This window comes from Manis pentadactyla, chromosome 17 (assembly GCF_030020395.1).
Source record: "Manis pentadactyla isolate mManPen7 chromosome 17, mManPen7.hap1, whole genome shotgun sequence".
NCBI classification, from domain to species: Eukaryota; Metazoa; Chordata; class Mammalia; order Pholidota; family Manidae; genus Manis; species Manis pentadactyla.
Window position 1 is genome coordinate 38,991,894 of NC_080035.1, and position 72,089 is coordinate 39,063,982.

General features: G+C 38.2%; 1 protein-coding gene across 3 annotated transcripts; it reads right to left on the minus strand.

Moving 5' to 3' along the window:
- Positions 1-5,037: 5,037 nt before the first annotated feature.
- Positions 5,038-44,590, minus strand: OBI1 (ORC ubiquitin ligase 1). Of its 3 annotated transcripts, none has more exons than XM_036893725.2 (6): positions 44,445-44,590; positions 32,243-32,378; positions 30,018-30,109; positions 27,502-27,750; positions 24,222-24,310; positions 5,038-7,758 (listed from the first exon to the last, which is right to left on the minus strand). In XM_036893725.2, the coding sequence occupies exons 1-6, from the start codon at positions 44,514-44,516 to the stop codon at positions 6,243-6,245; spliced, it is 2,154 nt and encodes a 717-aa protein (XP_036749620.2). In that variant the 5' UTR covers positions 44,517-44,590; the 3' UTR covers positions 5,038-6,242. The 3 variants fall into 3 exon arrangements, with proteins under 3 accessions (XP_036749620.2, XP_036749623.2, XP_057350404.1); XM_036893728.2 differs by lacking the exon at positions 44,445-44,590 and adding an exon at positions 30,791-30,958 and having other exon boundaries at positions 32,243-32,366; XM_057494421.1 differs by lacking the exons at positions 32,243-32,378; positions 44,445-44,590 and adding an exon at positions 29,674-29,779.
- Between the last annotated feature and the right edge of the window lie 27,499 nt (positions 44,591-72,089).

Sequence of the window (72,089 nt, forward strand, 5' to 3'; positions counted from 1 at the left end):
CCTTCGGTCAATTGCCCAGTTTGAAACTAGGCACGTTTCACCGTGCAGCCAGTGCCCTGCGTGCAGGGGCAGCCCTAGAGCCTAGAGAGGGCCTGGTTATTTCCGTCAGAGTGGAGGCGCAGGCAGGGGAGGAGAATGGGTGGGGGGAGGGTGCGGTTCTCCCTAGAGGGGCTGCCCTGGGGCCGTCCCGGGCCCCACCAGCTCGGACGCTTTCCGTCTGAGGCTGAATGGAGGAGGGTACCGTGCAGTGCTACCCTCCTCCCCCCGGCCCCGGGCCGTCTTCCTAGGTGAGCTGCTTTGATCCATGGTCTCTCTTAGCGCTACCCCAGCTGCTAAGCTCTCGGACCTACCCGGCGCAGCCCGGCTAGAGCCGGGCGCTGGCCCTCCTTCTGCACCCCCAGGGCCAACCCAGCCCAAGGCGAGAATACAGAGCCACTGGCGAATACAGCGGTCGCTGGCGGTGCTGGGTTATTTCCTAGTGGCACTGTCCTCCCTTTCTGCTCCAGCCTGGCTGCACCTGCGGCCGCTCCTCCCCTCGGTCCTCAAGGCCGGGCGGGTGAGTTATTGGGGCCATGATGATCTCTTTCCGTAAGGCTCCCAGCCCCGTCTGCAGACTGGCTTCCCACGGAGGAGGGTCTTGAGTGCACTGGCGGTAAACCCACCGTGTTCTTTCTTCTGGGCATTTAATTCAAGTGAAACTTCCGTTGGGAACATTTTCCTGGATGTCAACCACCCCACCCCGAGATGTCGCTATGTCCTTGCGCCCCGAATGATGTGTCCCACTAAAGTTTACTGTCGGTCATTATCACTTTTGGCTTTGTGGAGATATACGTGTATATTTCCATCCAATTCTCTCCGTGGACTTGAGGGCCACCTACCTTGTGAAAGCCCTGCGGGTGATGCAGGACAACTACGTCTCGGTGCTAACAGGCGCACGGCCTCCCCGCTCGCTACTTGCCAGAACCAGTTTCGCTGTTCAAGTGACCAGTGTTGTCCCAAGGCCTCGGGCCCCTTTGATTTAGGTCCCCGCCCCGCGCAAGCCCCTTCACAATGGAAGAATGCGCTGGTCAGAGAAGGGCTTCGAGGTCCCCGTGTTAAGAACAGCGAACAAGTCAACTCTACAACAGATACGTCCGCCCATGACCCCTCGTGACGATATTCAAGTCCTGTCGCCTTCCCTCTCCCCAGAGAGCCGCCTGCCCGCCGCTCCAACCCGGACGCGCGTACGCCCTGGGTGGAGAGTGCTGACTGGAGCAAGCCGACAGCAGAGGACCCCCCAGACCCCGATGAGGGCAGTTCCAAGGACCGAGAGGCAGGCGCCCGTCTCCCTTCGCAGGTTCAACCCTGCCTGCATGAGCAGGATTCCCAGGAGGGTGCAGAAGCCGCGGAGCAAAGCGCAGAAGCCGTGAGGCCAAACGCCGGAGTGCGAAATTGGGTCCTGTCGCGCGGCTGCAACGCTCGCCGGCGCCGCAGCCAGTCGCCCCTCCTCCCCGGCGCCCGCACAAATCAAAGCCCCTTGCGAGGGACTGGGAAATAGTTGTCTTGTCATGTAGCACATTGCCCTGATTTATTATAAAATTTTAACGAAATCATGCATATTTTAACAGCCTTTAATCACTGCATGAAAATTTAATTCATGGACTGTAGCGCGTTTAAATAAATGAAGTGTTAATTCATTAGGATTAATTAATTTGTTAAAGGATTGTGTGCAAGGTTAAGGTGGAAAGAAAACTCTTTGTTGGTTTCGCATCTTAATCGCCAGGTTTCACTGAGTGGTAATAAAATGAAAGGAAACCGCAGAGCGGGTTGTTTCTTTGGGTGGAGACGGGCGGGACCAGCGGAGACAGCCCTCATCAGCGCGGGAAACTCCGGCCCCAGGGGCCAGGGCGGGTCTGCCCTCTCGGGAGACCCGGGAGGGATTGGGGGGCGGAGGGCGGTGCTGACTGCGGGAACCTGGTCAGAGTTGGCTGGAATCTGAGGGACGGAAGGGGGCTAGCTGAGAGCCGACGCCGGCCGGCCAGACTTCGCCTCCCCATCTCCTGCACAAAGATGATCCTGTGATGGAGGCTAGGTCGCGTCTTCCGGCCCTCGGAGCGTCAAGCCTCAGCTTAATGGACAGCTGATGGGCCAGACTTGCCACCTCCTGAGCCTCCCAGCGCCCAGGGAGTCTCTGTCTCGCCATCAGGCCGCCGGCCCTGGCGGCGAGGACGAGCCTGGAGTCTCAGGAAACCCTCTGAGAGAGGAGGCGGAGCAAAGCCAAACTCAGGCTAGGGCAACTGGGAAACCTATTTCAAAACCAGAAGCCAGGACGTTAGGGAAGGTTCCTTCAGTACCTCTTCTGAGACGTCGGCGGAATAGGTGCCCCCTTTGAGGATAGTTGAAACGCAGAAGAGACATCTTCAGCACCCAACTTTTATCCATCCTTAAAGACCTAATGCAAACAGCACCTCCGTGAAGCTGCCAGGTTTCCCCTCTGATCCAAGCAAGCTAACCCCAACTGATCACAAGAATCAAAATGGACCAGAAGTAGGACCTCCCTGCTCACACAGAGTGTCACTAAATGCCTAAGCCAAATCCTTGCCTTGGAGACTGGATATTTACACGCCTGAATTAGAAGTGTCACACAAGACACATACTTCTTCTACACACTCGGTTAATCCAACTAGCATTTATTAGAGGGCTCTGCTCCCTGTTGAGGCACAGTAGACTGAGGAATCAATCTTGCTTCAATAAGTGGAGCTTCCATTCAAGGTATTCTAACCTGTCTCTGTCCTGTAGAACTGAAGATATCACCCTAGCCTGAGCTCCAGATGGGTTCTAAAAAATCTGCATCTTAGTAGATGCTTCCCTCAGAGTGGGATTCCGAGAATTAGGCAATAAATGTTCACTATGCACTCTGAGATCATTGCTTAAAAGGTTTTTGTCTTTGCCAAGTGTTATTAAAAGGATCAGGTTACATAATGATAGGCAAAGACTGTGGTGTAGGACTCTCACAAATAGGAATGAAAGACCTTCTTATGAGACTTCGGGAAACCCTTATAATCTAATGGGCCACACTCCATAAAATTAAGCTGTTAATCTGTTTGACGTTCTCTGCAAGTATCATTAACAAATACAAAAGCAAGGGTGAAAAATCTAGTGGGTGTATTACACTTTGAATAATTAAAACTCATTCAAGCATACAGAAATAAGTTCCTGAAACATCTTAGAGTTCAAGAGCTAAGTTCTTCCTTTGTTCAGCAGTAACTTTAGTTGTTTCAAAACAATGTAGATATCAGTGATTACAGGAAAAGAGTGCAGATTGGAAGGTCCAAGGGGCTGTAAATCTTAAAGTCTACTATTTTCAGTTTAGTATCAATTGATCCATTAAAACAGGAAAAAGATATGTAATTTTGGAAGGAATAAAGATTTTGAAAATAAAAGATGAACACTAAAGGTCACATAAAAAAAGATCTAGCATCATGTCAATTTCTTTAACCATAGTATTTTAGAAAGATGGTCAGTGTAAAGATAGTTTTAAAAAGACATGAGCTTTCTAAGTGCCTACTTCCTGTATTACTAGTGCATCTTCTTCTAACATGCATTATAGGAAGGGTTAAATTTATCTAAATGTCAGAGTTAATGTGAATCTTTACAAGTGGTACACACACAACTCCCTTCCATCACTGAGTTTCTACTTAGTGGTAGAATTAGACCCAGGAACACAGGCAGGAATTAAACACTATTTGAAAAAAAACAAGCTGATACTTCCAAAATAGCACTTTAAAAAGAATACTTGAAAATTCCAAATCCATCCATTCTTTGGCCCTCAAATATGAACGCTCAAGCATGGCAGAGGAAGAGTATAAACTCATCTATGACACCTAGTTCATCTCATTCCAGCTCTGTGGGCACTAATCCTCAATTCACTTATTTCTAAATGGGATAAACAGTTCTTGGCTTGAAGAGTTTGAAAAGAAGATTAAATGAGATTGAGGTTAGCAAAGCACTTGGTTTCAATAATAGGTAGTATTTTTTTTAAGAGTGTGTATATATAATATTTAAAAATATGTGAGACCACCACATTTGTCAAGACATATCAGATTATGGTAAAGCCATAAAGAATACAAAGGAGAATATGTGATTCCCTTAAACTAAGGAATGTCATAGGTTTGATTAATTTATGAAATACCGTTTAGGGGAGCACTTCTGGCCCAATAGACACTCTCACCCCAGTTAGGTATTAATAAGTCAGGTTATAACTCTGGATTTCCATGGCACAGTGTCAGTATATATTTGGATTAAAACTGACACATTTATGATAAAGAGATACAGACAGATACAAAGTGAGGCTTACCTCCAAATTTACTCTGTGACTATAAGCTTAGAAAAACTTTAGGCTTCTACATTTAATAAAATTTCAAATGTATAACCACATTGTCAGATATATTTAAACTTCTAATATCTCTTAAAGTATCTTAGCTTTAACATATCAGAAAGAGAAAGTAATGTACAAATACTAATTGGAAAAAGATATATAAACAAAATAATGTTAAAAATTTTTTTTTCTCTTCTAAAAGTGGAGGACATGGTTCTCCAAATCATAAAACAATCTGCTATACTTTTATGTTTTTGTTGAACACTTTAAGAGTTTATAATAACAGAGCTCAGCACATTTCTCTGTAAAAGGGCAAACAGTAAGTACTTTAGCTTTGTGAGCTATATGATTTCAAAACTATTCAGTACAGCCACTGCAGTGTGAAAGAAGCCATGGACAGTATGTAAACAAATGAGTGCAGCTGTGTTCTTAAAAGACTTTATTTAAAAACACTGAAACTTATAATTATTATCCTATGTTATGAGATATTTTTGGATTTTTAAAAACCATTAAAAAATGTAGAAACTATTTTTATAGTTTATAGGCCTTTCACAAAAACAAGTGCCAGCCAGATTTGGTCCACGGGCTGTAAGTTTGTCAACCCCTATAAGATCAATTAAAAATGGTTAAGTTTTACTGGTCTTTACAGGCTAGTTCAACACCTGAGACAACATCAAGGATTACAGTGTTTATGACAGACTTTATTCACTTCACATAGAAAAGCATGCAGTATTAATGTAAAACAGTACAGTATTAATGTAAAATGTTCAGTGCACATTAGATAAACAAGTCATTAGCATACAAACCATTTTTAAAGGCCTTTATAGGCATACCAAACATGTTTAGAATAATACACGTTTTAGAGCCTAAATTAAAAATTGTGCTTAGCTCACCTGCTCTCACCCCCTCAACAGTCTTCATGAAAAAAAAAATTTGTCCTACATAGAAGATATTAGCCAACTAAAACCTCTTTTTAAGTAAGGAAAATAGTGCAAGCAAGAATGCTACCATGCATACAGAGTTTCCTCAAAGAACAGTAACATGCAAACATTCATTATTCCCAAAAGAGCTCCCTTGGGACATAAGTAGATGAAGAACTTTGCAATGAGTGCTTTTGCAATACCTATCTGGAATAATGAAGCTACCATGTTTAGGTTCCTCCAAACATAACTATTCCTGCCCTCTGGCCAAAGTAGGCTCTATTTCTGATTCCCAAAACACACAGAAAGATGAGCAAGTGAATGCTACTTGACATAGATATTTTCATATAGAAAATGTATTTTTTTCATATGAGCAAAAACATTTTCCAAAAACTGGACAAAACACAATGTTGAAAATGCAGTAAAATCTAAAAACAAGTAAATGAATATTGGACTGTGGTCAGAGTCCTATTTCTCCATCATGGTCTTGCATACAAGCTAGGCCATCACAAAACATAAATAAAAAGGGACAGGCAAAATAACTTCCACCAAGGAAAAGCTTTAAAGAAACTCAAGTGTCTTATGAGCAGTGTGCAGACAACACTAGAAGTTAAGTTCTGAAGACAACTGAGGCTCATTAATAAGCCACTGTATCCAACAGTTCAATCAAGACTCAAGAAAAAATACACTCAAAGCAGATACACATAATATTCATGAAAAAGAAACCCTCTCCCTACTTTTTCTGGTCAAAAAGATCTCTAAATGAAACTGAAAAAGAACAAACTCTTCAAAATTAACAAAAGTATTCTGGGTACAGGCTAATCCACCCCCTAACTTGATACCTGACTAAAGACTATCAGTTCAAAATTGTACAGAACTTTTATGGGGGGGGGGGGGGCGGGGAAAGTAACTTTAAAAACATATTCCTCTCAGGACAAAAACATAAATGACATTTTTCTAATGAGTCAACTTTTAGTTGCTTTTGATGGACTGGCATTGGAAAGGCTGCTCTGGATTTTTCTTTTTGTTGATTGATTCACATTTTTATTCCTCTTTTCAGGCACAAAGGAAGTAGACCAAGGAGACTGAAGGTGGTTATGAAGACCATGCATCTCTGAGGACATCTTAAACAAAGATGACCCAAACCTTTGATCTTCAAATAGCCGATGTGAACTACTTAACAAAACACCCTGGGAAAACTCAGTCTGAAACAAACAGCTTGGGGGTTTGATTTCATTAGTTCCTGGGTTAGAACTGGGATGGAGCGAAAAATCTTCATTCATTTCCTGATCAGATGGAGAGAGGAGAAAAAAAGAAGTGGGTTTCCATTCATTTCCATTTTCTAACTGATCAGTAGTTAGAGAACCTTTAGGAAGGTTTGGTTTAGTTCTTTCTTCCAACTTATCTGGTTCCTCAATAAATTCACTGCCTTGAGATGACTTTGATAACCCATCCAAATCCCCTGACTTAAAACCGTTATTACAAGGGCTTTTGCTGTTGTCTGATTCTGACATCATTGAATCCAACTCAGAGATCTTGTCAAGGTAAGCAGCATCCATTGATGCTTCACTGGATGTTCTTGTCCGATTCATTTCAAAAGAGCGAATAGAATTCAACCTCTTGGATAAACATGAGCCTGATTTCTCACTCAATTTTGAAGAAATTTCTCCAACAGAATTTGCTATTGTGTTCCCCTCTGAGCTTTCAAAATCCAAGCTTTCGGCATAGCTTGTGGAACAACAATCCCAAAACCCTGTCTTCGGGGAAGTAAAACATTCTGATTTCTTTTCATTTTCACTTCTATCATCTTCTGAAGAATCTTTATTACAAACATTTGGAGAATTGCAAAAATCATCAAACACCAATTTTCTGAGATGGTTTGAGTGCTTTTTGGAACCTCCTGCTTTGACTACAGAGTTCTCTCTATTTTCTGGAGTACTGAGCTGAAGGCAACTAAGGGACAAAGGAGTACAAGGAGCTGGGAGATCATAAAGTTCTTCATCTTTGTAGGGTACGCAATCACTTGGCTTACTGCCCCATTCGCTTTCCAAGTAAGTATCCATACTTGTATCTGTCACATTTAACATTATTTCCATTTGTTTCTGATATAGGTCTGTGTTCTTAGAACAATTTGGTTCTGTTTTGCTGGTGCCTTCCTGCCTGGCAGAACTGCTAGAAGGCTTTGCCAGGTGAGAACTCGAGGTGGAGGAGCCAAGCTGCTTTTCAGCACTGTCACCTTGATTCTTTGATGTCATATCCTCCTGGCTGCCTTTGCTCCCCTTGCCCTCTGTAGAAAGGGCTCTCTGGCAGATGGAATTCATAGCTTCCTTCTCTTTACTTGAATTTTTTAGCTGTGCAATTTGAGATTCTAGTTCCTCTATATACTTATCACTTCGTTCCAGGGCTTTCTTGAGGCGATTGGTTTCTCGTTCATACTGTTCTACTTTGGACTGAAGAGCAGCTACTGTAAACCTTCCAAACCTACATGGAATAGAAGGATAGTTAACCTTACAGTTCAAGCTTTTTTCTTTCTTTTTTCAAAGTTTAAGAGTGCAAACTGTCTTGGTCCATCCTAATTTCATGTGACAGTGACATTTCAGACTACTCAACAGGGTAAAAGCAATGCTAGATGTGGTATCTTCAAAAAAGGGTTTTGAATCACCTATGTCATAATGAGCATATAATAATAATGGCAAAGATCTAATATAATATTTTTGTGGTCAAATCAGACTAGTAGTTAGCACAGAGGCAGAACCTTGATGCTGATTTCCCTTCCAAGAGCTAGCTCTATCAGTTCTGCTCATATATGCATGAAGAGTTATCCCCTAAAACAATGGTAAAGATTTATGATAACATTTGAACAGTGGTTCACATGTTGAAATATTTACATTCAATCATTTTCCTATCGTACAGCAGTGTTTTACAATACATTTCTTATACAATGTCACCTTGTCAAACATAAAATGCCAATTTGAAATTCAGAAATCTTAGCAGTCCCAGCAGGGGTTGTTTTAAATACTTATTTGGATCCTTTCAATTATAGCCACCCTTGACCTGAAGCTTTTACTTGGCCTTTCTGAACACTGCGCTTTAATTCATTTCAGCTCTACTTATTTTTGGCATTTTACAACTGTGTGGGAAATCTCATTTCTTCCAACTTTGAAATACAAAGTCAGAGCCAGTAGTTCCAACATACTACACAGAAAATCATTTTCACATTTTCTGAAAAGGAACATTTTGGAGTAACTGAAAAAGAAAACATCAAAAATTCACTCCTTTTACTTGGGATTATCTTGTTATCATTATTCTTTTAAGAACTGGGTACAGGATGCACCTCAGAAAACAATTTTGAGCTCCTAGCATGGGCTGATGGTATATGTGAAGCTGGAGGTACAAAGATCAGTGGAACTGTCCTTAGTTCCAAGGGACATACAATGTCTACTTTAAATTCTATGTGACCACCAAGGAAAAGTCTCTTTTAGTAAACTACTGCTTAAGAGCCAATAAACATAAGTCTTACATTCCAGTCTCACAAAAAATAACTTTTCTCCACAAAATTTCTTTTAAAAAGAAAATTTTTTCTTTTCATCTTTACTTAATCATCTTCTTGATGACTAAGATATTTACTTAGTTGAAGAATTCAGTGATTGACTATTTGGAGGAAGGTACTTGACAAGGTGACTTCTACAGTTATTTTTATCTATGGATTTATTTTTTGCTTTCTGTTTTCTCTAATTATAAAAACAATCATAACTAAGAAAATATTCTAAGTATTAAAAAAACTATAAAAGAGAAAGAACCAATAATACTTGCACCTCTTGGATTCAACCAATGTTCTACAACTCCTACTTAATGCCCAATAACTCCTAAATTGTAGCCCAAATTGTTCTAGCTTACTCCAGGCATGATCCTGGCTCTTGCCACTAAGGGAAAAAAGCAGGGGCAAAGGTAAATATAGATTCATAAAACATCAAGGTTAGAGAGGGCCTTAAAAGACTTGTTACTGAATATTGATCTCCTCACTGCAATTAACTGAACTCTCAGAAAGAGTACACTCCCTTCAACCTCTAAAAAACAAAGCAAAGCGATAGGTATAACAAAAGAAAGCAACTACAATAACAAGCCTCCATGTTTTAAATACAAAGTCTACTGCTATAAGTATCTGGTTAAATGAATGTTGGAGTTTTTTCTTCCTTGTTAAATAAAAATGTTTTGGTTTATAGATGTAATATTTGACAGAGCTGTAGTTTCTGCAAGAGATCTTTAAAAAGTAGGCCAAAATATTTAAGTGCACTTAGCAAAAATGTAAGTTCTTGATTGTAATTACTCTGACATAATCAAATAATGCACATGTTCTTAAATGGAAAAAATGAGTAGCATGTTTATTTAATACAAAAAGCAAAAGTGACATCCCCAAATATTCTTACCATGATAAAATTTGTTTTTTCTTAAGTGTAATTTTTATAATAAAGGTATTCACAGATGAAAAAAAATCAAATGATTTAAAATCAAATACTGCTACTATATAGTAAGCCAGCTGTTACCAAAGGATGTCCTTGGGAACTCAGGCTTAGTTAAGTAAAAACTAGTGGCAAGTAAGTAATGTTTCATAAAATATTAGCTGCTTCATTCCAGGTTTCAGCCTGGAATTTTAAACATAACGTCATGTTAGGATGCTATATTTGCCTTATTGTTTTTTAATTATGTTTTTTAAAGAAGTTAATAAACAATTCTGAGTTGAAGTCAAACTGACAGGCCTAACTGTATTTTTTGGTATTACTGCAGAGAGAAAGCTGAGGTGCCATGAGAACTAACAACAAAGGCTGGCACAGGAGCACGTGTGAGAGGGACATGCAAGCAGAAGTCAATGATGGAGCTGGCTGTTTTCTGAAAGGTCACTGCCCTCAATTCCCCAAAGTTCCATTTCAATACTTTACAAGTCTATAATACTTTGAGTGATCAGACCTTTTTACCATGATAATAAGGGATCCGAGCTGGGGGGCAAATTAACAGAAATGTATAGTGAAAGCCATGGAACTGATCACTTAATTAATCAATCCATATAATTTGTTTTCTTTTTCTCTCTTAGAGTACAAGCTCTAAGAAGACAGGGAGTTTGACAGTCTTGTAGATACTGCTAGCTACCTAGAATAATTCCGTGTATACAGCATTAAATATTTCTTGATTAAACATTATTTTCTTACCTTAAAATACATCAATGCCTAACATCAAGACAGAGCCAACACCACAAGACAGCCAAGGTCTTTGGACCTCTTTTACATGTAAGTATTATAAGCAAATTTTTAAACTAAATTATAAACTAATTATAGCAAATTTATAAACTAAATGTTTTATATATTTGTTTATTTTTTTCACTGACATGAATGAAAGCAACAGAATAATACAGACACAGTACAATTATTTTACTATAGGCTTGTTCTTCTACACTGCTCCATCCATACACTTTCACCTTAGCAAAAGAAAGTAAACGAATGAAACTTTTGACATGGGTGTTAGGGATTCTTAGGTTACCTTAGATACATATATTAAATTTGGCAAAGGTCAATTTACTTGATCATACAGAAATAACAATTAGGGATGCATATCTGATGTTATATCTCCATGGAAGAAGACACTAAGGATAAGAGCTTTTTGAACTTCTGAGTTTTAATACTCTTTTATTCACAGTAATTCCAGATATTTTCAGACTACATAACATTAAATGAATCGATGCCAAGGCAAGCCAGAGGGATTTCTAACATCATTTACCATACTTCCTTTTCCTGAGCAAATTTTAAAATGCAGTATTTTTATAAACATTCCATTAGAGACCAAAAGGCTTTGATTTTCAAAGTAGCAGTGATGGCCAAAGGCTTCATTATGTCAGAGAGAATATCGTAAAGCAGTTTGGGAGCTGCAAGTGGTATCGGCAGTGTATTCTGCTAGAATCTAGGAGGGGCTTAAAGCTTTTTCAGCTTGCAATGTTAACTGACACACATTCTGGGTGAGGGCTCCCCTTGTCCAAAACGCTAGAGCTATAAGATTGTTCCTGTCCCTGCCAGAAGTAAGAGAAATCAAAGTCCTATTAGTTTGACCTTTGAGGTATTACAGTTAAGGGCATCTCTAACAATGAAAAGCTTTCAAGACACATGTTTTTATAGCCCACCACACAGGAGAAACAGGATATGTTTGAAGGGGGTCAGAAGAAAGCAGATGTGATAAAAGAATAATGCCAGAACCAAGTATCAAGAGAACTTCTAGTGCTATAATGCCATTAACTAGTTGTAAAAACTTGAGCAGTTTGTTTTGCCTCTAGTTCTCAACGGCTTCCCCAACAAAAGGGATAAATGCAGCAAGCCCAGTGGATTGCTGAGACCACCAAACTTTAGAAACGTCTTCTTGAGGAACAAGGGGGATGCAGGGAAAGGGAGCCCACCTGCCTCCTGTGTCTTTGATTTTATATATTTTCCTTCCTGGTTAGCTGAGGTCGCAGTGAAACCATGGGAAAGCAGTCTCTGAATCTGGACCAGCCTCTGTGATGTGGCTTATCTTGATAGCTTTTCAGGGTTTATGTCTTTGCTGTACATGGTTCTAATGTACACAAATTTCAGTTTCCACAGTTCAGTTTAAATAAACTAAACGTGGTTTAGTTCACTTAAACATGGTTCAAATTTACCACACTATGAGTAACTGAGTAACTTCATAGAGTAAAAAACTTCACTGCTAGCTTTTCAGTTCACAAAACACTATGTAGATAACAGATGTGCATGATGATCAGTGAGCAATCAGGCCACTTCTTTCAAAGACTGAACGTGGCCACTGTGCATTTGTTGCTCAGTTCCCACATAGACAGTAAAACGTGTACTTGCGTTACCACATGACATTTTACAAAAATGGACAATCAAATGGCAGAACTGGCTAAGAAAGATGAAGGTGCAGCAAAGAAATGAAAAGTGCTTAATGGTAGATGTGAAATTAGAATCAAGTGTAAAAGTTTACAGAGTAGCTGACCAGAGCAACACTGAAACTGTCTCCATTCAAGAGACCCTAGATATGCCAGATCAACTTTGTCTGGAGGAGCAAACTTATTGATATTAATGAGAAAAGCGGTTGTGACAAAAGGACAAAGATGTCTAAAGGAAGTGACAGGCTGGCACAAAACTTCCCATTAATGCAATATAGAGATATTTGATGACAATGAAAGAACAAAGGATAAAATATTGGAAGCTGATGCAAACAGTTCATCAAGGTGTTAGAGAAAATGCTAGCTTAATATCAGAGGTTACATAAGAAGGCAAGCACTATTTAGATTCTTCTCTACATTTTCCACAAAGAAATAAAACATTAATTCCCAATGTTTCTAATATTTTCAATTGTACTATGTAAATATTAGTGTACTAAATATTAGTTTTACTACTTTTTCATTTCCATATATATTTATTAATGACAGTAAAAGACAATGTTTTGGCAAAAATTATTAAAGGTTATAGAACACTAGTATGAACGCAAGCTAGGTTTACTGAGCACAAAGTCTGTATACATAGGTAAGGACTAGCACTGTTGTAATTTTTTTAATACACACATTTGCTAAACATTTGCTAATAGAAACATGAGGGGAAATAAGAAAACAGGATATGGGAGGATATACAGATATGTATGCACAAAATTAATAAATATGAAACACCTACTGTTTTACACATGAGTTCAAGAATATTTTTAAATTTCAAAATATCCTTTACTGAAGTGGTCTGGCAGGAAATTCTACCACAGAGAGATCACCCTGGCAAATGCCAATCCGAAAAGGGTGGCTATTTCACCCAGACACACATGAAGTGTAATCTGAACCAGAACCATGAACTGAGAGCTCCAGCTTTAAGTATGCTTAGTATAAAAAGCACACATGATCATCTTGTGTAGCTCATGCACAATCAGCAGGCATCTTCAACAACAGGAAATGATGTTACTTATGTGAAATAAGGAAAATTTTAAATGCAAAATTTTAGGGCCTTAACATCACACACAACTTGTCTCAGGGTCTAATATTAGAGGGATAAGAAAATACAAGGTATGTGATGTTGCATCTTAGTTTTATCACAGAACACAAAGTGCTTCGATATTTTCAAGAACAAAAAAAAAAGCCACAATTTCCCACTTAAAGATGAAAGTCACATGGACAGTGGTAGAACTAGACAAAAGAATTAAGGACCTTACAGCCATTCCACTTCCCTCTACCTCCCAAAAGCACTGTTTACAAATTAAGGAGGAGTATGATTTGCAAGCTTTCAAATGGAAAGCAAAGTTTAAAAATAATAGCTTATATTACTAACACCAGTTTAAAGAAAGTATTTTGTGTGTATTTATTTTATTAAACTAACCATGCATTTGTAGTTAAAAACTATGGTATTGGAAATTCTTGCTGAGATTCCAAAATTCTTAGTAGAAATTACCTGACTGGTTGGGCAGTGTATGTAAATTGAAGAGGAACAGGTTCCCTTTGTGGTAAATCTCTAAAAAGGGCTGATCCATATATTTATTCCCTGCCTGCGAAGGGGGACTATATTTTTTCACTGAGGAATGAATTCCTTTCTATTTCATAAATATATTCCAATTCCATGCAGAAATGCCCCCATTTTCTGTCCGCAAGGAAAAAGATCAGCCTTGAACTTTACATGACATCAGTGGGCATCCTAATCTTTCACAGAAGAAAGCCTTAAGACACGCCATTTCCTATCTTTTTACAGTTCTAAGAAGAATAAAGGACTTACACCTTTTCCCCAAATATAATAAGCCTTAACGATGACAACAAAACCTCAACAGTGTAAAACATACAACTACTATTGGGTAAAAAAAGCATACTTGAAAATCTCTGGACTAGTACTATTTACACATTTTTCACTACAGTTATATCTCTCTCTCTCAGCACAAGGAACAATCCGACACAAAATAAAACAAAAACCTGTAAGGGAGCCACCCTCTAATTATTAATCAGATGACAGTTACTGAGGACTAATGCAGGCAGAGGGGCTATGAGGAAGGAAAACAAAAGGAGTCAAAGACATTATCCTTGTTCTCAGCAGTTCATAATCTTTCTTGCAAAACTGTTGCTTAGTTATTAGCAAAAATTGTGGGCTCCTAAAATATCTTATCAATACAATAAAGACAAGCTGACAGAAAACTGCAGTAACTGTCCACCCCCAGTTAGCTGACTATCCAGAGAAGGGCCCCTCAGGTGGCTGTACACAGGTGAGTACACTAGGCTGTCTCAGATGGCCCCAGGGTATCATCAGGCTCCCCTGACAACGTACAATTCCCCTTCCAGGAAAACCAAAGGGCATAGCAGAATCAGTCATGGATCATATACCAGGAATTAGGGTGTTTGTCAGAGAGGAATCATGAGAAACAAAAAAGGCCAGAACAGGCCAAGAAAGGACAATAGCCAAGACCACCAAGGGCAAGACCCAAAGAAGACATAGAGTATACATAGAGTATAAAATTGGCAAAGATCAAGGATAAGGACAGACTATTAAAAGCAGCCAGAGAGAGAAATAAGATCACATACAAAGGAAGGCCCATCAGGCTAACATCAGACTTCTCAGCAGAAACCTTACAGGCCAGAGGGAGTGGCATGATGTATTTAATGCAATGAAGCAGAAGGGCCTGGAACCTAGATTACTATATCCAGCAAGATTATCATTTAAATTTGAAGGAGGGATTAAACAATTTCCAGATAAGCAAAAGCTGAGAGAATTTACCTCCCACAAACCATCTCTACAGTCTATTTTGGAGGGACTCCTATAGATAGATGGAAGTGTTCCTAAGGTTTAATAGCTGCTACCAGAGGTAATAAAACCACAGCAAAGAAAGTAGAATAGCTAATTACTAAGCAAAGGCAAAATTAACTATCCCCAAAGTCAATCAAGGGATAGACAAAGAATACAGAATATGATACCTAATATACAAAGAATGGAGGAGGAAGAAAAAGGAGGAGAAAAATAAAAGAACCTTTAGATTGTGTTTTTGACAGCATATTGAGTTAAGTTAGACTCTTAGATAGTAAGGAAATTAACTTTGAACCTTTGGTAACCATGAATCTAAAGCCTGCAATGGCAATAAGTACATACCTATTGATAATCACCCTAAATGTAAATGGACTGAATGCACCAATCAAAAGACACAGAGTCACTGAATGGATAAAAAAACAAGACCCATCTTTATGCTGCCTACAAGAGACTCACTTTAAACCCAAAGACATACACAGACTGAAAGTGAAGGGATGAAAAAAGCTATTTCATGCAACTAACAGAGAGAAAAAAGCAGGAGTTGTAGTACTTCTATCAGACAAAATAGACTTCAAAACACAGAAAGTAACATGAGATAAAGAAGGACATTACATAATGATAAATGGGTCAATCCAACAAGAAGATATAACCTTTATAAATATGCTCCCAACACAGGAGCACCCACATATGTGAAACAAATTCTAACAGAATTAAAAGGGGAAATAGAAAGCAATGCATTCATTTTAGGAGACTTCAACACTCCACTCACTCTGAAGGACAGATCAACCAGACAGAAGATAAAAGTAAGGAGACAGAGGCACTGAACAACACAATAGAACAGATGGACCTAACAGACATCTACAGAACTCTACACCCAAAAGCAACAGAATACATATTCTTCTCAAGTGAACATGGAACATTTTTAAGAATAGGTCATATACTAGGCCACAAAAAGAGCCTCAGTAAATTCAAAAAGATTGAAATTGTACCAACCAGTTTCTCAGACCACAAAGGTATGAAACTAGAAATAAATTATGCAAAGAAAATGAAAAATCCCACAAACACATGGAGGCTTCACAACATGCTCTTAAATAACCAATGGATCAATGACCAAATAAAAACAGAGATCTAGCAATATATGGAGACAAATGACAACAATAGCTCAACACTGCAAAATCTGTGGGATGCAGCCAAGGCTGTGCTAAGAGGAAAGTATATTGCAATACAGGCCTACTTCAAGAAATAAGAACAATCCCATATAAGCAGTCTAAACTCACAATTAATGAAACTAGAAAATGAACAACAAATGAGGCCCAAAGTCAGTAGAAGGAGGGACATAATAAAGATTAGAGTAGAAATAAATAAAATTGAGAAGAATAAAACAATAGAAAGAATCAATGAAAGCAAGAGCTGATTCTTTGAGAAAATAAACAAAATATATAAACCCCTAGCCAGACTTATCAAGAAAATAGAGAGTCCACACATAAACAGAATTAGAAATGAGAAAGGAAAAATCACTACGGACACCACAGAAATACAAAGAATTATTAGAGAATACTATGAAAAATTATATGCTAACAAACTGGATAACTTAGAAGAAATGGACAAGTTTCTAGAAAAACACAACCTTCCAAGGCTGACTAAGGAAGAAACAGAAAATCTGCACAGACCAATTACCAGCAATGAAATTGAACTGGTAATCAAAAACCTACCTAAGAACAAAATCCCTGCACCAGATGGCTTCACCGCTCAATTTTATCAAACATTTAGTGAAGACCTAATACCCATTCTCCTTAAAGTTTTCCAAAAAATAGAAGAGTAGAGAATACTTCCAAACTCATTCTATGAGGCTAACATCACTCTAATACCAAAATCAGGCAAAGACACCATAAAAACAGAAAATTACAGACCAATATCCCTGATGAACATAGATGCAAAAATACTCAACCAAGTATTAACAAACCGAATTCAAAAATACATCAAAAAGATCATCCATCATGATCAAGTAGGATTTATTCCAGGGATGCAAGGATGGTACAACATTTGAAAAATCCATCAAAAAAGAAGGACAAAAACCACATGATCATCTCCATAGATGCTGAAAAAGCATTTGACAAAATTCAACATCCATTCATGATAAAAACTCTCAAAAAAAATGGGTATAGAGGGCAAGTACCTCAACATAATAAAGGCCATATATGACAAACCCACAGCCAACATTATACTTAACAGCGAGAAGCTGAAAGCTTTTCCTTTAAGATTGGGAACAAGACGGGGATGCCCACTCTCCCCACTTCTATTCAACATAGTACTGGGGGTCCTAGCCACGGCAATCAGACAACACAAAGAAATAAAAGGCATCCAGATTGGCAAGGAAGAAGTTAAACTGTCCCTGTTTGGAGATGACATGATATTGTACATAAAAACCCTAAAGAATCCACTCCAAAACTACTAGATCTAATATCTGAATTCAGCAAAGTTGCAGAATACAAATTAATACACAGAAATCTGTGGCATTCCTATACACTAACAATGAACTAGCAGAGAGAGAAATCAGGAAAACAATTCCATTCACAATTGCATCAAAAAGAATATAATACCTAGGAATAAATCTAACCAAGGAAGTGAAAGATCTATACTCTGAAAACTACAGGACACTCATGAGAGAAATTAAAGAAAATACCAATAAATGGAAACACATCCCGTGCTCATGGATAGGAAGAATTAATAGTCAAAATGGCCATCCTGACTAAAGCAATCTATAGATTCAATGCAATTCCTATCAAAATACCAACAGCATTCTTCAACAAACTAGAGAAAATCATCCTAAAATTCATATGGAACCACAAAAGACCCTGAATAGCCAAAGCAATCCTGAGAAGGGAGAATAAAGCAGGGGGAATTATGCTCCCCAACTTCAAGCTCTACTACAAAGCCACAGTAATCAAGACAATTTGGTACTGGCACAAGAACAGACCCATAGACCAATGAAACAGACTAGAGAGCCCTGATATAAACCCAGCCATATATGATCAATTAATACATGATAAAGGAGCCATGGACATACAGTGGGGAAATGACAACCTCTTCAACAACTGGTGTTGGCAAAACTGGACAGCTACATGCAAGAGAATGAAACTGGATTATTGTTTAACCCCATATACAAAAGTAAACTCAAAATGGATTAAAGACTTGAATGTAAGTCATGAAACCATAAAACTCTTAGAAGACAACATAGGCAAACATCTCCTGAATATAAGCATGAGCAACTTCTTCCTGAACCCATCTCCTCGAGAAAGGGAAACAAAAGCAAAAATGAACTTATGGGACTACATCAAACTAAAAAGTTTTTGTATGGCAAAGGACATCATCGACAAAACAAAAAGGCATCCTACAGTATGGGAGAATATATTTGTAAATGACATATCCGACAAGGGGTTAACATCCAAAATATATAAAGATCTTACACACCTCAACACCCAAAAAGCAAATAACCCGATTCAACAAATGGGCAGAGGATATGAAGAGACAGTTCTACAAAGAAGAAATTCAGATGGCCAACAGACACAGGAGAAGATGCTCATCACTAATCATCAGGGAAATGCAAATTAAAACCACAATGAGATATCACCTCACACCAGTAAGGATGGCCAGTATCAAAAACACTATGAACAACAAGTGCTGGCGAGGATGCGGAGAAAGAGGAACCCTCCTACACTGCTGGTGGGAATGTAAGCTAGTTCAACCATTGTGGAAAGCAATATGGAGGTTCCTCAAAAAACCAAAAATAGAAATACCATTTGACCCAGGAATTCCACTCTTAGGAATTTACCCTAAGAATGCAGCAGCCCAGTTTGAAAAAGACATATGCACTCCAATGTTTATTGCAGCACTATTTACAATAGTCAAGAAATGGAAGCAACCTAAGTGTCCATATGTAGATGAATGGATAAAGAAGATGTGGTACATATATACAATGGAATACTATTCAGCCATAAGAAAGAAACAAATCCTACCATTTGCAACAACATGGATGGAGCTGGAGGACATTATGCTCAGTGAAATAAGACAGGTGCAGAAAGACAAATGCCAAATGGTTTCCCTCATTTGTGGAGTATAACAATGAAGCAAAACTGAAGGAACAAAATCACAGCAGACTCAGAGACTCCAAGAATGGACTAGTGTTTACCAAAGCGGAGGGGTGTGGGAGGGAGAAGGGCACTGAGGGGTATTATGTTCATACACATGATATGGGAGATCATGGGGAGAGCAGTGTATCACAGAGAAGGGACATAGTGGATCTCTGGCATCTTGCTGCACTGATGGACAGTGACTGCATTGGGGTATGCGTGGGGACTTGATAATATGGGTAAATGTAGTAACCACGTTGTTTTTTCATGTGAAACCTTCATAAGAGTGTATATCAATCATACCTTAATAAAAAAATTTAAAAAAAAAGACACAATGACAAGAACACATAACATTTCTGAATACATAATTATAGAGAGGAAAGTCATTAGCCCAATTATCACCAAGTTTGACATAAATAACCTATGGATTTTCATACATGGAACTTTATATACTCTAGGTGAGTTAGTAGCTGAAGGCAAGCAGAGCTACTGTGCTAAAGCCTCATTGTAGCTGACAAGATGGCACAAACCCTGCCTAGCGAACCTACGGCAAAAAAAAGGGAAAGCAACAGAACAGAGAGATCTCCCAGAAAAGATGTGTAACTTTCAAATGCTTTACAAGCCAATTCCTCATACCTTTTCAAGCTAAAAAATCACTACAGAACTTCTAACTCTATCAGGGACAAACATATCCACACTTTCTGGCACAATTTAGGAACAGCAATTGAAGCCAAGGGAATTCAGGAATATAAGAAATGCAATACTTCCCTTCATCTTCTTCTCACTCTTGTTTCTTACTAAGTGGAGGTATGACACTACCGGCATTCCCCACTAAACAGGAGACTGAGAACAGACCTTTCTGCTTAAGGCAGAGAGCAGTGGAATTAGCAGAATTGTGCTGAACAGCTTTTTAGGTAAGGCGATGACAGTTACAATAGAGAGATGTGCAAATTACAGAGAAGACCTGCTCAGATGAGTTTGAGGAGGAAGCCACCATTTTTCTTGAGCATGATGTGTAGCTACTGCTGGAGACAAGGGACTCAAGCTGAAGAGACACTTAGTGCAAACAGCTCAATCTATCTCTTTTGCTCAGAATGCCTTCCTTCAAAGCTGGACTCAGCTTCTGCCTCTCTGACAAAGACTCTCTCACTGCAACCCCCTTCCATTCTCTGAACTCATGTTGCCACCTCTACTATTTGGCTTAGTATTTAATAGTTTAGTGTATTTTTGTCTCTTGCCTTTATTAGACTCTGAACTTTGTGGAGGCAAGGACCATGTTTTGTTGGTTTTGTTTATTATTAAAATGTTCAAGCATTCACAGAAATAGAGAGAACAGTATAACAAACCCCCATACATTCATCATCCATATTCAACAATAATCCAAGATTCTGTTTCATTTCCCATATACATCCCTTCTTCCTTTTATTAAAATATTCTATAGTCCATATTTTAGTATGCATCTCTAAAAGAAAATATAGACATTTTCTTAAATAACCATAAACCTAAATGAAATGAATAGTACTTCCTGGGTATCATCTAATACCTAGTTCATATTCAAATTTACCCAAGTACCTCAACACTGTCTTTTGGCATTTTGTTATTAATCAATATCCAAAAAAGATCCATATGCTGCATTTGGTTATTACATCTCTTGTTCTCTTTTACTGTGAAGTCAATGATTTATTGTAACTGCCAATGATTTTATGAAGAAACCTAGTCATTTTTCCTATTAAGTGTACCACATTCTGGATTTGTCTAATTCCTCAGTCTTAGCAGCTGTTTTTCATTCATTTATTGAATACATATCAGGAGCAGAGTATGAACCAGAACTCTATAAAACACAGTGGCTACAATAGTGAATATAATGTCCTGGTTCAAACAGAAGCTATGAAACAGTTACGCAAAACATTAACTATCAGCAGCAGTAAAGAGAAAGTACAAGATAGTAAAAGAAATTAAGGTAAGGGAACCTAATCTACTTTAGGGGTCAGGGAGAATATTACTTTGTATAGTTCTAAGTATCTATTAGTGTTAAGTAAATAAACATTCAGTTTTTCCAGGCTGGCTTAGAGAGTGAGTTCTTTTGAGTATTAGCCTTGTAAACTAAGGGACATATCACCATGTCTTAAGTTCTGAACATCAAATCTAATTCTCACAGGAGTCCATTGTGAGATAAACCTGAAAGGGCAAACAGATGTGTTCCCCCAGGTAAAATAAATTATTTTAGAAGAGAAAGAATAATGCAGGAAGTGGTTATGTAAAGCCAAAGTAAAAGATCACATTTTCTGGACCACCAATTTAGATATTAAGGTAATTCATTTTACAAGGAATAGAATGGATATTATCAAAACCTAGAACATGCTTAGTAGAATATCTATCACACTGCTCAAAAGGGCTTTTAAGTTAAAGTTGAGGAAGGAAAAATGTCCAAGTTTACGTTAAGACTGGATGTAATGGAGGGTAAAGAAAAGAAAAACAGTAGCAGAGGAGATAAATGATCAGCCAGATCTTCATTTCAAAAGCTCATAGCACTATTTTAAAAACTCATTAAATATATTACCTTTATACAATACTATTTACTTGAGACCAGGGTAAATGTTTAGGTCCCCCTTGTTCATCCCCGATGTCAGTCTGGTTTTGGGGCAGCAGCATGCCATTTGACTGTCTTGAAAAGAAATACCTTCTGAAATGGGCTGGATTGTGTTCCCCTCCCACCAAATTCACATGTCGAAGCCCTGATCACCAATGTGACTATATATTCAGGGTCTTAGGAAGTATTTACGATTAAATGAGGTAATAAGGATGAGGCCTTAATCCAGTAGGACTGGTGCATATAAGATGAAGAAGAGACTAGAGCTCTCTCACTTTCTGACATGTGAAGACACGGTGAGAAGGCAGCTGTCTGTGAGCTGAGAAGAGCCCTCTCTAGAAACCAAAACTGCTGAACCTTAATCTGTGACTTCTAGCTTCCAGAAATGTGATAAAATAAATATCCAATGTTAAAGCCACCCCATCTATATATATAGTATTTTGTTATGGTAGCCCAAGTTGATAAATACACCCTCCTAACTTTTTTCCTCTCTAGTGCCTTAATTTTAAAACTCTCTCTTTTGCACTATTTGTAGAATCTGCCTGCAAAATTTTAAGGACACATCAGAAACACAGGCCATGTATATAAGCAGACCTTGACACCTAAACAAGTAAAACAAGAGAAAAATAATTGATCAAGGCACTTCCTAATCAAGGGAGTGAAATGGAATGGATGATTTTTATTTGCTTACATTTACTTTTAAACTTTTGAAATTTCATATTCTTTTAGTACAAATAGGAGCTCTCCTCAGGTGAACCAGATCTGGGTATTTTCAGCTGTGGTCAGTTTCTCTCTGAATCCCACTTGGGTTTGGTGATGGAGAGTAAACAAGGCTATAAATCAAATGCAATGCATTTAATACCTCAATGCATTGCAAATTGATCTGGAATAGGGGTCAGTTCAAACTGTTTCTTAAGTGAAACTTTTCCTTTCCCCTGAAGGGAAGGAATGGAAGTTAAAGAAAGCAAATCCTAAAGTTATATGGGGTTCAGAATTGTGGCTGCTTGTTAGAATAAACAGAGGCTAGGTTTCTTCAGGTGAGAGTCTTCAGTTATGTGTCAGGTTGGAGTTATGGATATTCAAGAACACACATTCTAGTGGCTGGCATTAAATCTGAAATCTGGTGGGCAACTTTTCAAGAAATAAAAGCTACAAACAAAACAGCTCTAGTTCCATTCAGCATGCTGTGGGAAATGGCTAGTGGACAAGCATTTCTATGACTGGCAAGGCGAGCTGCCAATAAATGAGAGGAGCAGAGATTCAAACCACCATATAACAGCAACACTTCCTAAGCTTAATTCACTAATTTGTCAAGTAGGACATTATCCAAACTGAAAGAAAAATGAGGTTGGAGAGCACAGAGGAAGGAACTATTTAACAGGAAAGCTATGCTTCTTTTTCTATTGGTTAGTTATTTGTGCTGTGGGTACTTATGGTTTACTTCTACCATTTCCTGACACCATTTGATTTTACTGAAGGCAACATCTTCTCCTTTTTAAAACAACAGAGAGCTATCTCTGGTAGGATAAATTCCACTGTTTGCTTATGCCTACCTTGTCTTTTTCCACTAGGAAGAAATGAAGTCCCATTGGATAGGAATAAAGTATCGAGTTCTTTATACCACTCCTCTGACAGGGATGGGGACCATATTTTCTCCTCACATGGCATTTTTTTCCCTAGGAGAACTCAAGTAATGTCTCTCATCTTTTCTCCCTTTTCAACTCTTTAACTCTCAACTGTTTCTTATAATTTCAAACTGAATCGAGTCAACTATTTTCAATGTCTTATTTTCTGGAATGAATGAAAACTATCCCATCCTAACAGAAGAATAAATTAACTTAATTGTTCAAAACCCAAATTCAATGAATAATGCTTTATATTCTATTTCAGGTAGGTGTGTTAGTGCAATGCATAAGGTAAGTAGTATAGGTTTTCACTGTAATATAACAAAGCACAGACTATGGGGCTGGACTACCTGTGTTCAAATCCTGTTTCCACCACTTACTAGCTGTGCAGATTTAGATAAATTAATTTCTTTATGCCTGTTTCCTTATTCATAAATGGAAAATAATAATAGTTCTACATCACAGGTTTTTGTACCTGGCAATGAGAAAGCACTATATGAATGTCAACTATTTATTATTTCAGAGAACATCTAAAGGGCATGATGTTAATCTTCCTAATCTTTGTTAGTTATATTCTTAGGTCACCAATTCCCTTGCTAATCAAATAGTAAAAAGGATAAAAATGAAATCCTTTCTTCATGATTAGCCTTAACTGAGACTAAGATTTTACCAGCAATGTCAAGTATACCCGACTTTTAGAGGCAATACATTCTACATAAACCTATATGCTTCAATGAAAAGAATCAAATGGAAAACATATACAGCTTATTCTAAAACATTGATGTAATTTAAAATATTGCTCTATGAGCAAAATACATACTTCTGGGGTGATCTGTTATCAACTTCAGCTTTCAGTCGTAAATTCTCCCTCACCAGGCCACCATTTTCCAATTTCAATTTTTTATTTGCCTTAAAAAAAAAGAGTTCAAAAGGATTAAGCACAAAACAAGTGCCTTGTAAAAATTCTGACATGAGCCATATGTATTTTTTTTTAATTATAGTATCAGAAAACAGAATACTGGAAAATGTCCCTCAGAAACTTAAAATCACCACTGGGAATGACTTACAAAACTGAACACAACTAAACATTTTAAATCCATATTCCCCACACACTTTGCAAATCTCCTACCCAGGGAAATAAACAGAGCTATGTTACTTAGCTTAGAGTCATTAAGGGGCTATAACAGTGGCAAATATTTTTTTTTTCCTTTTTAACATAACTGAATACTCGAAACATGGTAACATTATACCATACATAATTATTAGCAAAACTAATGCTAAAGGTTAATTCTTGAGCTGTGAGACTGATTTTTGGTTACTGTTTTATACTAGTGTTTTAGTGATAACAAATCTAATATGATTAAGGTACTGCTTGCTTTCTTTGAAAAGGCTTTCCCAAATGCCCTGACTCACAACTTCTGGAACTCTCAAAATTGGGTCAATATTTATTAATAAATTCTATGGATTCTCTTTTGATTAAAAAAAAATTCCAAGTATGATTTTCTTTTTTGAATTGTATGGAACTAAAAATTGCTTAACAAAACATTACCTGTTAGAAAATCTAGAGGCTCTATGTTGACTCAGGACAGCCTGAAAAGTTATGTGTCTAAATTTTAGTCTTCTCAAAAGCTACTTCCTTTAAATTCCCTGGTCATTCACTGCATTTCTGAATTCCAGAGAAAAATAAGACTCGTTAGACTAGAAATGAATCTCACTAACCTGGGAAGAGAAATTCTTGACTAGAACATTAACAATTCAAAGTGAATGGGTCACAAGAATTATTGTCAACAAAAAGGTTTAAACCAAGACTTAAAAACAGATTTCAAAAATTTGACAATGTTTTTGACTAATTTCCAAAACTCCTGACTCTATTACTTGCCCACCCACATACAAATGTCCCAAGTGGATGACAGAAGCATGGCAGAGAAAATTCTTTTACGCACAAAGCTCTCTCACTTAGACTCATCCAGGTTTCTTTTGGGCTGTGAGCACCTGCAATTCTTTAAGGGACTGATAAATACCATTACCACCCCACTGAATATGTAAGGAATCATTTACTTTCTCCTACACACAAACAATGAATTAAGCTCTCAAGCACAGCACCGTAAGAGGAGGCACTTAGTGAATGCTTTTTGATGATGATGACAAGCTTAAATTAGAAACTCTTTTGATTTCTTTTCCCCATCCCCTCTGTACTGCATCACTCTATTTCAAGCTCTCTCACCATTCCTGTGGCTCTCTAATATTCTCATTACGGGCTAGCTACCTCCTCAACTATCAGAGATATTTCCAAGTTCAGGAGGGTTAAGTGGGTAAAGGTTGCAAAGGACAGGCTTCTGCCAATCGTTGCACCAAAAAAGAGTAATGACACTTCAGTTTCGCATTCTCAACTCTAACTGGGGAATGATACTGGCCTCAATATGGTTTAAGACTCACCTAGTCCTGAACATCAGAAAAAAGTACATTTCACTCTTTCTATGTAGTCTTTATTCTTTTGTACTCTATTTGATTTACAGTATATTTTGTACTGCCCATTCAAGTTCTGCCTCTGCAGTCCATTCTTTTCAACTCATTTATGCTCCAGTATATTGCCTAGTACTGACCAATACCATCACTAGGCATCCAAAATGGGCTTCTTAAATATCCCAAATAACTGTGAAATTGCAAGGTAGTTTTGGGTATTGATTTAATATGTGCCTCTTAGAAGAGCAAAGAAAAACTGTGTCTTCTGTACTTTTCTTTTACATACATCCCCTCCACCACCCTTACAAGCCCAGAGTGAAGTGTTCAGAGTCTCATGCTCTAAGAAGCATTTATTGCCAAAAATTTAAATGAAGTTTAGTCACTATAAAGGAAATCATACAGAACTTGTGATGGGTCAAGAAGAATAAGGGAAGTTAAAGGGGACATAGTGCACTGATACATTCTGTGATTTCTCAGCTGTCTTCCCTTTTTGTGTGCTCTTCTCTTCTTAGATAAATCAACATGCTAATATCTGTCAGCAATACCAGAAGAAACTACACCCCCTCAACTTGTGAGCAACTTATGCAGTTATGTCTGCAGTTTTTTTTTCTCTGAAAGCACTGTTTCCTTCTTTCTCTCGTCTTGGCCTTCTCTGAGCTTAAAGAGCATTTACTTTGTATGTGGGTGTGCTAAGATGGCTGAATATTTATCTGAAGTTGCAGATACTTCTTTGCTAGTTAACCTCACTGAGGATCTGAGGGCCAGTATGTGGTGGTGCTTTAAAATACATGGAGCTCATTCATGGTATCAAGGGACATGATTAAGTAATTGAGCACAGTAACAGTATATTAAGAGAATGAAGATTGGTTGAATGGGTGGTTGTGGACAAACCTGAAAACAAGCTAAAGGCTGGTCCCTTTGGCTAACAGAGCTCTCTAGTCCTTGATTATAACATCTAGAGCTGATGGCACAGATCTCACCTCCTTTCCTAGACTAGAAATTCCTAGAGGCCTGCATTTTTCACCTGTGTTTTCTCGATCTTGTTGGATGGATGGAAGAATAATTGAAAAAAATGAACTGGCATCATTAAGCCACAATATTCTTTTGCATGGAATAGTCTAAAGTGGCTACTCTTAGCTCTTTTGGAATTAGTCATTAAGTTTTCCACTGTTTATAATCTTAACAATAGAGAATGTTACTGCTAGAAAAGATATGGTCCAAACCTTTCATTTTATAGTTCAGGAAATAGATATGTGTTTGTTTTTATGCATAAAGGGCAGTCACTGAAAAGAAATTTAAGGCAAATGGCAAAGAAGGAAAATAGAAACATATGCTTAAATTGATGTCATTCTTCTACAGGAAGATGCAAACTCATATACAAACACTACAGAGTCACAATTATAGTCACAAATGGAACAACCTGATATTTCTTGGCAGCTAATGACATTTAAAGAGAAAAAGATTTCCTGTTGCTTAAAAATGCTCATCCAGGGATTTTTGCCCTTCCCCCACAAACTAACAAATGATGAGTCAAGATAATATGGCTATTTATACTTTTGAAAGTACTTAAAATACGATAAAATTTAAAACACTATAATTTTAGCAACCATAATAGAAATTTAAAAACCTCAACTTACCTCCTTTAATTTATCCACATCATCTTTCACTTTTTCATAGATATCATTAGCTGTTCTAAGTTTTTTCTTCCACTCTGCTACAGTTTCTGGGTCAATTTTACTTGGATTGTCTGCAGTTAGATGTTTGTCTTCATTTTGGTTGCCCTGCATCAAGGTTAAAGGATCTAGAATAGTCTTGATCTGTGACTCCAAGCTGAGATTTTTATTCTTAAGCTCTTCTACCTCTTTCTGAAGACAATCTATTTCATCCTGAAAAAGCATGGCAGAACCATTAGGTGGACACAGACACTTAACACATATGTATGCTAAACTGAGGCCAATGTGTTTTTAAATTTTATATTAAAAATACAGTAGGCTTACAGAGTCTTTATGCATCAGAATAGTTTTGTAGGCAGAAAATCAACGTCACATACAGCTGAAATACGTATCTCAAAATATATTCTGACTGATAAAAACTGGCATTTCCACTGCTTTCACTAATTCAATGATAGTTTGTGGTTTTAAAAAAATAAAAATATTAAATCTTTCATTCTATTTAAGATACAAAGAACACAAGAAAGGTCACATGAATTCATAAGGAAGATTTCTCAGAAGACAATTCTGAGGCATGTTTACTTGCTTTACTGAGGGGAATTAAAAAATAGTGTTGATAAAGATGATTCAATACAGTTTTGTTTGATTTCTACATTTTTGCTTCCATATTTGAAGTAGAAGAAAAAAACCATACACGATTTCTTCCTACTGTCCATTTCAGAATAATACCTGTAGTTAATTTTTAACTTTTGTATATTCTGGTTCTCAATTACCATCATGACTATTCCAAGTGTTAGTTTTCTCCATCTGGAACTGATATTGTCTTAAACACAATTACTATACATTTGGGTTAGAACTCTTTTCTGAGATACCATTTATTCCTCTATAATGGATATTTCATCTCAAAGTAAGATTGTTTGAAATTCTGTTGTTAGAAAATAAACTCTAAGTAGTTCAACATGCCAGTGAGGGTTTTCCTAAAGGATAATTTGATTAGTACCTGAGTATGATAAATATTCATTATGTAAGAATACATTTTAGAGTTACTACACAGATAGTACTATTTACTGATTTAAATTATAATACATTTCAAGTTTAATAGCACTATAAAATGAGAAAATTGCTTTATTTGTTTCAGTTTATATATTAATGAATAAACAAATATAAACAGGAAACATATACATGAATGAACATTTATTTAGTCCTTTATTTTGGCCCACTTTACTTCAAAGAGTTGTTGAAGCAGCTAAAGTAGTTTCCCTGTACATAGTCTAACTTAAAGATATTTTATGTCAAAAAAAGATCAATTGTATCTCCCCCTTCGGTCAACATAAAATGACAAATGGACTAACTGTTTACTATTCAAAAGTGTATGTATTTTATTGGCATGAAGCTAATTTGGAATAATCTTATCACCATGTCAAATCATCTTCACAGAAAGAAGACTATGGTAGGATCTCACTTATATGTGGAATCTAAAATGGTTGAATACCTAGAAGCAGAGTTAGAAAGTGGTTACCAGGAGTGGGGAGATGGGGGAAATGAGGTGGGAGAAATGGGGAGATGGGTCTAAGAGTACAATGTTGCAGTTAGGTAGGATAAATAAATCTAGAGACCTAATGTATGGGCACGACAGCATGATGACTATAATAAATAATACTGCATTTTACACTGGAAATTTGCTGAGAGATTTCAGGTGCTCTCACTATAAAAAAAAATTGTAACTATGTGAGGAGATGCCTATGTTAATTAGCTCAATGAAGCAATTATTTCACTACATATAAACATATCAAAACATGTTGTACATCTTAAATATACATAATTTTTATTTTAAAAAACAACACTGGGTGATGGTTACATGAGTTGTATACACATGACAAAATTCATCAAGCTAGGCGTTGTTCACTGTATTTATAATGATTTGTGCATTTTAATTTATGTACCTGATTATTTAAAAAATAAACACACACTGCCTTACATGCCAGAAAAAAAGAATTAGGAAACAGCATATTTCACATAAAAATCTCTTTGCTGGTTGTTGGCCTAAGTGTATTTATGTTACCAAAACTAGTGAGGCTTATAATTATCAGAAGTTATAGGCAGAAACAAAACATAATAAAGGTTATAGTCACTGTTTACCAGAGCATGCGTAATACTTTGTGGGGGTTGGAGGAATGACTTTCACAAGAGGGTTTCCTTTATTTCTCAGATTCTTGAGGGAGCAAATACCTACAAAATGATGTGTCTGTTGAGAAAAAATCTTATATTAAAAGAAGGAAAAAAGTAATGTTTCCATCCGTTCCTTTCCTTTATTTGAAATTGGAAAGGGAAGAAGAAAAAGAATTTCAAATAAAGTATTTTTAAATTGACATTTAAAATAGGATTTTACTTATTGTTCACTCTAGGCAGTCCAGGGACTGAGACAGCTCAATCGTACCTTGAATTCAATGCTGCCATCATTTCAAATTTTAATTATTATTTACCTCATATTCTTTGTGGAGTAACTCAAGTCTGGTTTTCCGAAGGTGCTTCCTGACTGTGTGGCTTAGCATAGGTTCACTTTCACTTGTTCCTCCTATAGGGAAAAAAAATCTAACTTTTCATTCTGATTTGTCTAAAATGAAAATGTAAATGAACCCTTTCCTTACTGTTTTATACAGTTCTCCAGCTTAATGACTACCCTTTCCTTATATAGCAACTTGGGGCTGCCATCTAGGCCTTTTTATACTTCAATCCTGAGAAAAGATATAGAACAAGTAAAACTGTAAGAAATACCTTCAGTAAAGTATCATGCTGTGTTTATTTACCTTTGTATCTTATTATAGTAAACTCAATAAAGGCAAAGGATACATTTTATTAATTATCACATTTGGACTACTACAATTTTTGAATACCAGACAACTGTAAAAAATTATAAAACCAATGATTATATTTAATCAATAAATTACATAAATACATTATCAATACATATTTCACATATAATTATCAAATATGTACTATCTATATATCATATATACATGTATTTTATATGTATAGCTATAAACGATATATATTACTATTATTATTATAACCAATGTATTCATTCTCGTACATCTAGTTACTGAAAACACAACTAGAAAGATTAATGTGTCTTTTCACTGAGTACCCAATTATAACAGATTATGAATCACAGCATTAATTGTATGCCCATAATGACTCGTTACAAATATACTCAAAATGAATTCTTCCTGAGAGCTCCTTCCTATGCCGTGGTTACCTTTTTTGTACTTCTTGGCATCATGATAGCAAAGGCATTTTATAGATGTTCTTTTTCAGGATGTTCTATCCAAATGCAAGGATGGATGAACTATTTTACTTGAGAGAATTTATGAAACAGCACTTAGATATAAATGAATGAAGGCAGAAGAAGGAATAAGAAGAAAAGCTGGAGAAAAAAACATTTAAATTATTTTAATCATCAAAGCTCATATTGTGCAAGAAAAGGCTTAACTCCTTGGTGAGTTCAGTACAAGTAAAACACCAGAAGCAGAGAGGTTAGCACTGCAGTATGCAATGCAGACAGAACTAGTCCTCTCTCAGACTTCACTTAGGCACCCAAGAGAGAAACCTTGGAATCATGTCTGATTCCTCCTTTGGATCCAACTCTTAGTTTAGGTCTTAAATCTTATTAAAGTTCATTTATCCTAATTTGGGACTATTATAATGAGTTATTAAGTTTTCTAAAAGGTGTTTGTTGTACACAGCTATGGATAGAGTCCCTTTCAGTTTTTCCTAAAGCAAATATGAATAAAAATCATTTTAATTTTTACAACCTAAGATAAATGAATTATATGAGCAGAATAAAAAGCAAACACTAAAATGGCTCTTTAAATGTTTTGTTTTTCAAAGATCTTTTAGCTTTAGTTTTATCCTCCCTCTTACCCGCACTAGTATGGTGCTGAATGTTCTTTTGTACCTTTTACCCAAACTCACCTGGGCAAGAGCCTTCTACATGATGTACTCATATCTCATCTCTCCCCTACAGCCCAACCTACATAGCACCACCTGAGTAAAACTCCTCAAGCACGTTTTGGATCATGGCACCCACTTGCTCAAAACCATCATGCCCACCTCACTCTTCTTTTCATGCACTGAGAAAGTCCCCACTTCAGTCTGTCACTCAAGATTCTCTGTACTCAAGCCTCAACTTACCTGCTCAATCTTACTTCAATAGTCAGATCCAAACTGATCATTTCTAAAAACATGCTTTGTATTTTCCTACTTCTAAACATTAGTTCATGTCATTTCCTCAATATGAAATGCTCTCCCTAATCTTGACTAGTCAAAATTTTACCCATCCTTAAACCACTATCCTAAAGGCCACCAACTTCATGAAGAAGTCATTCTCAAAGCTTCTAGTGGAAATTCCTTGCCTGAACTCTGAGCCTTTTTTTGGACCTTAGCATCTGCTGCTTTAAACCATTTATATTTTGGTCCACATGCAAAGCCTCTACCAAAATTTAAGTTCTCTGAGGCTTTAAGATTTCTCACAGTGCCTTGTGCCCCTCAGTTGCTCCAATTTATAGATTATACAAATGATCAATCCATCCAGTATGATATTGGTAAAACAACATCATTAAAAATTGTCTATTTCAGTCTTCCTGCAAATATACACTATTAAGAGATGTATTCAAATCTATTTCTATGCATTTATAAAATAGGCCCTTACCGATAATCTCTTTGCAAGGATTTTCAGGAGTGATGGGGACTCTGCAAGCTGGACACTGGCTATTATTTTTCAACCACAAATCGATACAAATTGAACAAAATACATGGTTGTTGATGCAGATGACAGGATGGCGTACCTTTGAAAAAAGAAACATCGCTTTTAGTACAGGCAATAGTCTTAACTAGAATCCCAACAGATTTAGTTTAAAGCAAACAAATTGCTTCTCTGGAATACAACAGAACAGTTACTTTAAGAGATGGGCCTTATAAGAACACCACTTCCCCTACCATTTTGTTTCTTATATATGTGTAACAGAGGTAGTAGCTGAGGTATCTGGACATGGAGACTGAAACTTTTGACATATTATGAAATGGCTTTACTTTGTTTCAAACCATATTCAAGGCCAAAAAGAAAATGTACTTTGTTCCACTAAAGCAGGGAGAATTTATCTTTGACTGTTCTTTTAGTATTATGAAATGTCAGGATTACAAGGTCCCTCAAAGATAATTTAGTCCAATCACCCATCTCATGCCTGAATCCTCCCCCCAGTTCATTCTACTGTATTACAGAGCAACAGCAAACCAACCAACCACTGAGCATAGAAGCGTGACTAGCAAGTCCCCAAAACCAGAGGGATGAAAGCTAAAGCAATCCTAAATGACACGATCCCACTCTCGAGCAGTTTATAACCTAAACAGCAAACAACGCTGACAGAAACACTGAAATACACTAAAAATACAAATCTTTGACTCCTAAAGAAATACAGATAAAAATACTTTACATTTATGTAATCTTATATTTTACAAAAGAGTCTTCACATGCATTTTCTGTTTTTGTTTTGTTTTTTAAATAACCCCGTGAGGTAAACACAGTAAATATACTTTACAAATATGGAAACCAAGGCATGAAGAAACTAGGTGGCTTGTTCAGGGTTAATTATTTCAATTGTGTAGTTGTTTTATCAGAGAGAAAATTAGAAGAGAAATGTTGCATTAGTTTTCTACTTGACATTGATTTACATGTCTGTTTAGATATTGTCTATCTCCCCCATTAGAATGGAAACTCCATTAGAGCAAGGATTTCCTTTGTCTCAATCATTTCTAAATCACTGGAGCCTTGAGGACAGCTTAGTGCACTGTAGGTATCCAAAGAATGTTTGTTGAATGAAGTAATTGCTATTATGAAGTATTAACATTCAATTAGTTGGGCAACTTGCCAGGGGTAATAATGACTTACTCTTCAAACAGCACAAATTTAAAAAAAAATTTTATTAAGGTATTATTGATATACACTCTTATGAAGGTTTCACATGAAAAAACAATGTGGTTACTACATTTATCCATATTATCAAGTCCCCACCCATACCCCAATGCAGTCACTGTCCATCTGTGTAGTAAGATGCCACAGATTCACTATTTACCTTCTCTGTGCTACACTGTTTTCCCCGTGACCCCCCACACCATGTGTACTAAACATAACACCCCTCAATCCCCATCTCCCTCCCTCCCGACCTGCCCTCCCACACCCCTTCCCTTTGGTAACCACTAGTCCCTTCTTGGAGTCTGTGAATCTGCTGCTATTTTGTTCCTTCAGTTTTGCTTCGTTGTTATACTCCACAAATGAGGGAAATCATTTGGCACGTGTCTTTCTCCACCTGCCTTATTTCACTGAGCATAATATCCTCCAGCTCCATTCACAAATAGCACAAATTTTTTTTTTAATTTTGGTATAATTAATCTACAATTACAGAAAGAACATTATGTTTACTAGGTTCCCCCCTTCACCAAGTCCCCCCCACATACCCCTTCACAGTCACTGTCCATCTGCGTAGTAAGATGCTGTAAAATCACTACTTGTCTTCTCTGCACAAATAGCACAAATTTAACAATAAAAAATGAAAACAAAAAAGACACAGAAACGCTTAGGCTTTTGCTTGATTTACATGTCACTTTTATCATGGGGCTCAAAACGCATTATGGCCATTTCCAGTTTTTTTGTTCTAGTAATAACAATGATACCACTGTAGAGTCCTTCTGCAGAAGGAATAGGGACCAGAAGATCAAAGGAAGGCAGAAGTAGAGGGAGAATGAAGAGAGAGAAGCACCATTAACACTTTCTGCAGATAAAATGCCTGTTTTGCTCTATGTTTCCCTCAGAAGATATATAAATATTCACTAATTTGAAAGGGTTCCTATCCTCAAAGAAGTCAGACATATGGCAATCCAGGACAAGAAGATAGTCATTTTAAGTCTCACTGCAAGAAGCTCTCTGGTCTTAGTCTGGCTTTCCAAACATTTAGATGGTCCCTTAATTATGAACACTAATATAAGAAAACTAAACAGAAAATATAATTCAGCACAGATTTAGATTTCCTCTTGGAGAAACCAATTCTAATTCTCTCAGTTCAACTGATTTGACAGAACTGATTAAAATACACACATACATACATACATAACATGTGACCACGAAGCACAGCTTCTCAAACTCTTCTTCCAAAATGTTTCTACTGACAGAAAGGAGTGAATGCTTATCTGGGAGATACTCCTGGTCAGAGTCTCAAGAGACAGACAAGCTTGAACTTTTTTTGTAGGTTCTGTTCTTTCCTAAACATTCATGTGACTTGAAGTCCAGACTATAATATGTTCATTTAAGCTTTAATTTAATCTTTAAGTCACAAAATGTTTTAAAAACAAAAAACTCTCAAACTAAGTATCAGGAAGATACTGTCCTATCAATCCTATAGCTTCCCCCAAACACATGCATGTATGCACACAGGCACTACATTCCTGCTACACTCCAAAAAGTATGTATACTCCCAAATTAAGAAGCTTAGCAGAAGGAAGAGTTATCTCCCTGCATGTTTAGAGCAGTGATTTAATATCTTTTATTTAAGTCACAAACTCATGTGAAAATGGATCAAAACCAATGCTCAAAACATACAGATGTGCATATTATTTAAGGGGATTCAAGATACTCTCCTGTCCTTTATACGCCTCCTGCAATAGAAGCACACTGAAAGGCAGTCAATATTTTCTATGTAATTTCTCACACCACAAAGGTTAAATATCTCCCAAATCTAAAAAATGGTTTTGAACAGCTCAGTGGTTGGTACTGTCTTAACTAAGTTAAGAAACAGAAGGTCTCATACATGGTGGAAAGAAATCTGGTGATGTTAAATTTGTGATTCCAAGCTGATATGTAAGTGGACAAGAGAGAATCTGCGAATCATTGGCATAAAAGATGATGGCATTTAAATCCAGAGGACTGGAGGAGATCCTCTGCATGGACAGAACAACTGGAGAAAAGGCTTTCTAGCAAGTAGAAGAGGAAGAGGAACCAGTAAAGGGAACGGAAGAGGGGCCTGTGGTGAAGAACAGAATATGGTGTCACAGAAGCCAAGAGAGGAAAGTTTTTCAAGAGGGAGACAGTAGCCAAGTATTGAGGGGAGGCTGAGTTTGATGTGGACAGAGAAGTGACTATAGGATTTAACTGCGTGGAAGTCACTGTAATTTGTACTGATGGTACTGTTTCAATGAATGGTGGGAAAGGAATCTGACTGGAGGTTGAGAGACAAGGAAAGGTGAAGAAGTGAAGACAGAATACAGATAATTCCTTCGTGTTTTGCTGTAAAGGAGAGAGCATAAAAATGAGGCCATAGTAAGGGATGCCAATGGGAATGATACAGTAAAGAGGGGATACTGATGATGGAGGAAGACAGAAATGGATTAGACTTGCAGACAGCAAAGTCCCTAAGAGGTCACCAGGGGAATGAGAGTCAAAGCACAGGGGGCATTTTGGCTTGTATAGGAGCGAGGATCTGTCTTCCACTATAACAAAGGGAAGGCCAAGGGTGTGAGAACAAATACAAAGGGGTTGGAAAATCTGTTGATGGGAGGATGAGAGAACTCCTGCTCCAACTGTTCTGCTTGCTTTCAGTTTGTCATTAAATATGAGGTGATGTTACCTGCTGAAAGTGAGAGAAGCAGGGAGGGATTCTGACTTCAGAAAATAGAGGAGTTAGTTATTTTGAAAAGTGAAAAAGTTAATTTACTAGGGACATGTAGCAGAATTGCCAAATATTGTTGAGGTCTGTAGTTCTGACTATAAAGACCAATGAACATAGGTATGTATTTTTCTTACCAAATTTTAGGTGCTCAGGTTCAGACAGGAAGTAAATGAGTAGTTGGGGTAACTCAGAGTTGAAGAGTTTTGCCAAGGAGGAAGAGAGAGACAAGAGATTGATGATAATAAATGACCATGGCTAATAAGGGAAATGAGTGCATCAATGGTAATGATGACAGTGGGAAAGTGATAGAGTCATAGAGTCAATGGATGGGTCTTGATAAGGCTGAAGTAATGCTGGGGAATAGGAATGATGAGATCAGAGTGAGAAGCTTATCGCCAAATACTGGAGGGGGTGCAGCTGCTTTCTCTAACATTTCGTCCTGGGCCGTCTCATCTGACATAGTTCTGTTTCCTCACACATCATATGGTGTTAACATCTTCTATATGGTGGCAACTCCTGAGAATCCTCTGTAACTGGACCTCAGGAAGTAGCGTAGCTTAGGCTTTGAGACAAACCCAGGGCAAAAGAGCTCTGCCACTGGAGCCCTTTGACCTTCGGTAAGCCCTTTAGTTATGGTGGGTAACAGTTTCCGCCGATGAAAACGGGTTTAACCTAGTACACTTTTCACTCAGGTGTTAAGATTTAATAACGTAAAGATGTAACAGAGACTTCAATATAGCAATCCCTCAAAAAACAAAAGAGAGAGAGAGAGAGAGAGACAGAGACAGAGATAGAGACAGAGAGAGAGAGAGAGAGAAAGAGAAGGAATGGAAAGGTAGTGACATTAATATATCCATATGGGCAGGAGACAACTCCATGTAAAAAGCTGTCTTCACTATAACATGCCCCAGAGCAAATTTGGCTGCCTCCACACATTCTGTCCTCCTGCCCTCCCTCTTGTCTAAGTTAATGGCACTTGGGCTGGAATACTCAGAGTTGTCTCTGACTCACCCTTTTTACTTATCCTTACCATCCAATCTGTCACCATATCCTGGTATCATATGTCAAGTCTAAAAGCCAGGGATTTTTTAGATAAACCAATATTTTATGTACCACTAAGAATAAAGAAAAAATGAAAGACGCTGCCAATTACAACTGTAAGATGCCATCACATGTGAGATAAAACCAGATTTCAGAGACGGTATAATGTGAAAAAAAGTATATCCCAGACTAGCCAAAATATGTCCAATCTACCTCAAAATGTTTTTTTACCTATCATCTTCCCCTTCTTTTTCATCTTTGCTTCATTAATGAATTCAGGTTCTTATACTTTTTACCCTTGATCTATTGTAATGACCTCATCCTCAGCTCCCTTGCTTCCAAATGTCCCCTTCTGTCCACCTTTCACACTGATGCCAGAGCTACCTTCCTAAAATACTGTTATGGATCAGCAGCTTTCACTGCTCTCTCACTAAATAGCCATGGTTTTTCCCTGCTTGTGGTTTTAAGTACAGCATTCAAAGAACAACATAATCTGGTTCTTATATTGCCATTTCCCTTGATCTGCTAACCTACACTTCAACCTAGATTTACTACCAAGAAGAATAAGAAGAATATGAACAGTGGAGGCTCCCTGTTTATTGTGCTCTCTCATTTCTCAGCTTGGTATGTCCTACTGGCCTTCAGCTTCCCAATCAAAATAGAAACCCTCTCACCTTTTAAGATGAAAATCAAATGCTACCTCCTGTACAAGGCCTTCACTAATCCTTTTTAGAATGAACTGGGTCTTTGATTCTCCTAAGAGTACTCCTTACACATTGATCTATGTTCATTCACTTCTTTCTGTACTTGTGCTGTGCTCAGAAAACTGTTTACATCTTGCCTTCCCTATTAACTTTCAGGCTCCTCAGTGGAAGGGGCAGTGTCCTGCTCATCTTTGTATCCACCTACAGCACCTGATGCAATGCCTAGCACAAGCTAAGACTCATAAAAAATAATTTTGATGTATTAAAATGAAAGGCTGAGATAATGCTCCTAAAGGCGTCTCAAGAAGCAAAAGGTCAATGGCCACTGCCAAATTGTCAAAAAGTGAAACTTTAAACTTTCAAAATCATTTAATCTGCCAAAATGATACAGAAACAACCACAGGCAGACTATTTGGCTCTGTCTGCTAAGAGTCACTGGCAATGTTATCCACAGGAGAATCATTTTCACTGTTCATTGCCTGGTATTGTTATTGTCATGGTGTTAGATTTCTTAAACAGTTAACTAATTCATTTCTTTGAACTGACTATCAAATTATCAGATGATGATTTCTAAATAATTATTTAAATTTAGCATAGGAGAACGGAAACCTATAAAGGAAAAAGTACCACTAAAACTGTTATTTGGCTATAACCTACAGGAGCAAAACACGAAGAATCTAACCTTCTCTCAGCTCCTATCCACCCATCTTCCTCTACCCAGATCCTGCTGTATACACTACCAAAACATACATATAATTTTCTTTAATAAAATCTTCTCAAGATACAGAAATCATCATAATTTGCCTATGTTATTAGACTTTATATCCAGTTTACTATCAAATGAGATCTGTGGCAATAAAACAGTACTCTTACAACATAAAAATGTAAAACAATGCAAGGGTAAGGACATGCAGAATTCTAAACTAATCTGGAGTAAGCATGCTGAAGTGATATCCTAGGGTAATGCCTCCTTGAGGTAGGTAAGGAGGAGGAAGAAGAGAAGACAAGAGAAAGCAAGGCATGAAAAGTTGGCTCTTCTCACGGTAATGGCCAGAGGGGGCAGTCCTGGGTGTGGCAAGGTTAACCCAGTATTCAGGCATTCTACTATGTAGTTACATCTTTTATCTGAAGATGTTTCACTTTTAAGATATTTCACTCCACCACCAAAACCACTTTCTTAAAAAAAATCACATGTACATCACAGGAGTTATGCCTAAAGGTGTTATCCATTAATATCCACATTATCTTAGACTCACCTACGAGGAGTTACAGATTGGTTTTTAAGATATGGTTTCTCAACTTTTGGCATTGTGTACTGGCATTTCAGACGGAAGAATTTTCTGTTGTAAGGATCTGTCCTGAGTATTGTGGGATGACTGGCCAGCAGCATCCCTGGGCTCTGCCCATCAGATTCAAGCAGCATTCCCCTGAAGACAATCAGATGTCTCCAGACATGGCCAAATAACCATGAGAGACGAAATTCACCCCAGCCGGTTGAGAACCACTGGTCTAGGATATTCACATGAATTTCCCTAACAGCCTAATGGGGTTGGTAGTATCGAATTCATTTTCAGCTGTGGAAACTGAGACTCAAGAATATGATGATACAGGTTATAAGTGGCAGAGCAGCATTCAACCGCCATTCCACGTAATTCTACTGCAAACTGTGGACACTTTCAATTAATAAATAATTCTTTATTATAGAAAGGTTAGTAAGCAATAATCTGTGGGTAAGAAATAGAGTACACATACCTGAAAGAAGCAAGGATTAGGATCAGGACACTGGGATCAGTAGGTACTGCAGAAAAGGGGTACTGACGGGTGATGGGATGGAAAAGGCAATTTCACGAATGGGCCTAGCAATTTTCATGCTTAAAATCAACTCCTCTGCTCCTTTGTAACTTCTGCTAAAGTCTGGGGCTAATCCATCTTTAAAGAATATTCTTTCTAGCACCTACGTCAAAACATATGGGTTTTACTAGTGAAGACCTAGAACACTGTAGGCCTTCCTACTCAAGCTGGGAATTTGGAAAATTTTCAAAATAAAATCTGTGGATGGCTCTCATTTTGTTTCAAGAAATTTTTGGCTCTGGGTCAGAATTTAGGTGCTAGAACTTTACAAACCATGTGATCCTGAGAACTAAGTTATTTAATGCCCATTGGTCTGGTTTCCATTTCTGACTAGGTAAAAGGAGTGATAGATAATATAGCTCCCCTCCCCAACCCTCAGCTCTACGTAGAATGCTTTAAGGATAACTGGAATCTTCTGTGAAGTAAATGTGTCAGCTATTACATTCCCACTTTGAAAAATATTAGGATATATCAACACTTTTTTTAGTTAATTTTATTATAATCTATGTGAAAACACAATACTGCTATCCTTTTCTGAAAGTGTATTCTTTCCACTTACTTTAATCTGAGAAAGAGATGAAAATGTAGAACTTATACTCCATATGGCTTTTTTTAAAGCAAATTACTTGTGACAATTATGTACAAGGCTGGTTCTTAAATCTACTCTTGGGAACTGACAGGCAATCAGGACTCGGACGTGGGCTCAATGTACTGAGGTGGACAACTTGCTGGCCAATCAACAGCTCCCAATGAACACTGATTAATTAATTTAGTCAACCTAGCATGAGGACTCTAAGTTGTATAAGGCTTGGCTTTAGCCCCATCTTTCATTCAACATTTTAAATCAACAATTTGGGCGGAAAGTAAAACAAGAAGTCTGCCCTGAAAGAAGAGATCTTTTTTCTAGTATTCAGTGGAAAACAGTACATCATGATACTGGGCTCTTCAAAAGACAGACACCTCACTCACATCCTAACAAAACTGATTTCATTTCTGATTATTTCAGCCAGAAAGCTTGACCTTAAAATATTAAGTACAAATCTTAACATTATGGAGCTACATAAAACTTTATTTTTTCCAAATAAAAAATATTTTATCTTATTTAAAGATTCATTATCATGCCCCTTCATTACAACACTATTCCATTCCACCTATATTCCAACCTCTATTTCAACTCCTTTTCATATGATTTCAAAATACTCTATTTATATTTAAGTGTAGTACCACAAACTGGACTCATACTGAAGCAGGAAATAACTGAATATGATATTTTAACATGAAACAGCATTATAAGTCTAGTTGCTTGACACTTCTCAAGAACTTCCTCCATCCGTTCATAAAACTATCTATGAGTAACATTTGACCGTCAACTGTGGCAAAATGGAGACATGGTTAATAAAAGTATAACATTCAACAACAATTTGATTTCACAGCTTGAATCCTAATTGAAGATATAATTGCCTGGAATGATCTAGGTTTAAAGTGTGGTCTGTAGCATTCTGATATCAATACCAAAAATGTTACTTAGATATCCCGGGCTAGACCATTCCCATATTTCTCCTTGCTGGCCCACTAGCCCAAGGCATGGGAATAAATTAAGGAGGAAAATATGCTATGCATAAATCATCCCACAGGATGTATACTCAACTTCTTCAGGCCACATAAAGCTCTTACTACAATATTAGCAAGGTTGCTAAACATTACTAGTGAGAGAATCCATTCTTTACAACTGAAGGAGAGATGTGTACAATGGCAAAATGTCTAAACTTTTCAATTTTAAGTCCATTTTTATTCAAAATCCAAAGCACTGACCACATGCATACTTAGGCCAACTGCACTACTTCTTGCCTCTCCATTTTTCTCCACCCCACCCCCATCCCAGGCAGCATCTACTTTCTTTATCTCTTCAGATTTAAGGTCTCTCCGCCACTCCCAATCCCCTTAAGGTAATATATACCTTTCCCCCCTTTTTTTTTAAACAATGCTCTTTCAGGGATAATGACCCCTAATTCTGTTAAATAATCAAAAGAGAAGATTGCTGATTGTGATATTTAGGGACAAATGGTACAAGAATGATTATGTGGAGGGCTAGGAGGGAATGGCCTAAGGTAGATCTCAGAGGGGGCCAGAGACTTGTGTCAGGCAGGTGGAAGTGACACTGGGAACTTAATACTCCAGGCCATGTTGTGTTTAGTACCCCACCAATATGGGTGTGTGGGCAAGAGGGAACAGCACAAGCAGATTAGATTTGCTTTGACTATACAAAAGGCAACAGTCATAGGAGCCAGTTAAAACTTCTGGATATACTGTAGCAATTTCCAGAACAAACAGGTCCCACTCTACTGGAAATGCAAATCTTCATGTAGTGAGTGCTCTGGCCTCACAAAGCAACTGGGAACAGTTACGGGAAAAGGCTGGTTTCCTCATTTGGACAGCCTGCCTCAGTGCCCACAGCAAAGGTTAAAGTTTATTGAATATTACATATACCAGACTTTTATGCAAAGCACTGTATATAAATTACGTCATTTAATCCTCCCAAAAATGCAAGGATGGATAATGATACTATTACATTCCCAGGTAAGGAAACTACTCTGACAGAGGTTATGTAACTTGTATAAGGTCTTGTCACTAGTAAGTAGAAGCACCTAAGTTAGAACTCATACAGTCTAAACATGTATCTCTGGCCCTCAAGCACCACACCTTTCTGGTTCCATAGTAGACTGAAAAAAATGCCTGTTTACAAATTGTTAATCTGTTACTATCATATTTAATTTTAGAATACATCTAACCAATACAAGAAAAAGGAAGCACACAAGTGTCTGCTGTCATGAATGAACTCAAGTGAGTTTTTAGGAGGTAAGCTACTGAAGATACACAAATGGTAACAACAGAGGTTCAAACACCACAGAAACTAAGCCTTAGTTTTCTTTATTTAAAAATGGGAAATCAAGCCTGACCTGTCTCCTAGCACTAGTGGGAGGAGTAAATGAATGAATGAAATTAATGAAATACTTAAATGCGTACAAAAGTATTCTGCAATCTGCAAATCACTATTATTCTAGTAGGTATCATTTTTGATACACAAAAACACACATATGGAAAATCAACCACACAGAATGTTTTTAACACAATAGCAAAAGACAGCCTATTTATTAACTAATAGAAACTAGATATAATGTGTACAGCTAAAAGACCAAGTGAAAATTATTTCCCAAGGACATTTTTATCAGCCTTAAAGGCTCCTGCTGGGAGCAGACTCACTCTGAATTTAACACAAACTTGTGGGAACTTCCTGTCAGAGCCAAACGTAGACTGTAGCAAATAGAAACATCATCTCCTCCTCCTCCTCCCAGCTATGTATGCAAGCAGTGGTAGCAAATGCCAGCTCAAATACGATGCTCCACGAGGCCATCCTTGATCTCTCCAGTCAGAATTGATCAAGCCATCCTCTTTATGCCCTCACAGCACATTTGTTATTTCCTTGACATTTCATCCTGACGGATATCAAAAGTCAGACGCTTCCAACCCTGAATTCTACTACTTCCTGAATTCAGTACATTCATACAGAAACCCAAAGACATAAGGCAGATGATCATATTGACTGGCACTCAAATGTTTGTTCTATAAAGTTTGTATTTCTCAACCCTAACCCTGCAGCTATAGTTTCAGTCTTCAGTCTGCACTTGGGGGTAACGCGCGCAGGCAACATGAGCGCACACACACACACACACACACACACACACACACTCCACAAGGTAAAAACAATTCAGGGTTGGAAAAAAATCTGCTATTCACGGTATTTTTTCCTTCTTGATCTAAGCGGGAAAGAAATGCTCTTTTAAAAACCTGAGGCACAATCGGAAATGAAAGAGGACACGAATGCATTAGAACCACCAAAACTGCTTATTCAAACAACTTTCTCCACCATGTTTCACAAACACATCAGATACCTCTTGCATCACAAAGATAGGGTATTCTCTCTTGGCTGATCTGTTCTTGAAATTAAAGACCATACCTCTCATTCTAAACACCACACAGGGGCACTTAATACAGTTCAAATTTTGAACTCAGAGCAAAAGCCAGTCTCAAGGCCGGGTTAGGCAAAGGCAGGGATATCGGAAATGGAAAAGACTCCCCAAACTAGCATTTTAGGCCCAAGAACCGGGGCATCTTTAGTTGCGCGGGGTACGAAGGAACCTTAGGCAAGGCTCCCTGGAAACGTGCTTTAGTGGGCTTCACTACACGCCGCACGGGGCTGCACACGGGCGTTAAATACTGTTGGGATTTTCTAACCAGGCCTCCTTCAATGCCGGAGTCGGCCGGGTGAGGCCGCCGGCGGTGGCACGGCCATCTCGCCGCCCTGCGTTCAGATCCTAGGCCACTGTCATTTTCTTCCGAAAGGAGCCCAGTCGAAAGCATTAATCACGGCGCGCTCCCTCCTTCCCCCAGGTCACGGCCTCCCACCGCAGGAGGAGAAGGCGGATTGGCGTATCCACGCCTATCGCCTGGTCCCGGCCACGCACGGAGATGCCCCTTGGCTCCCGCGGGCGACCTCACACCCGACCCCGTTTGGAAGACTGCGCCCGGGATCACGCATTACCTTCCCCAAGCAAATGTGGCAGGTGATGGGCAGGGTGAGCGACAATGTAACGTTCTGCACGGTCTGAGCCATGGCAGCGTTCAGAATCCCGCCAACACGGAAGTCCCGCCGACGGCGGCTCCTCGCCGGGACTAAGGCCGCGCGAGGCCGGCTACGGCAGCCCGGCAGGGCCAAGCCCGCCGGGAACGGAAACGAAAACGCGCGTTCGGGAAGCGCGATCTCCAAGGCTTTCCCCTTCATTCTTCCCTTCCTTTCAAAAAAACTTTTCCCTATTCAGGAGCTGCAAGATTCCTGAGAATGGGAAGGAGGGCAGTTTACTACAGGCGTCGAAGATCTTGAAAGTTTAAATGAAACAGTAATAGTGGAGGGGGGAGAGGACGAGGCAGGCGGGGTGAGGGGAGAGTTTTTCGCCCGAAGGTTTAACAAACAGCGGCACAATCAGAACAGGAAGAGAAATGTTATCTATACATGTTAATTTTTCAAAGCTTTCTACCACTCTCAGCTCTCTTTCCATTCTTAAATGATGTAATGCCACTTAAAAACAAACAGTGATGGTGTCTTTATCTGTTTCGCAGACGTTTGGTATACATTTCATAACAGCTTTCCCTGAAGCCAGGCTTCCACTGTCGGCCCTTCCGTGGTTTCTATCTAAAGGTGTCTTAAGGGTCGGAGCCGCGTGCCCTGCTTTACACCCACAAGTGAGAAAGCTGCAAACAGTGCGAGCCATGCACACTTCCCCAAAGCACTTGCAGAGGCGTTTAAAACCTTCATTTCAGGTGCACGGTTGGCTATGACGCGTACCACTGTGCTGGGGAACTCCGGAGGAAAATGTGTGAGGTTAAGTCGGCAATTCCTACCAATGAAAAAGAAAAACTGAAAGTTTCTAACTGAATCTTGAATATAACAGAAAAAGGATTTAACTGCCACAGTTTAAAGTGAGGAAGAGCCAGTGTGATAAATTTATGCAAACAAATACAATCTATGAATAGGGATATCTAGAAACAAAACCAGTGCAACTACTTTCACTAACCTTTCAGGAAATGAGGCCGTATAATCATAGGAAGCAGCCTCTTGGTTAAAAGAAGGGGGTTCTGGACCTGGACTGCCAGGGTAGAAATCCCTGCCTGAACAATTTCCTGGCTCTACTGGCTTCAGACAATTTATTTAACCTCTCTGCTTCTTAGCTTCCTTGTTGGTGAAATGAAAGAGGAGAGAGAGAGAGAGAGAGAGTGTGTGTGTGTGTGTGTTATGAGGGCAATGAATGCTTACTATTATGTCTATAAAAGGAACTGACAATAATGAGATTGGAGCAGCTAGTCATTCACTTGCGGAAGCCCAAATCCAGTTCAAAACTGACTCACAGGTGACTGAGAATTCTTCCCAACAACTCAGGAACTTCATTTCCTAGGAATTGGAGACCATCATGTGCTTGGATTTGGAGAGCTGAACAAAATAATCATATTGATTGTCTATGTAATGGCCACTTTTTCAAAATGCCTGGCATAACAGTCATCTGGTTTGGGGGGTCCATCAGGTGAGAAATTGGGGATCAACAGAGGTGAGACTTAGAACCTCACCCCCCCTGTTTTGAGATAAATCTTCTGCATCCGTGGATGTTTTGTTGCCCTTGTCTAGCTTGGATTAATACTTAGTCTATAGGCACAGACCTGATCATCTACATTTGCCCTCTTACAGCACTAAACTATATTTTCTACCTTTATCTTGCATACCTACCACTTCAGCATTTTATTAAAAAAAATAATAATAATAATAATAAGGGAGAAATGTGGGATTCACATATAAATCAAGTATAAAAATCAAACAAATATTCATATTTGACCTGATTGTTTATAGTTCATAATGTGTGATCAAAACCGAAAGTTTCTGTGATGACTGCCCTTGCACTGTTCACCATGTAAGAACTTATTCACTATGTAAGAATTTGTTCACCATGTAAGAACTTGTTCGTTATGCTTCAGAAGATTGGAGCCTGTTGAGAATTAGGCTTGGGGCTGATTAATGATTGTGCATTGAGTCCCCTATACAGAATTTTATTGTTGTTAACAACCATTTGATCAATAAATATGAGAGATGCCCTCTCAAAAAAAAAAAAAAACATTTGGAGAACAATCCATCCCATGCACTGTTTCTTTTTGGAATTGCTTGCCATAATACTAAAGAAATAAAGACTTGTGGAGGATTAAAAAAAAAAAAGTTCTACATGGAAAAGACCTTTAAGCTAGTTTTCCTTAAAAAGAGAAGCTGAGGTAAATAATGACATTTCACATACAGAAAAGTGCACATTTTCTACTATACACAGTGCTGTTACCAATCAACAAGGAACAAGCCAAACACAGAGTAGGAAAACGTGAGAATAGACAAATGGCTTTCAAACATTCTGAAAGAAGGCTTGCCCTCTCATAATAAGATAAATGTCAAATAAAGTCCTATTAGTTTTCACCTCTCTGATTGGTAGATACGAAAAATTAGATGACACGGTGTAGCCATGAGAGATGAGGAAATCCATCAGTGCATTCTTCTGGCCAGAGTGGAAGCTGATAAAACCCCTGTGAAGCACTTTGGTAATAAACATGTATGCTACTGAAAAAAAAAAAAAAGTCACTGGTTTGGCTATTTCCTGGCCATTTGAAGTCATAATTACATGGGGCCTAGAGTTCACAAGCTTTGCTAATGCATCCTTCACATTCCTGGCTGTGGATATTCCACTTCAGAATGAAAGAGTTTCAGGTCATTGTCCACTGTTACTCAAGTTTGCCTTTTCCACGTCTTACAGTGATCTTCCCTGTTCTCACCTTGCTTTTACCTAAGTGATATTTTAGGACCTGTCATTGCCATTCTCTGAATGGGACACAGGACTGAGAATGTTCTGTCTCTCACTTCTATCCCTGGAAACAGTGCAGTGGGGAAAACATATGGAAGACTCCTTTTTTTTTAAAGACTTTTCCATTGCTACTGGATAAGTACATTTCTTGTTAATCATCCTAGTGTTTGGTGTTAATAGTCACAAAGAGAAATTTTAAAAACCGTAACCTACATTTTAAGTAGAATTTTAAAATGTAGACTATTTCCAATATATTTCCACATGTGTTACCATTGTCACAGCCTCTCAGTGCTGTTTTAGCTCTGTCTGTATAGTTAAGCACTGATCACGTTGTATTATAGCTGATTGTTCATATGTTTGCCCCCACAACCACATGTTTCTTGAGCTCAGGGATTGTATCTGATTTATCTGATGTCTGGTACTAAGTGACTATTCCACAAACTGTAATATTTTCCTTAACTACAAACTACCTTTATTGCAGACCCAGGCTGTTTTAAACATTGCCTTTACTTGTTTTTTACTTCAAAATGAAAGACTATATTGCTTTTTGCTAATTATAAAAATAACACTGCTCATCTTAAGAAAATTAAGCCACTTGTAAATATATAAAATAATAAGCAAAAAAAAAAATTACTGTCATGCTTCACCTCTCTATACTGACTGGGAATCCCTGTTAACATTCTAAAGCGTATCATTACAAACATTTTAATTCATGCATTACTGTGTGCATAAGCACAAATAGGATCCTACTATAACATACCTGCTTTTTTTGCTGATGCCTTGTGGATAAGTATACAGACACACACACACACACACACACACACATCTAAATAATACTGTTAGTTAGTAAAGGTTGATTAAGACTCTCTCCAGGTCCAGATTGATTCCAGGCCAGTTACCGGGCTCTGCTTTTAATAATGCAAGTAGTTTAAGGCCAGGAGCTCTTCCCTTTGCTCTATGAAGGGTATTTCTTTTCTTTTTTCTTTTTTCTTTTTTTTTGATAAATTGTGTTCTAAATAGACATTATTTGGACAAAACTGTTAAATAGTGCTGTTGTTACTGTGACTTGTTGACTTTCTGCTTAATTTCTTATGAAACATTTTAGTAGTTATGGAGAATCCTGTGACCTGTGGAGTTCTATCAGATATAGCACCTGGGATGGGCTAAAATCTCCTAACCTTAGAAGTATGAACTTTTAAAACTAGAAAGGATCTTAGGGGTTTCTGTATAGGCTTTTCTTTTCACAGGTGAGGAAATTGAGGCCTAGATAAGGTAAACCACCAGATAATGGTAGATTTGGAGCTAAATCCTAGATCTCACTTGGAATCTCTGAGATTGTTGGCCCAGTGCCTTCGTGTAAGCGCAAGATGTATTATTATTAATAAAGTAGTTCAGTAATAAAAAGTCAGTCATAATTGAATTTCTTTGCTAAGAAAACCATCAAATAGCAATGGAACACCTTTTACCCCTTGTTTAAATCAGATTCATTTTTATGATAAATTATTTAAAAGCAAGTTTAAAAAAATATAAAATCTTAAGTGCTATTAAAAATTGATTAGGAATGCATTATTCTTTCATTGACCCAGTTCAGATTGTTTTTTAATTTTTTTGGTCAAAGCTAATAAATTTGAGTAGATGTTTCAGACAGACGTTTTGTAATCATTTGGTCATCAGTCAATTAATCACAACTTCATAAATATTGATTTCAGATTACATTTATTTTTCATTCCTGAAAGACAATCTTTTTTTGTTTGTTTGTTTTACATTTATATAACCCCACTTGCATTGTGGTTAACCCCGAGAGAACTCAGAAAAGGTGGATTTAAAAAAATTAACTACAGGTGCTGGCCCAGTTGCATGGATGTCAGGCAGGATATCGTCTTCTCACAGGCTGAGAATTCTGAGCTACAATGTCTCAAGACGGTGGCAAGAAAGATGGTTGTTACTAGTGTGGAGGAACTTGGGTGTTTGTTGCACACTGTGTTTGTAGAATAGATTGCTGGAAGTTAGCTTTCATGCATTTAATGCATTTTTATTTAAAACATTAAGGAACAACTAATTCAAGGTCCTGTTTCATGGAGCTTACATTCTAGTAGAAAAGTTATGTTGTACTGCCTTGGAACCAAATCCCTGCCTCTTGAGTAGAAGCTGAGGTTTTAATACTGAAGCTGCATGTCAAATCTGTATGTAATCACAATATAAATGCAGAATAAATAAATAAATACAATTAGTTATTTGTTATCCCACCAATATTTAAATATTTCTTTGTGTGCCAGGCACTGGTGTAAGGGCTGGGTATACAGCTGTGAATCAGACAAATTCCCTGCCTGCATTTAATCATTCAACAAATATTTTATTGACTACCCATGATAAGACAGCCATTGTACTATTAATGAGCCATTTTATAAATGGAACTACTGAGCCCAACTCCTTTCTTCCACCATAAAATGCCTATTTCTATGGTAATTCCTCTTCTGGATGTTCTTATCATGGTTTGCTCCTGGCATTGTGACACAGCAAGTTATAACTTTAAATATTTTTAAATGTTGCAAATTGGGTGATTGTTTTAAATTACATAATTTTTAAAAGAACATTTTAGTTTCACCTAAGGCTAAGTGGTATTTCACAAACGTTTGCTGAATGCTACAGAATAAATGAAGAAAATATTACCTCTGGGAATATTATAACAAGAACCACAAAGGTTATGCAATCTGCCAAGTAGCAGATAGGGAGCCCAGCTCTGAGATTGACTGCTGTTGTCTTTGAGTTGCCTGATAGAGCACATTCCTTTAATTCTTGCCCTTAGTTTCAGTGTGAGCAGAACTTCCAAACTGAGATCCTGCCATAGGAACTCAAAGCCAGGCACCTGTGTTCATCGTCTTTAATGCAGTGCTATAAATAATTGCATTCTATCTGAGGATACCTCTCCCACAAAGACATCCTGCACTGCCATGGAGTCCTCAACAGCTGGCTGGAGTTCTATGAAGTTGCTTTACCTCTTTTAGGTAGAGCATCAATGCTTCTTTTACATGCTCAACACTCCCAGTTATTGTTTTAGCAGCTGAATCATTTATTACAAGGGTTATTTAAGATATGGCTTTACTTCCCCACATCACCATCCTCAACTCTTTGATCTGTGACTTTTCTTTCTTTCCCTCCCCTTACCATTCATTTTGACCAAATTTCAAGTTTCATCTCTTTCATGATGCTTTTTCTGTTTGCTCCCACCTCTTCATAATATCCTGTGCCTTTCAAATTCTTTCTCACTTATGATCTATATTAACCAGTTTTGTACCTCATGCATTTATTCTACAAACCCTTGTTTAACATCTAGTGTGGGTCAAGCACTGTGACAAATGCTAAAGCTAAAAAGTAGAAGGACAGGTCCAGCCTTGTCCTGGTGAAGGTTACAATATAAGTGTTAGAAGGCAAATAAGTTAGGAAGCCACCAAGTATATAATGAGTTAATTCCTGCAGGAGTAGAGAGGGAAAGCACCTAATGCAGCCATATACAAAGGAATTGAGGTCTGTAATTTTGAAAAATCTCTCCCTAACTAGACTTAAGGTCCCTGAGCATGGAGAATCCTGCATTAATTACTGTGGTCACAGTGCTGAACACACAGTGGAGACAGGGTCTTTAGGAGGTTATTAAAATTAAATGAAGTCATAAAGGTGGGACCCTAATCCGATAGGACTATGGCCTTGTGAGAAGAAGATTTCTTATTTCTATCTCTATCTCTTTCTCTCTCTCTTTCCACACCTCCCCATCTCCCCATGTGAGGGGAGGAACAAAGTGAGACAGGCTGTCTGCAAAATAGGAGGAGAACTCTCACCAAAACCCAGCCAGATCTGGCACCCTGATCTGGAGCTGTCAGTCTCAGAGCTGTGAGCAAATAAATTTCTGTTGTTTGAAACATTTGCTCTATGGTATTTGGGTAGTGAACCTGAGCTAAGCACTTTTTTTTCTTATTTATACTTATATGTTTTCCTGCTTCTACTTATTTAGACTTGTTTCTTATTTATGATTTTTCTTATTTGTGCTTTTATTACACTGTAAAAAATATTACTTTTATAGCCATAAAGATTTTAACAGTAACATCTTTCAAAGCATGAATCATTATGCCATATATTTTAGTGAATGTGCTACCTAGATTATCTTTATAATGAGCTAAATTCCAAGAAAACCTACATGGAAACCTAAATTCAGTTTCATTTCATGGAACAGTATTGAGGGTCTACTGTGTCAAGCCACAGCTCTTATGGCTGCTATCCTTAAGGGCCTCACACAAATCTCCTACCTCCCATTCTGCAGTTACAGACTTTTTAATCGTAACACAAAAAACCATTTCTGTACTTCACCAACTTAAATGGTGATTTGTAGTATTGTTCTTGCTAGAGTGTTTCTTGAGATTAATGTAACAGTGGTCAAATGTAACTGTTCACCAAAATTGGCTTCCCTTCCATTTCCTGAGAGAGGACTATATTTTAGAGTTCTGCTGAAGTTGGGCTTATCAGGTGACTCTCACTGGCCAGTGAAATGTGAGCAGGGTAACATAGATCTCTTCCATGCAGAAACCGTAAAGCCTGTGCTTACTTACTCATACCTCTTTTTCCTTTGCCATGGGTACTGGAAGTCTTTCAGTGGCAGCTGCTCTCTGAGCCTGGGTCCTACCACGAAGGCAATGTAGAGCATGGCCTCAGGTCACATCCAGTAGACTTGGAACATGAGTTAGAAATATCTTTGTTGTTATAAGACACTGAAATTTTGGGGCAGTCTTTTATAGGTACAAATCCCAGCTCATCCTTACTGATACAACAGGCCTGCACTCTAAGTGTTCATTTTTTGTGACTGTGTGGTGTCTGTGTCTGTACATACAGCAGAGGCTAGCCCTTTCCTGGGATCACATGTGTGCTGGACACAGAGGTAAACCACTCTGCTCTCCCTTTCAGGGGGATCCTGACTCACTGTCAGCAGACATCCTTTAGCTCTCAGCCCCTTCAAGGTCTGCCTCTGCTATGGAGAGCTGTCTCAGCCGAGGCCATATCTCTCCTAGGCTGGTCCTGTCTGGTGTGTGGCCTGGACAATGAAGGACAACTCTGATGGGCCTCTCAGCTCTAGAGCTCCCTGTGGAAGCTGCTGAGGTATTGATGGGCCTGCATCCCAACTTGACTTCTTCCTTTGTCCAATCTGACTTCCTTCCTTGCCTTCCCGTCCCTTCCCTTCCACAGGTGTTGGTCACAAAGGTACTTCTGACAGACCTCCTCCTGCACATTCAACTCTGTCTCAGTCTTCTTCCCAGAGAGCCTGACCTGCAGCAACAAGTCTGTCTTTAATGAAAAAAAGAGAGGCGTGTTTATGTGTGCGTGTGTGCGTGTGTGTGTGTGTGTGTGTGTGTGTGTGTACACACATACTGCTAGTGGGTCTCTGCTTTTGTGACCCACTTGTTTTGTAAGTATGCCATGACTGCTAACAAGCTACAGCCACCCTCTGCTCTTGTGAGCCTCAGAGACTACCTTCTTCCAGCAGAGATATCAAATGTGCAAGTTTAACTTTTAGAGGGTGACCTAGTTTCTTTGTTTAAAAATCACTGGGTATGAGAAAGATCATTCAGAGGTCAAGAGGTAGGCCACTTTAGTTTTTTTGCTTTTAATTTACTTTTAAGAGTCTTCAGTATGTTAAAAAAATGCCAACATAGTATCACAAATATTATGGCATATTTTGGATATTTACATTTAAAATATTAATTTCTTCAGCACAAAAATACAATGCAATACAGTTACTTTCACACTGCCAAAAAATAATTATAGAATTCATCATAGAATATTCATTCCTGGTACTACAGGCAGTGCTGTCTTAAAAATCTTTTGTTTTGTTTCGTGTTTTTCACTCCATGAAGATTAGTGGGCCAGGAAATCAACGGGTGAAGAGTAGGATAATCAAGGTATAAGAAAACTCCTTTACCTTCTCTCCCTCCCACCAGGGTGAATTGGCAGAAAATTTTTACAGAGGATTTGTGTTTGCTGCCTTCCAGCCTACAGGGCCTCAGTAATTCACACTCACTTTTTCCAGTTTCCCATTTCCTCACCTTCACCTCCATCTGTCCTGGTTGCAACTAACATGCTAAGAAACATTCAGTTGAACACAGTGCAACATAAATATACAATACATCAAAGGTGGTAATGGTTAAGTATTAGCTTGTGCTGGGTTGTGATGTAGATTTCTTACTGAGGTTTATATTAAAAGTTTGAGAACTAGTATCTTAATGTGCAAGTTTGGCCCGAATGATGGATGTCTCCTTTTTAATATTATCAGTGTGTCTCTACAATTGAGCATTTACTCTTTTTGAGTTAATGTTAAAAGTCAAATTTTGAGTCATCTGATAAAGACAAGACTTGGGCCAAATGCATCTCAGGTCCTTTCCCACCCACTTACCCTAAGCAAGAAGGTGTTTGATGAATACATTCCTTCTCTCAATACCTATCCCATTCCCTCCTCTTCTTACCCCTTCATTAAAGCATAAACATCACATGTTTTTAAGAAATAGAATCATCCGTATTGCTCCAACTTTGCAAAAACTGAGGGAAAGCAAAAGAAAAGGGTCTAACTATTATCATAATTTCTTTCTCAGACATAACTCTAGCAGGGCTGATGAGAATAGTGGTTCAGCCCAGCAGAGGTTTCTGAGATGCATACTCTGTGGACAAAAACCCTGACACGTAATCTGCTAGTCTTCCTACTTTATAGCTAGAAAATTGAGGTTCAGAGAAGTAGCAAAACTACATAGCTATTACTGCTATTGATCTTCTGACTTAGGTTCCAGTGGCTGTTCATTCAACAATCATTTGTCAAGGATCTACTATGTTCCAGAAAATATATGTATATTATACATGGGGAATATTAAACTGAGTGAGACTTGGTATGTGCCCTCAAGGAGCCTGAATCACTCTGGGGCTAGAGATGATATTTAAAAAACTCAATCAAATATAGTGAGATAAGATAGCCATAATAGCCACCACTTATGGAACACGTACATATTCTAGGCGTGAGGTCTGCACAATGTTGCAGGAGAAAGTTTATTTTAGGGTAGGGATCAGGTAAGGTTTTCCATTCTTGGGAAAGGATAGATAGAACATGAGGCAGCCAGAAAGGAGAGCAAGTCCCCTTAGAACAGTGGGGACTGTGCAGAGGGACTGGCTGGATGAGGGAGAGCCTTCTCTTTTCAGGATGAATTCAAGAGTTGGGCTGTAGGAAGGGGAATCAGGAATATTCCAGGATTTTTCCTTGGACAACAAGTTGGGAAGTAAGATACAGGCAGTCACTGAATTTTATACATTTGCTTAAGATGAATTATTGTGATTTGAACATGGATATTCACTGCCTGGACGAACTGAAACTTCCTAAACTGCTAGGTTTATATTTGTCATGGAGGGAAAGCTTACTGAATTAAAATCAAGGTGGTTCTTTATTATAGCTGTTGTTGCAGAAATTTATTTTGGAAAAGCAGAAATATATTTTGGTATACTTAAATATGCAAATCTTTCAAAGACTCTTGTCTCTTGATTTAAAAATCTGTATCTAGAAGATTAATGAAATGGGAGAGAAGAGCTTAGTTTTAGAATATTTATATAGATATGAGATATCAGTGCAGTAGGTGGATTATGGACAGATAATCAGTAGAAGTTGCAGTCTTGTTGAATAATGACAGGATACAGTTAAAAATAAATTATGATTCTGTTTTAATAGTTCTGTCATTACTTTCATATTTTAGTAATAATTTGGATGGATTTGCAATGGCTAAAATACCATTGTTTTAAAATAAACTTTTAAAAGTATAAAAGTACAAGTTTTTAGGAGTCAATGCATGTGTTAAATGGAAAAAATTTAAATTGCTGCCTAAAGCCCTTTTTTTTAACTGGTGAATATTTTATTTTAGAATGACTAGTGGAAAGTTTTATTTAGAATATGCTGTGCCTTTTAGAGAAAAATGGAGGCAATGTTCTAGAAAAGGAAAGGAAGCCTGAAAGAGAATATGCATATTGTATTTTACATATATATGTATACATATATACATATATATTTTACATATATACATATATATGTATATATATATATATATATATATATATATATATATATATATATATATACAGAATTCAAACAACCAGAAATGTCAGATAGCCAGTATTAATGCTTCACAATTATAATTGGAATTCTTAATGATGCTTTTGTGACTCTTAAGGAATTTGAGATGCCTCTGGGATCCTTAAGGGTATATTAAATTATGTTAAGGTCAGTATTACTGTTAGTTATACTTTATTATATTATTGAATATTGGTTATCCCTCTTTGTTATGCATTGTTGCTCTCCTTTAACCTAAATAGCTAATTAACTCTACTTTAATTTACTATGTGTGGGTATTTGTGAAAAAATATGTTCCCATGCACATTTGATTTCAGCTGTGGGTATAATTGTGGCATTTAATACAAAATCCATTTACTGTAAAAAAGATATAACCTAGATGTCCTGCTACTGTTTTATTTATATGTTTGCTTCCACATTAAATTTTTGAGGCAATTGGAAGGAAAACGGTATTTCTTTGTTATGAAAAAAATTGACTTGTGTTAGTGTATGGCATTAGCCAGCCCTTTTTGTTCTCTCGTTTAGGGCTTTGTTCTCTAGTTTTTGTCTGGCAGCTGTTGGTCTCTAATTGTACTAAGTTCTGATCTTCAGTAATAATGCTTGGTTTGGTAGAGGGCAATCAACATTTGCTAGAATGTGCTTTCTAATTCTCTCTAGATTTGCCACCCACTGTCACCAAGATTGGTTATTCTGGTTAGAGAATACATTCTTTTGGAGCGTTCTCCCCCAGCCCAGGCCCAGTTTGAAGGAAAGATAAGAGGTTTGTCTTCAGGATAGTACTCATGGCTAGCTTACTGGATTCCACTTAGAGAATTCCAGTCACTGCTCAAAGCCTTAAGTACTTCTATTCATTTAATTCACAGTCCAACCCTATGAAATTGTTACTATTTTACTTTTGAGAAAACTGAAGTTCATTCATTCATGAAACAAATACTGATTTAGGTTTGGGTGCACAGCAATTAATAAAACAGAAACTCTAAAAGTTTTAAATTGTGGTGGAGGCTCAGAGAGGCTTTGGGAACTTGCTTAAGATAGGACAGTTATTATGTGGTGGTGGGACATAGAACATGTACTCCTAGCCACTGTTTCAGTTTTCTTGGTCAAGTAAATGCTAAAGGGAACCTCAATCTCTTATGCCTTTTGAATTTTGAGTCAAAAGTCACAGAATCTATTTTGTTCAGCATGTTTTTCTGAGTGTCTATTCCCCGTGGGTTAATGGAAATAGTACAAGATTTGGAGTCAGTTATCTTTATAGTTATGTCTCCGACACAGCCGAGGGGCAAATTCCCAAGCTTCTCCGGCTTTATGGGTTCTAGATGAGATGTTCCCAAGTTACTCTTATTTAGTGTTGGTTCTCTGTGCCTAAAACTTGTAGATGTAGTGTATAAAAATGTATGCCCTCCAAAAGTGTATGACAGATGCTGACTTGGGGGAATATGAGCCTGGTGTAGGATTTGATAGTTTTCAAATCTCTATCAACTTACTACATGATAAGCTCATCATAATGACCCAATGAGCAGACTGGAAAGATGCCATTATTTAGTTTTACATTTGGGGAAACTGAGGCTAAATAACTTGCCTTGGGACACAGAACTAATAAACGTTGGGACAAAGACACAAATTTCTCCCTTCTCACAAATTCTGTTTGGAGGACGAGATTCAGCTTGTCTTGGAAAGAATTGTTCATTAATCTCCTACTATATTCAAGACACTGTGAAAAGACAAGGGTAATGTGGACCCTATCTATTCTTAAGGTGCTTGTAGTTTAAGAATACTACAAGTATTCTTTAAGGGGAGAGAATACTTAACATACTAATAGCTCCAAAAAAGGAGTAATATGGAAAAACTTAAAAGAGAGATTCAAATATGTGGCAATGGGAATTGGTTGGTGGGGAAGATTATTTTCAGTGGGCATGAAAGAGAAGGCTTTATAGGAAAACACGATTTGAGCTTGTCATATGTTGACATATGGATTAGGGGAAGGGTATTCTGGGTGGAAATGATAGAGCAAGCTAAGTTAAGGAAACAGAAAGGCATTAAGGAGTCATAGTTCAGTTTGCCTGGAGCATAAATTGGGCAGGGGCAGCAGCACAGAGGCCATACAGGTGGGCTGAGGCCAGTGGCGGAAGTCCTGGAACTTTGGACAATGCTTTGTAAGCTCTTGGGAGCCAGTGGAAACTTCCGAGCAAGGGAGTGTGTGATCAGAGTTATGCTTCAGAAAATCCAGCCTATCAACACCATAAAAAAGGGACTGGATTGTGGAATAAAAAGGCAGCATATTGTATATACTGTATGCAGCCAGGACTAAGAGCCGTAGCCCTCTATAGGCTAGAATATTGAAAAATCTCCTGGGGCAGGAATAACTTGGTCTGAGCATAGAAGAGCGGTTGGATTTGCTAAGCGGAGGTCTTGTGGATGTGGATGAGGATGAGTGAGATTATAGCCTCCACTCTTATCAGGTTTTTGGTAGTTTGAGGCAAAAAAAAGAATTAATAAGCCTTTTGAACAGCAAAGTGAATAGACAAGGGTGCCCCAGAGTGAGTCGAAGGGTTCAGAAAACTCTGGAATCAACCCAGAATACAGAGGTAGGGACCAGATATGACCTAATATCCTAGGCTGTATGACCTAACATTAAGGCAAATTTAGGCCAAGAGGAATGCCTAGCACCACACTGAGGGCCAAAAAACTGTAATTCAACTTTTAAGGAAAATAGCAGACGTTATGGTATTCTCAACAGTATCAAAGCTTAAACAATCATCATTAGATTTATAGAGGATACGTGGAAGAAATCAGACCAGGTGGCCAGACAAAACACAGAACGTCAGCCTGAAGAAACATAGTTCTGCTGTAAACAGCTGGGCAACAGCTGCAACTGACAACCCCTGCTGGCATGCCGCTGCTAGGGACAGGCCCGCTTGGCAAGAGTGACATGAAATCTGCAAGGTTGAGCACTGGGGCATCAGGCTTTGCAGGCCAAGCCAGAGATACATTAGAAGGAAGGCCTCTCTCTGCTGGTTAGCTAATTGCATTTCACTTGCATAGGAAAGAAAAATGCCAGCAGATTATTTTTCTTTGCTTTCAAAGGTAATCAGGAAGCTCCATTTTGAGTTTCTTGGGTCTTATATGCCATTGCTATCTACACAGAAACCTTCCTGCAACTGACAGAGTCTAGTTTGTTAGTGTATTTGAGTTTAAAAAATTGACAAAATGCTGTCCAAGGTGGTTTATCATTTTACATTCCCCCCAGCAATGGGAATTTCAGTTGCTCCACATCCTCTCCAGCTGTTGGTATGGTTGGACTTTGATAAGTTTAGTCATTCTAATAGATGAATCGTGGTATCTATTACAGTCTTAAATCTCATTTCCTTAAAGGATCTTTCCATGGGCTTATTTGCCGTTGTATACCTTTGGTGATGCATCTGCTCAAATCTTTTGCCCAATTTTTAAATTGGATGCTTATCTTCCTTTTGAATTATGAGTTCTTTATATGTTCTAGATACAAGTCTGTGATCAGACATATGCTTTGCAAATAATTTTTTGCCAGTTTATGGCTTCTCTTTTAATTTTCCTAACAGTATCTTTATGAGCAAAAGTTTTTAATTTTGATGCTTTTTGCTTCCTTTTTCCCCCATCTCTTTGATTCTTTCAAGTCTAGGAGTAAGGCAGCTTGTAACAACCTACCTTGGCTGATGTTTGAGCAGGGCCATGTCAAATTATTCCCAAGTTTAGCTCAGGTATTCCCCTTTCCATATAGTTGTGATTCCATGGGTTTTGTGGCAAGGAACAGAGAAATAGCATGCAGGGGAATTGGGTAAGGTGGAGGTTTTATGGGGACTATTATCAGATATTAAGTTCACCCAATACTGGCACACAACCCACTCAGAAGGATTTCAAGGGAGTTTTTCTTTGATTCAGTGAAAACAGATTCCTTGACTAGGTCTTCTTGGACTGCCTTGCTTCTCTTGCAAAATGTAATTTACATAGGAAGGGAAAATTTGAGTCTGAGCCTTGTGACTTGCAGATTCCCTTGGAGTACACCTCAGGAGACTATGAAGTATTGACTACTCTTGATATATTTGAATCATCTCCCAAGCACTTCAGAGGCAACCAGGTTGCTTTTTTTTTTCGAATACATTTATTTGAAGAGGGTAGGAGGTCAATGCTAAGAACAACTGGCTTTAATTTCCAGAAAGATATCTGGAATATCCTTTAAAAAACTATACATGCTCCTCTAAAAACCATTTCTAGAAATGTGTTCTTATATCAAACCATCTAAGTAAAAACAAATATTTGTTTCTACCTCCATACTTAACTCAATCAGAACATCTAGTCTGCAAGTCTCCATGTAATTCTGATGTACACCCAAATCTGAGAACCATGGGCAGAAATATCTTTTCCTGTATGGTCAGGCAGTTGTATAATATGAATGCTGGCCTCTGTACTGGTACCAAAGGGTCATAGAATTCATAACCAATCTCTTGCCTTCTGTAATCAAAATTATGTGCTTCTAAAGGAAGTATAAAGAAAGCAGGAGAAGATTCCCACAACTGCCTCTGGGAGAGAAAGAGTTAACGTACAGGATGCTAACTAGCAGGGCTGGATTATTACCTGCTCTAGGCAGGAACCGCACCTAAGTCTACTGGCTGCAGGCAACAGAGTCCCTAAGGGGTGTGGGGTTGGGAGGCAGTATTTACTACCTGTTCTGTGGGGCTGAGAAAAGTGGATATCATTTTACTGAGGTCAGAAGGAGTGGAGGAGAGTGGCAGAAGTCCTTTCCTAGAGGTTTGGCATTTGGTTGTAGACGTATAATACATGTCAGAGAATGGCTTTTACATTTTTTTTCTAATAAAATACAAACCTTCCTGTAATTGTTAATGTAGTTAGCATGTTAGCACAATGCAAAAACAGAAATGGCATTTATTATGAAATAAAAAAACTTTAGGTAGGTGAGACAGCCCCTTCATCCATTATATGAGACCATCCAATGCCAATAATAGACCTTTCCAGATATATAGGACATACACGGTGCTTTTCCACCTCCTCCTCATCTATGTATTTTCCCCCAACTCTTCTCAACAGCCTTCCCATCCTTCAAGATAGATTGCATACCAGCACTGTCTAAGTGCACTCTCATCCCTCACCCCCACCCTCCACGTCTTGCTGCTGTTCACTTTCAACTCTTCCTGCAGGAACTCATTGCTTTGTGCAGGGATGTTTCCCTGTAGTCCTCTCACTGACTGGCTTAGGCCGACATCTTTTTTGTTGTGCTTGTCATTTTCCCCCATTCTCTAAAATGTTTTTCTTTTCCTTTTCTGCTATTTTAATACCACCCATATCTTAAGATCAGAATAAATCCCACATCTTTCTCAAGTTCTTACCTGACCATGGAAGTCTACCATTATTTCTGCCTCTTCTGCTGCTCTGAGTCTGTATCTCTTCTTTGGCATTGTTTGTACTTTGAATGATTATCTTTTCATGGGTTTTATATTTCCAACCAAATTGTAAGTTTCTTGTAGGCTGTATGTATGTCTTTAATTTCTGCACATTCCCCCAAAGAAATCTGTCAATTCTGATATTTCTTAGTGAAATTCAATATACAAAGAGAAGATTCTAGAGACTGGAGTAACACACAGTTATATTCTAATCTGCAATTTAGAATATATCTGTCATACCTGTACTTCTCATATCTCACCAGATGGTGAACATCTGGATGGCATGGAGTCTCATGTATATCTTTGAATTCCCAGTTGACAGTAAATTAATGTTGAATTAGTGATTAGGAAGAACTTTCTTATAACAAAAAAAAAATAAAATACACTCCATTCCTACCTCTCAGCATTCTTTCTTTCTTTTTTGATGTGCTTTTAAAACTGTAGTATCAATGGATAGGACTGCTTAGAATGGGATGTATCTCACATATAGCCTGCTGCTTCACGCCTCTGTCTTCACTCATGCAGTACCCTCTGGAATGCTCTTCCCATTCGCTGCTTGCTTAGCCAACTTTAACTCATTCTTCAAGCCCCAGCTTAGACTCTCCTTTAGGAAATCTCATCAGAACCTTCAGGAGTTAAGTCACCTTTCCTCTATATTTCCTGAGCACCCTGTACACACCTCTGTTTCAACCCTTACCACATATTGCTGAAATGTTCTGTTCACGAGCTTGCGTCCCTTGTTAAACTATATTCTCCTCAAGGTCACAACTGTGTTATGTTTGGACACAGGTTATTTTTCAACCTAACCCGTGCCTATCCCCCATCCCTCACCTGGTATAGAGTCTGATTATAAGATCATACTCATTCAATAAATGTTTGTTGAACTCTTGGCTAGTGATTCTCAGCTGGAGTTGGGGTGGGGGTGGGGTGAAGTTTGTTCTCCAGAATTTATTTGGCAGTGCCTGAAGATCTTTTTGATTGTCACAATTTGGGGTGGGGGAGCAGTTTGCTCTACTGGCATCTAGTGGGTAGAGATTGGGGATGCTGATAAACACCTATAGGGCAGTCCCACCTCCCTTCCCAGGAACAAATAATTATCCAATTCAAATTGTCAATAGTGCTAAAGCTGAGACATCTGATTAAATTGTGATACAGAAAAGTGCTGTTTGCTAAAAGCAATGCTTTGAAAATTTTAGAGACTATGCTTTCATCTCTATATTATTTGTTTTTCAGGAAGATTTTAGGTTTGCATTAACAGTTGGGAATGAACTTATAATAACAGCAACTTGCCATGTGCTAGCAAAATGGCTTGGTTTCTAAGTGTGATCAATGTTGGAAATTAGGAGTTAAAAGCTTTTGCTCATGCAGGGTTCTGTAGGTTTGCTAAAAACCTCTCTATGCAACTATTTGAATTTGTTCCAGGTGAATTTGAAAGGATCAAACCTTGTATATGAAGAACCAATCCCACAGGGATTCAGAATAAATGACCAGCTTCTCCTGGTCATTTATGAACTGCGCTGGGGTATTTTTTGAATTTTATGTACTAAATGTAGCCATACTCACACATAAAACTGCAGGGGGAACTGTACTTACGCAGGAGAGACTCTGGTATGTAATCCACACAAACACTGCTTTCAAATGACTTCAACTCACCTACTTAGACCAAAGAGGCTGTCAGTTCATGTAACAAACTATCCCTGTTCCCTGATCTTTGGGCCATAAAAATTGTTCATCTGCTCAGTCACAGGCCATTTAATTTTGGATGCATCCTTGCCAGTTGGTTACAGTAATTAGCATTCCCTATATCGTGGCAGCTTCCCTGAAGCTATGCTAAGTAGGGTTGCACTTTTGTGTGGAAACATAAGCTGGGTTGTGCAAATGAGCCTGGCCACCCATCTTAGAGACAGAAGCCCTAACTGCCATCTTCTTGGCTTGGGGTGCCTTCCAGGCCCACCTGCAGATCTTATTTACTGATTATTAATGACAAGAACTGTAGGCAGCTGTGAAAGGCACAGCATGGCAACTCAAAGCTGCAACTCAAAACTATTCTCCACGGGACTGTAATTTTCTTGAATGACACCTGACTTCATTTTAATTTCTTTCTTTGCTCCAAATGCACTTGTGCTGGAAAAATGCAATAGAAATTCAATGAGCTCCATGTTTAATAGGCAGACTTGCAACATTTGTTGGTGCATCTGTTAGTTTCCTGGCAGAAGTGGGGCATTTGGAAAGGAAATATACATTTGTGTTTGTTCCAAAGTTGGCACACAACCTGAAAGGCGGTGATTCAGCAGGGCCCCTGGTGAGACACCAAAGAACAAGGACCTAGCGGTTCACCAGTTGCCAGTGTATGGAGATCATATATTACATAGGTTTGAAAACCAATTTTATTGAACGAGTGTTAATTTTCAAACAGCATCAACATTGACACTTAGGAGATCAGATTTTTATTCCAATTTAGAGAGACATGGCAGTCTCTGTGAAACTCTGAAAATGAATTAGCTTCATTAGAAATGAAACTGGATTTCGTTCTTTGAAATGCACGCATCTGCATTTTAGTTTGTACATCTGCAGTTTGGGTTTCCCAGGAAACCACCATGCAAGAGTTTGTAAAAAGCGTTCACCACACATTGCTTTATATCCAGAGTGGTTTTATTTCTTTTTCTACTACACTAGAAAGTAATATTTCATCAATGGAATTCATTTTTGCATGTTTAATTTTCAGATTAATAGGATGCACACCTTGAATGTAATTAAAAATAGGTTGTTGTTTTCTCCTATTGACTGATGCTAGTGCAGTCATGGGGCTTTAGCTCACATTAGTTGCCTCCTTGTCTTTTACTGCAAGGCTGAATTGTTCAAATGAATAAAAGCATCTTAAGTTGAAATTTTGGGGGCAAAGAGCTTATAAATTTTATGATGGATTGATCATCTTGCTGTCCTATGTAGTGATCATATTCTCTAAGCACAGTGAACTTTGCTAATTAAAAAATGATCTATGTGATCTGGGTACAATCTTTATTTGCATAAGTTTTGAGGTAAAATAAAGTAAATATTACAAGTATAGAAAAAAGCTACTTCAATATTTGGTGATTCTGCATGCAGGGGGAAGCTGTGAGGACCACTGACAAGAGGAAGACAAGCAAGGTGCTCATTAGCGTAGCTGTTTCACTTTACATTTTATAGCAGGAGTGTACAAAGCATCATTTTCATAAATGTCAGCGCAAGCATAGAAACCCAATACTAACAATGGATGTTTGGGAAAGAAACTGGGTCCAAGTCCAGTAATTTCTCATTTCATTTGCTACCAAAAAAAAAAAAAAAGGCAGAGAGTACCCAACAGAATAGCCACAGCAGGAGAAGCAAAGAGCAAACGACTTCAGGACCCCATTTGAGAAATTCCTTTAGACCACATCACAAGAGCTACAGTGGGATGAAAAGTGGGACAAGTTTTCATTGTCCAGGAGGTTTTTCTCTTAGAGCGAGTATATTTAAAACCATACCAGGATAGAAAAGCTAAGGTCTGCTGCCAATTGCCTTCTACTCCCATTCAGTTTTTCAAGGTTAACAAAAATAGTCTTGCTTTTGATAGGGGAGGAGGAAAGAATGTAAATACACGTCTAGGAGTATTGTGGTGAATGGCCTTTGGAAAGCTTTATTGACAAGCTCAACCTCAATTATAAATGAAGGGAAAGGCAAAGTATTTGTAAAGGCAGTCTTTTTATTGGGGTCTCCCAGCAGGTTATTCTACTCAATGTCTGGAATGAATCAAGAAAGTGAGGAATTCAGAGCCACTCAAATTCTGTGCTCCGTTTCCCCATCCACCGTGGAGGGTGGGAGATTAGACTCTCTGGAGAGTGGGCAGTCCCTTAGGTCATTGGAAGGAACTTTTCTTCTAGCCAAGGAGATGTTTTCTAGGGGAATCAGTGGTACAGGAAGAAACAAAGCCCCAAGTTAGTTCATGTGTGGAGCAAACACATATTTTGCTCAGTCCCATCTGTTAGTGAACAAGAACAATGCACGCTTCCTAATTCACTTCCTATCTCAGTGAACTATACCAGAAGTGGGGAGAAAGTAAAATGATGGTAATAGAGTAAAATCATAAAACTTAAGAACTGAAAGGGACCTTTAACATCATGAAAGCATAGAAAGTAAATTAATAATAAATGAGTTTCTTCCTAGGAAACAAGCAAAACAAGTGGGTTTTTGTTCCCCGTGGCCTGTACTTAAAACAGTAGCCAGGCTTCTTTGTAATCTTTCGTATGCTGCTTGTTCTGCCTTGCTCCGGACTCCAAAACAATGAAGGGACAGTTGTAAGATAATTAAGGCCTGGTGGTCCAAAGTTCTGGACTGAATGCCTTATCACTGTACTCCAGAGGAGGGTCTGAACCTGGCCCAACTTTCCATGTGGATGATATTCAACCTTGGAAGTTATCCTTGGGAAGGCAGGTCAATGCTCTAGTCATTCCGGATATTCATGTCTAGTTCCAAGTGGATTTTGATTGGAGGTGGAGAGGAGTTTCTCATTAAGGAATGCATTTGCTCTATGATGGTAACATCTTGGTTTACAGACACTTAAGAGGGTATTCAGCCAAAAAAAAAAATCATCTGGGACTGTTCTGATTTGCTGTGTTAAAATATATCTGGTTTTAATCAGGTGTGATGAGGCCAAAAGATCAGGAGATGACTGGAGAAGTTTTACTTACAGGTCCATAGAAACAGGCCAGGCGCATCGGGGCACGTGCAGAAGCACCTGGTCTGAAAGGGGGCAGAAGGGAATATTGGAAAGCAGGGCCACAAGCCTTTACTGGGTTTCTGTGCAAAGGCAGGGCAGGGTGACACCTTAGGACTGGCTACTTTGGATAATTTCAGTGGCCTGTGAGCTACAGGGTGGTGGCTAGTTGTCCAGTACCTGGCCTTGGGGGTGACTGGGGCAGGGCAAATACTGTCTTGGTGTCTGAGAGTTAAAAGAGGTGCTTGTGGTTATGAGTTTTGGAGCCACTGTTTACATATCAATGACATGCTCCCAGCAAATTGCTATCTCTAGGAATTAGCTAACCTGGGAGGAGCAATCCCTCCTCTGATCCCTAGGGTCCCCCAGATGCCAAAGCATCGTAAAATATAGAAAATAAAAAACCTGATTACAATGGCTGTACTTTAGTCCTGAAGCCCTGTCCTATAGGACTGACCTGCAATCAAAGGTGAGACCTTGAGGTAGACAGGATGTTGGTCTGCCTCTCCTAAGGGAAAATGGGAGTTGACAACATAAGGGAACTTATTTTACGTATCTGGCCAAAGAACCCTTAAGAAAGTAGAATAGAAATCATAATTACTATTTATTGATTCGTTCTTCTGTGCCAGGGACTATGTTATGCACTTGTCATATCTTACTTCTTTTTGGACAAGGTAGGTGCTATTATCTCCATTTATAATAGGAATAAACGGAAACAGAGAGATGTAGCACCTTGTCTGTGGTTACTTCATCAACAGATAGCAGAGCAGGGCTTCTTAATCCAGCTTGGATCACAGGGGTACAGTGTGTGCTAGTGACCTCTGCACCCAGACTATGAGATTTCACAGAGCAGTAAAAAAGAAACAACAGGAAAGAGGAAGAGACTAATTGAGGGTTGTCAGCATTTTAGTTTTGTAAAGCAAGACCATTTAGAAAGGGGGCAGTGTTATTAGACTATTCCAACAGAAGAAAGATTTGAAAAAATAGAAGTTAAGAAAGGGAATCTTGGAATACAAGGCAGGTGTTTCTACGGAAATAAATGCAGTTTGATGAAAATTCACTGGGTGTCCCTATATTAGACCTGTCACTGGGGCCAATGTAGGATGGGTGTAAGTCTGGGACTGGTGTGGGCAACAGTCCTGGGTGGTGATGAAGGTCTTGGGTCCCTGTTGGCACTGCTCAGGCTCAGCTCTGGTATTAGGCCCTCTGGGAGGCCACCTCTAGGACTGTGAAGAAAGACATGAGGTTAGAGTGGCAGATAAGGGCTATACAGCTCTTTCGAGAAACACTGTGTTCAGAAGCCCAGAGCAAAGTCTCCCAAGGGACGAGAGGACTCTAAGGCAAATGCAAAGAGAAAGGGGATGGATGTGGTATCTAGTTGGAGTGAAAGGCAGCAGGAAAAAAGATTTGTTCATAAGATCAAATTTAGCAAAGCTGATGAGGACAAAGGTGAGGGATGACTGAATAAGGACGTGAGAACTTTCTGCAAAGATGACTGGTGACCAAATGTCCTACATGCTCATTAAGGACAAAAAGGGGATATTGGCTAAAATAGCTGCAGGAAGGTAATAAATCAGACGTAAGAAGCACATGATGACTGTAAGGTTCCCGAAATACTGAAATTAAGAGCAAGAAGCTCTGTTCCAACTCCTTAGCCTCATTAATTTTTTGCTGTTGACCAATGTGAATGATGGAATTCCTTTTTCTGATCCTTTCATTTTAGAACTGAAGTGAGTTCTAGGACAGGTCTTTTCCACTTGCCATTTTGCAGTTTTCAGTCTGATAAAATATTTTTGTCTCTCCTTTTAGGAGTTATGGTTGGAGGAGGTCATCAAGAGGATGTGATTGTCAGTTGACTCCTGAGAGGGGCCCAGGGAATGAGAGGCTCCTCACCCCCTCCCCTGTCCTTGGGATATACATTCTGCCCACCATTCCCACATTGGGAGCTGTGTTAAGGTCACATTCTTGAGGGAACAATGTGTTGTTGGGACCATCTGGACAATACATGTGGCTAAGCCATGTCAAGGCCTCTCTATAAACTTCGAAGATCTGTCAGGTGGGTATGGAGATCTCATCCTGAGGCCAAGATAAACCTGCTAAGTAAATTCCCATGTTTGTTTACTCTGACACATACCACTCTGGAGGGGCCTGCCTCTCTCTGTCTTTGGTCTCTCCTTGTTCTCTGCATTCAGGGCCAGCTTGCAAACCAATAGCTGTCTACAAGGTTAAAATAAGGAACTTTCTTTTTTTAAAGTTTGGAAAGAAAAGTGAGGTAGATTGAGGAGGAAGATGTCCCATCTAGGTCTCAATTTGGCCTTTAGAAATGACAGCAGTGCTGTATCTGTATACACACAGACTGGTACTATCATGACTGTGATCTCATGTCCTGGAACATACAACAGCAAGTCAGAAAATGGCTTGAAGGTGGAGGTGGAGGGATGAGCTTTATGATAAGAGGCCAGCAAAGTCAAACATGGGGTGTTTGTCTAGCACTCAGGAGACCTGAGGTCTTGTTTTTGCTTTCCCCCTATCAATTTTGAGAATGTTAGTTTTTTTCTCTGTATATTTGCACCTTTTACTTACCTTGTTACCCACTTGCAGGTTATGTTATTATAAAGGAAATGGCAGGTATGTCTTGGGCTTCTTGCAAGAATATCCTTAATAACTCTTGACCCTTTTGGAGCACAATTTCAACAGGTCCTTTATCTTTATAACAACCTGGTAAGTGTGGTTTCCTACATTTTTCTACTATCAATTATTACACTCTATAGATGAGGAATAAGAGATCCAGAAAGCTCAGGTGACTTGCTCAAAGCTACACAGTGGGGGAAGTGAGATTGCAGCCCAAGGCTGTCTAACTCCATAGATCTAGGACATGGCCTGAAATTCTGCACTTCTGCTCCCAGGTGTGGTGCATGCAATCCCTGGACCACACTTGGAGTAGCAAGGTAATATGATGCCTCTTGTTAACAAATGTGGTAGAAGTCTTTGCCTGCTTTCTGAACTTCAGGGAAGTATTCAGTCTTTCATCATAAAGTACATTAGCAGTAGCTTTACGGAAACATTCTCTATCAAGTCAAGGAAGTTCCCATCTATTTATAGTTTGGAGAGAGTTTTTATCATGGAGGGATGTTAAATTTTGTCAGATACACTTTCTGCGTGAACTGACATAAGCATGTGGTTGTTTTAACAATTGTAATTACACTATGGATTTTTTAATATTGAGCTAGCCTTGAGTAATAATTTATTAAAATAGTATTTTTGTGTTTAAATTCTATATGTAAGATGTGCTTATTAAACAACATTCAAAAATAGGAAAAGAAAAAATGTGAATAAGTCAGTCACCCCAAATCTCACCATCCAAAGATAACTTTATTAATATACTAGTGAACTTCACTGCAGTTTTTAAGAAATATTATGTATTTTTATAGAGTTAAGATTAAAACCATCTACATATACAATGTACAGCTTCCTTTGGTCCATGGGATATTTTATCCTGAGCATTTAAAATTGTTAAATTTCCAGGCATGTTTTTGCCTCGGTGCCTATGTTCTTCCCTTAGTCTGGAATGCTTACTGACACTTAGGTCCTGTTTCATTTTTGTTTGTTTTTATAATTATAAAGTAGTACTAAACAACCTTATACATAAATCTCTGCTAATTCTTAACAAATTAAATTAATTCCTTCAAGCACAATTATAGGGCTCCTAGTTTACCAATATCTTCAAAATTGCTGGTGCCAAATTACTTTTGAATAGTAACCTATAACTGTGTTTTTGCCATGTCATTTTTTTTAAAAGAGCAGTTTTAAGTTCACACCAACACGGAGCAGACAGCACAGCGAGTTTCCATGTAGCACCCCTCATCCCCGCACACACACGATTTCCTGCCCTATCAATGTACAACACATACAAAAAAATCAGTACGTTTGTTAAAATCGATGATTACATATTCACACATCATTATAACCCAAATTCTGTCGTTTACATTAGGGCTCACTCATGGTGTTGTACATTCTGTGAGTTTGACAAATGCTGTTATCTTTTGAAATATTTTTATCAAATTAGTATTGCTATCTTATATTTTACAAATTAAGTTTTAATTTCTATTTAGAAAAATTTTATGTACTCATTGTATTATTCATGCTTATTTATTTCACTTACTCCATCAACATGCTTTTGTTTTTGTTATTCATTTGTAAAAGCATTTTATATATTAAGACTTGTAATATTTTTTCTGTCCTTATTTATGTTCCCCCTAATTTGTCATTTTATTTTAGTTTGCAACATACATAGATTTTAAATTTTTATTTAGTCAAACATGTTAATTTACTGATATCTTAATAGTTTTGATCATTTTTCTGTTGATTTCTAAAGATTCCTTCTGATCATCTTGTCATCTTCAAATAAAGACAGTTTCCTCTTTCTTATTCCTTTTTGAAATGTGTATACACATCTTATTTCTTATTCTTGCCTTTTTGCATTAGCTAAGATTTCCAGAAAACTGTTAAAAATTGCAGTGATAGTATCTCTTGTTTCTATCTTTAATTATCAAGAGTGTAGTGTTTTACCACTTAGAATGACCTTTATCATTATTTCCTAAAATAAATGCTTAACAAAATAGAAGGCTTCTTTCTATTTTTAGTTAGCAATAGCTGATTTCTGATTTCAATGGGAATACCACTAATCTTTGACTCTAATAATTCTCAGTACCTAAACATCAGGGATGGGACCTCAAACCGTTTAGTTTACTTTCCTACCATGCCTTGGAACCCTGTCTGGCAGCAGCTATTCACTTGGCCTCTCTCCGGTATTTTTGTACTCTTCAGCACTACATCAGACCACAAAAATCAATCCAGACTTCAGCTGTTGAAAGTCCTACATTCACCAGAGGCTCCAGAAAAAACTAAGTCCCTCAGTTATCAGAGACTTCTACTATTTCTATCATGTGGCACAACTCCTGAGAACAAAGTCTTCCTTTTTTTCACTCCCTCCCTTGGTTTAGGGATCCCTCAGAGCAGCCACTGCAGTCCTCTGCTTTTCAGGGCCCAAGAGCTACTCTGTTCCCCACCCCCAGTCTCTCTGGGAGCTGCTGATAGCAATTGTTTTGGAAATCCTCGGGCCAACTAAAATCTCTGATTTTATCCACTTGGAACTGAAGTTTTGGAAAAGAATTAGAAAAAAAAGGGAGGTTGAGAGCAGGTAAGCCATCTGATTATCTCAAAAAGCATCACTTGTACCTACAGGGACAACTCAGAATTCTGGAAATTACAGAACCTGCTTTGTTCAGCAAGGGATGGAGAGTAGAGGAGTGACCAGGGCATCTTCCGACCTTCTTTCCGGTGGAGGGTTTGGTCCTTTCTTGAAAGACATATTAAAAGAGTGGGTAAAAGCAAAGTTTCAGATCCTAAAATTATGGATTCAAATCCTGGCTCTAGCTCGAACACTCTTAGACCTTGTGCAAGTTACCTAACTTCTACGTATCTCAGTTTTTGCAGATGTAGAAGGGGAACATAAAGGTATCTACTTGTAGGAGTCCTTCAAGGGTTGAGTCAGTGTGTATATTTACACACACGCATCTACTTACATACACGGGTATATAATGTTTAGAAAAAGTGCATGGCACACAGTATGCTCTCACTGAGGTGAGGCATGACTGAGCTCTACTGTCTTAATTCAACTCCTTTGACATTTCAGTTAGCAGAAAACTCTCCTCAGTTACTACTCTAAGCTGTCATTTTTAGATCTTAGTAGTGCTGTGACTTTTTATGTTTTTAAAAGTACTTTATACACTAATATATGAATATCTTATATATCATAAAAAATATATATTTTAATAGATATAAAATACTTCACATGTGATTTTAATATTAAGGTAGGAGAGGTTGTTAGAGCTGGATAGGTTGATGCCATGTAAAAATCAGCTTTCAATCTTGTAATGTGCAGATAAAATAATGGGAATTAAAAACAAAATGGGTTTGGTGATTCTATTGAACTTGTCATTCATGTAATCAAATCTTTAAGAATTCAAAATGAACTATGATAGCTGTATTTCCACCTACTTATTATCTTTGAATATATGATTACTCTCAGTAGCATTTTTTTCAGATTCCTCCTAAAGTTCTGGTGTAGTAGATCTATACTGTAAAACATCTGCCTGATGTCACAATAAATATTTTTGTATGTTAAGTTGGATGTAGAACAGATTCTTATCTGGTCTCAGTTGATAACCAGTGCCAGATTCAGAGGCTAGCAATTATAATCCAGTATCATTTTCAACTACGTGCAAATGTAAATAAATATCATTTGTGTACATCATTATACACTTACCAGAATAGGTTATGACTGTGATTAAAGGCAAGGGTTCAGATTATTAATACAGGGAATTTATTATCTCATTGTCTGCACACAGTTTGTTCTAAACCTTGCTGCTTAAGGCCTGGGCTGCAGAACAGGAGCATTAGCATCACTTAGAAGATTTTCAGAAAAGTGGAGTATCAG

Bases quoted from the DNA above. Each gene is read 5' to 3' on its own strand.
- OBI1 (XM_036893725.2), bottom strand. From the start codon at position 44,516: ATGGCTCAGACCGTGCAGAACGTTACATTGTCGCTCACCCTGCCCATC. The intron at 32,379-44,444 runs GTAATGCGTGAT...CTTTTTTCAAAG, and splicing joins GCCACATTTGCTTGGGGAAG to GTACGCCATCCTGTCATCTG. The intron at 7,759-24,221 runs GTATGTATTTTG...TATTCCATGTAG, and splicing joins GATAACAGATCACCCCAGAA to GTTTGGAAGGTTTACAGTAG.